At 34.1% G+C, this 72089-nt stretch overlaps 3 protein-coding genes and 1 long non-coding RNA gene across 4 annotated transcripts; 3 read left to right on the plus strand and 1 right to left on the minus strand.

Moving 5' to 3' along the window:
- The first annotated feature begins 16199 nt into the window (after nucleotides 1-16199).
- Nucleotides 16200-23808, plus strand: LOC121174933 (uncharacterized). The gene is made up of 4 exons (XR_005891665.1): nucleotides 16200-16316; nucleotides 19599-19691; nucleotides 19869-19924; nucleotides 23736-23808. It is a non-coding gene; the product is annotated as an uncharacterized lncRNA (long non-coding RNA).
- A 260-nt stretch (nucleotides 23809-24068) lies between these two features.
- On the minus strand, nucleotides 24069-24694 carry LOC121174834 (uncharacterized). The gene is made up of 2 exons (XM_041015258.1): nucleotides 24233-24694; nucleotides 24069-24104 (listed from the first exon to the last, which is right to left on the minus strand). Exons 1-2 carry the CDS (start codon nucleotides 24692-24694, stop codon nucleotides 24069-24071), a joined length of 498 nt encoding a protein of 165 aa, XP_040871192.1.
- Nucleotides 24695-30540: 5846 nt separating this feature from the next.
- On the plus strand, nucleotides 30541-31686 carry LOC102660661 (F-box/kelch-repeat protein At3g23880). The gene has a single exon (XM_006580610.1). The coding sequence runs from the start codon at nucleotides 30541-30543 to the stop codon at nucleotides 31684-31686; it is 1146 nt and encodes a 381-aa protein (XP_006580673.1).
- A 4785-nt stretch (nucleotides 31687-36471) lies between these two features.
- LOC102661187 (F-box protein At4g22390) lies at nucleotides 36472-36894 on the plus strand. The gene has a single exon (XM_006580613.1). It carries the CDS (start codon nucleotides 36472-36474, stop codon nucleotides 36892-36894), a length of 423 nt encoding a protein of 140 aa, XP_006580676.1.
- Nucleotides 36895-72089: the final 35195 nt, after the last annotated feature.

Consider the following 72089-nt stretch of genomic DNA (forward strand, 5'->3'; position numbering starts at 1 on the left):
TACATTGACTCTCAAAAGACATTATACTGAGAGTGTATTTAAAGCCTTTTTCAGTCATTCTATCAAACAGCTCATGGACAATTTTTTAAGAATACATATCATACTTCTATCCAGTCAAACAAAAGAAATAACTAATTAATTTAATTAAACAAGGACCAATTTAGATGTGAATCATTAAAGGTAGATGATGGCATTCAAAGAATGATAGCGCCGGTTCAAATTTTAAGAAGAAAAAAAAACAATTATACTATATTTCAATTATAGACAATAACAGTGCCCATCTTAATACCACCACCTGGATAGCAATAGAATTAGTAAAACTGCAACCTGCCTGTCCACCCATTAACCTAATTACCCAGCCACTGTAAAGTTTGAAATGCTTCCTTGTCCAGGTTTTTTTTTCAGCTTGCTTATATAGCTCATGCTTCCATTTATATTATGTTTTCTATTGGTCTTTCCTTTTTAACCTTTTGATTTCATTTAAGTTCAAGAATGTGTTCTACTTTTAAAAAGTTTGATATGTTAAAATCTGTTCTACTTCTAAAGGCTTTACTAAGAGGATTTGAATTAGCTTCTGGTCTAAACATTAATTTTGGCAAAACTCAGTTTGGGATTATAGGTGGTGGAGTCAATTGGGCTCTGGAAGCAGCTAATATCCTGCATTGCAGACAACTGGATTATCCTTTTTTTTTGGAAGGCAAAAATATGTATATTAATGTTAAACATAACAGTACTCGATGTACTGAAAATAAAAGATACAAGACATAAAACTGTCACCTTCCAAAAAGCAAAACAAACCCAACAATAACCCAGCACAAGGACCCCAATACATATAATCAGAAATTTAACCAAAGGTCATCATAAGATTGGTAGACCAATGGTTAAATGATGTATTGAAACCTTTCTCTCCACATTTTAGCCAGGACCAAGGTAGAATTAAGGCATCATCCAGCACCTTTTGAGGTTCAAAAGGAATGCCATGAAACAGCAAGGAATTCCTAAGCAATCAACAGACCTTTCTATTTCTATTTTTTACACATTTAAAACTCAAACATATAAAATAAAAAATATATAACAAACTAACAAAGATAAAGACAAAAAAAAGGAAATATAAACTTACCTCAGTTGGTGCTGCTGCCCATCATTTCACTCTCACAACAAATAGGAATCATGTACCTGCATGGAAGAAATAATCACACAACACACAATGATCAGAATAAGAAAATGCATATAATTAAGCATGATACAATATCAATATTGAGGAAGTAACAATGACTTGTCAAAAATTTGTGATGTTACTCCATAATTTATTCTGCAATAACTGCTTAAGGCAGTTACATATGGTCCTAAATCACTACACATTCAGTTACGATTAACCCTTTGTGCCTAACTAGGGTTTCGAAACATCACAACAGAGACAGACCATTGAACAATGGATTTTCATCATTAACATACAACAGAGACATACCTTCGATGGAAGCACAGACACGAACTCCACAAACGCGAACTCGACAATGTGGTTGCAGTCACGGAAGCGCAGCCCAGTTTGTGACAAACACGAACTCAGGTAGAAGGAGAAACAACAATAACGCCCTGGGAGTACCCTTTCCGGGACTCTTTCCTTTCCTACTTTTCTTCGACCTGCGAAAGTGAGCAAATGTTAAAACGATGAACGCCTAATGTTAAAATGAAAGGACGTACCTCAATGGATAAGTAGCAAAGACGATCTCCACAAACACGATCTCCACAATGTGGTTGCAGTCATGGAAGCGCAGGCGACTTTGACACAAAGACGATCTCAGGCAGAAGGAGAAAGAAGAAGAACGATAGGGTTCAAGCGCGCGGGTTGTGCAATTTCAGAAGTTCAATATATAATGATAACAACATCGGTTTTTTAAAAATAACCGATGTTAACATCAACTACATAGCATCAGTTATAATAAAACTGATGTTAGCATCGACTCGATAACATCGGTTTTTACAAAACCGATGTTAACAACGGCATACTAACATCGGTTTGAAAAACCGATGTTAACTACTCCATAGGAAACAAAAATCTACTAGAGGGGTGTATTCAGTAGGAACTGGTGTTCAGCTAGGAAATCTGGCCAAGCACAAAAGGGAGTGTTGGTAGTAAGTGTACATGCATGTGGACCTTATTTTAATCCAAATGAAAACTCCAAACAATTCTTGAGTATATTCATTATTGCATTTTGGGAACTTTCTTCTGTCTGATGGGGGAGATGTGATTATAGTTTGAGTATCAAATAATTTAAACCAAGGTTTAAGTTTCACAATTCACTGCAAAACCAATAACCAAGACTTGGGAACTCAACTGGTGAATCCGGGTTACTTTGAATGATTTGAACTCCATCATGACAATGTCGCTGGCACAAAATTCTTGTTTTGCAAAATAACATGGAGAGATGCATCAATTGATTATGTCATTTACCAAGATGCCAGGGATTTTCTTCGTAGATGTACAACTGATTGTAATTGGGAAGTCAACAACGAAAACCTTCTTGGAATTAATCAATATTCTCAAAACCTAGATATTATTATCCAATGGCCTAAAAATTGATACCCATTTAGTGAATTGAACATCCAATTTTACTTGGGTAATTTAAATAAAAAAAAGTGTTGTGTCACATTTTGTGTGCTTCTTTCAATATGAGTTTATCTTTTTATGCTTATTTATTTATTTTGCTTAATTTTTATTATTCTATTTATCGTATTATTACCTATTTTAGGGTGTTAAAAATGATTGGGCAGTAAAATAGACCGTAACCCAACATTAGGGGTGTACGCGGGTTAGTTTGGATTGAGTTTAATCAAACTTATGATCAAACAAACTCGTTTAAAACGGGTTAATTTAGATTAGTTTTTTAAGCAAAAAAAATTAAAACTCAAACCAAACTAATCCATTTGTAAACGGTTTGGATTTGATTGAATCAACGGGTCAAAGTATTTAAATTTATCTAGTATTTTTTAAAATCTAATATTTTTAATAAGTTGAACTTTTTAGTAAATGAAATATCAAAAACATTACTTATAATTGTCAGGGTCACGGTGTTGTAAGAATGCTCTAACCATATGGGATCAACATAGGCTTAAAGGTGCACTCAAATTGGGTGATCCCCAATGCCTACACTCCGAAGAGTCCGTCAGGACTTCTCCCTCGTGATTCAGGTCTAACTCAAAACATTTTAACACACAGATTATATCTATGAACTGTACAAAACATACGACTCCTCAATTGTTCTCAAATAGTTTATTAACTAATAATAATAAATATATATACTATAATATTAATATTATTATTAATTAAATATATATATATATATATATATATATATATAAATTTATTGATTTAGTGAATAAAAAAAATGATTACATTAATAATAATTATCTTATATTAGTCACTAAATATTCAATGACAACTTTGGTTATGGGCTAAAAAATGATTAATAAAAATAGTTAGATTTGGGCTTAAGAACTAGGAAACAAAAATCTGCCAGAGGGGTGTATTCAGTAGGAACTGGTGTTTAGCTAGGAAATCTGGCCGAGCACAAAAGGGGGTGTTGTTAGTAAGTGTACACGCATGTGGACCTTATTATAATCCAAATGAAAACTCCAAACAGTTTTTATAGATAAAAAATGAGTCTGTCTACATGATATAACCTAGACTACCTCAAAACAGAGAGAAGTCAGAATATTGTTGCATGCTTGGGACATGCATGCAAGCTCTGTCTTGTCACTAGCTACCTAGGTTTACAATCTAGCTATCTATCTAGCTAGTGCACTTCACACAACACAAATTAAGCTTCACTTGGATACTTGGAAAGAGTTAGAGAGCTTTTAAGGAGTTGGAAGAGCTAGGAGTATAAGAATTAAAGACATTGGATTATGTCTAACCCTAAAAAATCTTATAACTTTGATGATAATAAATATTTTAAAATTTGATTGACTAATGAATTTCATTGAGTATTACAGGAACATATTCTTCGTTATCAACATGCAAATAATGGGGAGGTGGGGAAGTGGTGAGAGGGCTTTATTCATTCGATTGTTGTGATGTTGTTCCATGGGGTGGGAGGGGGGGAGTAGGGATCCAAGATCCCTCAGTCTATGTTTTATTTGCTTAATTAAATTCATGTTGTTCATTTTATATATGTTGCTGTCATGATTTTATTGTTGTGATAAAAGGTTAGTTTAATTTGATTTATTTTTAGCATGAAACCAAGGTGTTTGGTTGTTATCATGTTATTGCCCAAGTTTTCTTAAATTGAAATTATGAATGTTGAGTTAAAGATAGATCAAAGCCATGCATGCTAGATTATAAACTCAGCATCAACTTGGGATGAAAAATGTTCGAACATGATGAACATGTACGTTGAGAAAAGTTAAGAAGCTAGCTCATGAATCTTCACATGTAACATGACATATAAGCACCTATTTTTGGTGGTTTTTTGTTCTAATTATCAAGATTAAATTATAAATGTTGTAGTTTATGGTTTTCCTGAGTAAATTTCCTTTTGCATGAGCAATTCAACACTCAACTTCCTCTCCTTCTACACTCATTTGTAGTGGCTTTTAACTACCAAAACCTGCATTTAAGCCTCCAAAAACCATGACTGTTTTTTGTACTGTTATATAATATTAACCTATACATTTAATTTAGAAGGCAGTAATTACTATTAAAAAAACTCCAAGTTTACTTCTCCTCCATAAAAAATTAAAACAAAAATCATAATAAAAATAATTATTTAAAATTAGAATCCAAATGTCATTATAAAATATAGGAAAAATATATCTTTAATCCATATACCTTCATTTTTTTTTCTTGTTTTCAATTCCTGAAATTTCATATCATTCAAGTTAGTCCATGTATTTTATCAAAAACGTATTTTTATTCCTTCCTTATATATGATATTGACGTCGTTTAAATACGTAACATATAGATTGCATTGTAACCATTGTTTTTTTTTTTTTATAAATGTGGGAGTGTGTTATTCCATGTGGTTAACTTTAAATTGAAATTTAATAGAAACTAAAAGCTTTATTTTTTTTTTAAGAGAATCAAAATAGGATGAAACTTTACTCTTTCTCCGTGCCGGCAAAGGAGGACTCTCATTCTTGTTCGAAAATTGTGTTCAATAGACAAACAAAATTAGAAGAAGGTGCATGAACATATTTGAAACACAAACTATTGAAGAATAATGAAGGGTGAAGAACAATATAGAGATGAAGCAGTTGAAAGTTAGGATTTGATGTATTGGGAAGACATTTGATAACGGTTGGGAAATTACCCAAGTCCCACATTTGTTGCCTCACTCTTTAACGTTATAGTTCAATGTGCTGTTGAGTGTCAGGTGGCTGCTTGCTTTGCTTGTTTCACACATTATCACCAAATCTTTTTTGAGTCATATACTATGTTTAGCAACAATTTTAGTGACTTTATAGCTTAATGGTGTGAAATTCTTTAAGAATATAAAATAACTTCCACAATTTATTTCACATCTTTATATTTCTTAAAAATGGATCAATTACACTAACATTCAATTACTTTTTAATGATTAAGAATCAATTCTTGTATAAGAATTGTTCTTACACTAACATTGACGTCAACCTTCTATGATGAGTTAAATTAAAAACCGTTCTTAACTTTAAGAACCCACCTAAAATTTATAGTTTGAGTTTCTGTAACAATTCCCAATTTGGATTTCAAACGAAGTAAATGGTGCTCAAACCCGGTTCGATGAAAATGATTTTGAGAAGCCTTGTTCCCAATACAGTTACTTACAAGTTATCACACACCCATTGATGGGTACTTTAAGTTGGGTGACTCAGGAAGCTCTTGGCTCAAGGAGATCAAGGATGAAGGAAAAAAATGTGAAGCCTAATCTTGTCACTATGATTGCTTGTTAAATGTTGTTTATTGTTCAGGAAGGGTGAAGGATGTGAGGGAGGTGGTGCTTGAGATGGAAGGCAATGGTTTTTCACCTCGTTCATTTTTAAGTGATGTGTTTGGCAATCATTCAACAGATACAAGGGACGTTGATTCTTTTGATGGAAAAGGAATAAGGATTAATGTGCAAATTTACTATATGTTGTTGAATGGACTATGCAGGCTTGGAGGTGTTGAAAAAGCTGGATAAACTTGTGGAAAATGGAGTTACTCCAAGCTGGATTTAAATAAGGGTGACTCAGTGGTAAGTGAGACTTAAAAGTAAAATTTTAAAGATTTTTTTTACTTTCAATAAGAGAGAATTATATGTTAAAATTTTTTGTGGAGGTCATTTTGCATTATAAAAATTAATAACAATTTTTTGTTTGTGTTTAAAATTTAAACTTTAATAGTTCTACCCTTAGACAGGCCTTTGATTTCATACAACACACTTGAGCGTGCATATTACCCAAAAAAAAACTCAGATTTACCCATGTGATACCCTCTACCTCACACATATATGTACTAAAAATAAAAGGAATAAGCAATCAGAATTAATAAAAAAATTTTAAAACACATTTAAATAAAAGCATTTAAAAAGGGTAAAAGGCTCATTTAAAAGCATTTAAAAACATTTTTTGCTGAAAACATCATGTAATTAAACAAAATTCATGCCCCAATGTCACATCCTATCAGAGTTTTATGTCCCGACGTGCACAAGATTCCTTAAAGCAATTCACCTAGTCATCTGCTCCCACGAACACAAAGTTCAAGATCATCATAGGATCCAAACACAAACAACACATGAAGAGTGAGTTATCACATTTCTAACTAATAGAAAGAAATAAGACAACATGTAGATATGCATATCATATAAACGAAATACAACTTACTTAAACATAGCTCACGTCATTCCACCACTTTGTCGCGTAACATCACATCACAACAAAACACATCTCATTCATTTTCACATCATTCATGTACTCAAGGATCAAAACACAATATCACTAAATCAATCAATATTGATCAATACACAAGCATTATGCAAGAGATACACTAAGACTCAATCCTATATGCAATATGGTACCATATCAGTGAAAAACTTCGTCGAGCGCCTAGGAGTACATGACAAGGCAAACCACACACTAGTAAGTCAAGTCACTCTCACTAGGTAAAATCATAAGGAGACCAGTCAGGGTCATGCTGTTTTGCGAGAATGCTCCAACCATGTGGGATCGGCACAAACTTAAAGGAGCACTCAAGCAGGGTGTATTAAACCCCAAGGCCTAGATTCCAAAGAGTCCGTCAGGGCCTCTTCATCTTGATTCAGGTCTAACCCAAAAAACATTTTAGTACACAGACTCTATCTATGAACTGTATAAAACACACGACTCATCATAATACTTGTTGCGCATTTACTCGTCACCCTTAAAGGGTCTTATAGTCGTGTGATTGTATGATTCATATCTCATAACTCAGTGCACACAACATCTCAATGCACATATATATTACAAGTCAATACATACTCAATTTATCACATACACTCAGTCTCAATCACAATGATATAATTCCAAAGTAGCATGTTATCACACCTTATGAATCATATACATTTTACCTATGAACTATTCAATACACACAACTACTCATTTGTTTTCAAAATCATTTTAACTCGTCACGTCTCAAAGTGATTCAACTCGTTGGAGTTTCCATAGTGGATCCCTCACAATACTCCTCGCGCAAAAACTCATCGCCCTTAAAGGGTTTTACAATTGTGTGATTACATAGTTTATAGCTCACAACTCAATACATACAACATCTCAATACACATGTATCTCACCATTCATCTTAGGTTCAACTTGTCACTTACTCACAATTTGAATCACCATTTCATAATCTCAATATAACAATTTATACAAAATACATCTCACAACATGGGGAGTAAAACCCTTCAAATAATTCCACACAATCATATTAAAATCAATGAATCAAAATCATAGGTCAAAAACCCGAAAATACCAAGGGCACTCAAGTTTATCAACCAATTCACATCAGAACATCAATTGGTCTGTCAAACACAACAATATTGTATTTATAATTGTAAAGGAAAATTATAATTCAATAAACATCCCAAAATAAACACCAATTTAATCCTATAAGGATCCCTACACATGTTCACTCTAACCCCAATGCGATAAACTCATCCCTTACCTCTAAGCGGGCTCACGTGTGTAGTTCGACAGTGATAGTCACATCTCTAACAGTTCCCTAAGATTTCTCAAGCTTTTCCCCAGTTTACCTTGTTAGGGTTTCCAAGCGTTAGATAAAAGGGGAAGAGATTGTAGCCTCCATTTCACTATCAAGGTGCGAGACTAATTTTTCTCTGGAGGAACATTATTTCACAAATCCCAATGGTAAGAATCTGCGAGAATGAGCTACGAAGGTGGTGTATGTTGGATCAAGTGGCCTTGGAATAATTAAGAAGGGGGGGGATTGAATTAATTATGAGCGTGTCTTGTCTAATTAAAAATCTATCCTTCTTACTGTTACTAGATTCAATTAGGCTTTTATTACTAAGTTAAGAAAGTAAAGAACAGAAATAGAAACTTAACCAAAAGTAAAAGCGATAATTAAAAGTACACAACGGAAATTAAAGAGTGTCGGGAAGAAGAAGACAAACACAAGATTTATATTGGTTCAGCCACAAACCGTGCCTACATCTAGTCCCCAAGCAACCTGCGATTCTTGAGATTTCTTTCAACCTTGTAAAATCCTTTACAAGCCAAAGATCCACAAGGGATGTAACCTCCCTTGTTCTCTTTGAATAACCAAGTGGATGTATCCTCCACTTGAACTGATCCACAAGAGATGTACCCTCTCTTGTTCTCAGTATAACAATCCCCAAGTAGATGTACCCTCTACTTGTACCACAAAGGATGTACCCTCCAATGTGTTGGGACAAAGAATTCTCAGGCGATTAGTCCTTTGAATCTTTGTAAAGGGGAAACAAAAGATATTTCAGGCGATTAGTCCTTTGAAATCTTTTGCTTAGGGGGAAGGGAAGAATGAAAAGAATTCTTAGGCGGTTAGTCCTTTGAATTCTCTTGGAAGAAAGAAGGGAGACACAAAAGAATTCAGGCGATTAGTCCTTCTATTTTTTTGACAAAGGGAGAAGAGAGACACAAAAGAATTCAGACGGTTAGTCCTTTTATTCTTTTGGCAAAGGGAGAAGAGAATGAAAAAGAGTAGCCCAAGTTTTTGATCAAAGAACTTTTTTTAAAAGAGAAAGGATTAAACAAAAACTTTCAGAAAGATGAAGAGAAATGAATCAGAAAGATCTGTAAAGAACTTGTTATAAAACTTGTTGAAAAATTGTTGAGAAATGAGTTAGAAAGTTCTGTAGAAAGCGTTGAAAATATTGTTTGAAAGATGTTGAGAGATGATGTTCTGAAATTCATGCCATGGTCACATATTTATAATCTCTTGATGACTCAAGTTAAAGTTTGTGACTCTTGGAAATTTTTTTAAAACTAGTCACCCTTCAAAAATTGTGACTCTTTAAAAAACTAGTCACTTAAAAAGTTGTGACTTTTGAAAAAATCTTCAGAAACAAGTCACTTGAAGAATTGTGACTTTTAGAAATTTATTTTTCGAAATCAGTCACCGGTAATCGATTATCATTAAGGTGTAATCGATTACACATCAACAAATGTGACTCTTCATTTTAAATTTTGAAAATTAAAACGTTTAGAAGCTCTGGTAATCGATTACAAGTATTGTGTAATCGATTACACAAGTTTAAAATGATTTGAAAATGTTTAAACACAAGTTCTAACTCTTGAAATTTGAAATCTTAACGTTTTAAAACACTGGTAATCGATTACTACCTTCTGGTAATCGATTACCAGAGAGTAAAACTCTTTGGTAATGATTTTGTGAAAACTTCTTGTGCTACTCAATGTTTTGGAAAGCTTTTTTAGTACTTATCTTGATCATCTTCTCTTGATTCTTGAATCTTGAGTCTTGAATCTTGATCTTCATTGTTCTTGAATCTTGATTCTTGAAACTAGATTCTTGAATCTTTGGAATTTGCTTAACTCTTGATTCTTTGGCATCATCAAAATAACCTTGGAAGACATTGCTTCCACAATCTCCCCCTTTTTGATGATGACAATCCTGAAATCAAAAGAATGCATACAATTTTTGTTCTACTGTTCACTCATCCCTTTCTCCCCCTTTCTTTTTGAATTTATGCTTAATTTTGAAACTTTTGAAATATCTTGATTTTTTAAAGTACCCATTTTTCTCTTCCCCTTTGGCAACATCAAAAAGGCCAAAGTGCGTAAAACATACATAATTTAAAAACATACACAAAGCATATTTTGTAAAATAAACATAAAATATTCTAAACCATTCATGAAGCAAGACATAAACCAAATTATAATACAAACCACATAGTCATATATCACAATCCATAAATATTCAGTCATACTAAGCAAATATTAAAAATACTAAGTGTTCAAATGTCATAAGCATATAGCCAAATACAAGGCTTTAGAAACAAAATATAATAATTAATAATAAAGTCTAAACTGATGGTGGTGGTGGAGGTAAATCAAGGCAGTCGCGAATGATGGTGACATCTTCAACCTTTGTGATCCTTGAGTCCATTGCATCAAATCGCATGTCCACTTGTTGTTCCAAAGCATCAAACCTTTCACCAACATAGGTTTGGAGTCCATCAAACCTGTCCAAAATACTTTGAAGGAGAGAAGAGTCCCCTTCAACTGGTAATTGCCCTTCATCATCATTTGGTTGAGTACCCTTTTTTACCCAAGAGCCATCACGCTCTTTGCGGTAACCAAAGGATGCAACCACAGCAGCACCGATCAAGAAAGATCTCTTAATTGGAACATAAGGTTCAGAATCAAGAGGGATGTTAAAATGTTGAAGGAAAAGAGTAACTAAATATGGATATGGTAAATGAGCATTTAATCGCAATGCCTTATGCATGCGATACCGGACTAAATGTGCCCAATCAATTTGTCGGCCGGTATGAAAGGCCCACATGCCTATAAGATCTTCTTCAGAAACCTGTGCAAGGTTTGAAGATCTTTGGAGTAAGATGTGAACTATAAGATAGTGAAGGATATGGCTTTCAAGAGCCAATGAACCGACAAGCAGCCTTCCGGTCATATCCGCTTGGTTGGTGCAAACCAACCGACGGGCATCATGTACAGAAAAATCAAACTTCCAATCATCGTCCAGTGCACCTTCAAATGGTACATTGTCACTAGGCAATTGGGTCAAATCATAGAAGAGGGATTGGTCAATGACCATCCTTATCCCATAAACTTCTGAAATCAAGGTACTTTCTTGAATTTCAAGATTAGAATAAAAAGCTTTTACAAATTCAAAATACATAGGCAATTTTAGAGACATAAAGGGAATGAGATTTAAGTTTTGAAATTCTTGAATGCATTCGAAACTCTCATCAGGAAAGAAATCCATATCTATGAATATAGGGTCTATGATAGAACAAGAGCAGAAAAGGTTTGTGTACCGTATACATTGTTCTTCAGATGAGAACAATAAGGAGGATGAAATGAAGGAAGGAATTGGAGTATCCTGAACCTCGGAATGCCGTTGGCTTCTACTCTAAGAACCTTTGCGCTTCTTTGATGGTTCCACCATTTGAGAGACTTTTTCGAAATTTCAAAGGGAGAAGAGAGACACTAAAGAAGTTGGGCGGTTAGTTCTTCTATTCTTTTGGCAAAAGGAGAAGAGAATGAAAAAGGATAGCACAAGTTTTTGATCAAAGAACTTTTTTTGAAAGAGAAAAGATTGAACAAAAACTTTTAGAAAGATGAAGGGAAATGAATCAGAAAGATCTGTAAAGAACTTGTTATAAAACTTGTTGAAAGATTGTTGAGAAATGAGTTAGAAAGTTCTGTAGAAGGCGTTGAAAAGATTGTTTGAAAGATGTTGAGAGATGATGATCTTCAGAAACAAGTCACTTGAAGAATTGTGACTTTTGGAAATTTATTTTTTGAAATCGGTCACCGGTAATCGATTACCATTAAGGTGAAATCGATTGCACATCAACAGATGTGACTTTTCATTTTAAATTTTGAAAATTAAAACATTTAGAAGCTCTGGTAATCGATTACAAGTATTGTGTAATTGATTACACAAGTTTAAATGATTTGAAAATGTTTAAACACAAGTTGTAACTCTTGAAATTTGAAATCTTAACGTTTTAAAACATTGGTAATCGATTACTACCTTTTGGTAATCGATTACCAGAGCGTAAAACTCTTTGGTAATGATTTTGTGAAAACTTCTTGTGCTACTCAATGTTTTGGAAATTTTTTTTAGTACTTATCTTGATTGAGTTTTCTCTTGATTCTTGAATCTTGAGTCTTGAATCTTGATCTTGATTATTCTTGAATCTTGAATCTTGATTCTTGAATCTTGATTCTTTAATCTTGAATCTTGAATCTTGATTCTTGAAACTTGATTCTTGAATCTTTGGAATTTGCTTAACTCTTGATTCTTTGGCATCATCAAAATAACCTTGGAAGACATTGCTTCCACAGTGTACAAATTGCACGACAATCCAACGGTTAACAAGTCCACGATCATAGTTTTAATGAGACAGGTTTGAGTGTATACGGGAAAAGAGAAAGCTCAATGCATGGGATATTTCTTGCACTATAGACATTATCGGGAACATCCCAATAGTGACTATATGAGGAAATAAGTTTCAAACCTTATGTTCAAATTTCACGACAATTCAACGGTTAACGAGTTACTGAGTTACATTTGAGTGTATATAGTTAGGGTACTCTATTTATTTATTTATTTATTTTATAAAAAAACTCTATTTTATTTCCTATCAAATAAATAAATAAATAATATATATATTTTTTGTTTTCTTTCAAACCATTATTTTAATTAATAAATGTATTTTTTCTTCTTTATTTAATTATAAAAACCTCATCATTTTTCTAAAACTCTTTTTATTTTTAAATAAAAATATTTTTAAATTTACTTTATGAAAAATGGGATGTTACAACCCATATCTGAAAATAAAAATAAAAATGAAAGCTTTAAGCCACATTAGAAAAAAAATCTAAGATTTAAGCTTGTTGTGCAACTCTCATGGGACTAAAGTTTAAAAGTACAATATATAAATCAAGCTTTCAGCTTGTGCAACTCAGCCCACAAAAGGGATTCTATAATGAAAGGAAAAAAAATCACCAACTAACCAAGAGGTAAAGAAATGATTGGTCAATCCTAAATGCACACCACAATGTAGAAGATAAACCAAGTAGAAGAAAATGAAAAAATGGGGGAAGGAAAGTTCAACAACCAACCCTTACTCTGAATTGGAAAAGAAAAACTATCAAATAAGCAAGCTATGGGTCTATTAGAAAAAGAATAAAATTAGACTTTTAATTTAAATACTTGAATTGGAAAAAGGAAAATGCTAGTTGTTATGAAATTGTTTTCGTAAAACAGTATACAAAGGAGCTAATTGGTTAACTTTTTCAACAGTAATGCAATATGATGCAAAAATTAATTGCACAAAGGCCATTCAAAAACAAAAGATGAAATGTAATTGGTTGAATTTAAGAAGTCTTAAAAACTAAGCCTTTGCCAGAAATCAAATGCGGTGATTGGATATTAACTTTTTCTTGCAGATACGAAATATTCCAATCATCATTTTTCTATTTTCAAATTATTACTACGGGAGAAAAAGCTTTCTATGACAATTTTTATATACATTCAAAGATGGTTTCGAACCGTCACTACTAAAAAAATAAGTTTTAACATCATCTTGTTAACATCAGTTATGATAAAAACCGATGTTACAAAATATGCGGTGGTATTTTTGTAAATAAAATATCATTATTAACATTGGTTTTAGAAAAAACCGATGTTAACAGCATGATTTTAACATCGGATATTTGAAAACCAATGTTGTTTAAGCACTTACAACATCAGTTTTTAAAAACCGATGTTCAAAGGATAATTTTAACATCATTTTAGATGTTGTGAATACTTACACCACATCGGTTTTCAGATAACCGATGTTGATGTTTTTAAATAACTCGACCCTTTCTCTGTCTCACGAAACTCATTCTCTCTCTCAACCCCTTGTCTCTCTCGATTGAAACGTACTTGGCCGCTGCATGTCGCCACCTTCTCTTGCTCTCTCACTGAAGACAAAGGCTCGATCGCATGAGCAGTTTTGTTTAGGATTATCAAGCTCAACACCTTCTCTTTCTCTCTTGCTTCGTTTCATATTAATAAAACATACGGAAATTTATATAAATATATATATATATATATATATATATATATATTAATATTTTTTCAAGAGTTTAATTTACTGTATATAAATTTCACATTATAATCTTATATTCCTTTAAATATATAATTTTTTATGTGACATTAAAATAATATTTTTTTATAATCAAATTAAGCTATTTTTTTAAAATAAAACAAACATAATTTATTAAGACTAAAATAAAAAAATAAATTTGTAAAAAAAACAAAAAATACTAAATTACAATAACTAAAAAGATATTTAAATCTTAATTCAGTAGTTAAATATTATTTATGAAGTTTAAGGTTGAGAGGTTTTTGTAAAAAAAAAAAGTTGAAAATTCAAATTTTGTTATTTTTATAATTTATTCTCTAATTTTGATTACATGACACGTCATCTAAATCCTAAACCCTCCTTATATTCACTTGACACATTAATACATGACAATTGTCACATTAATGTCATATTAAAGTTACTTGTCAAGTCAATGCTACACCATTTGTCACATTATACGTACATCAATAAAATTTGTTAATTTTTTTTTGTAAAATTCGACAATTTGTAAAGGTTGAGGAACCAAAACTGTTCAATACAAACATGTGAGACCAAAATAGTTCAAGGAAAAATTTGAATAACCAAAAGTGCATTTAAATCTTTTGTTAATTAATTAATATTTAAAAATAATATTATATAGAGAGATAAAGAGAGAAATAGAAACGGAAGAAGAAATATTAATGTAGAATTTAATGCTATTAATAACTCCGCTAAAATAATTCTATTAATATAATATTTATATAGATATATCTTTCAAATATACTACTTGATGATTTCATATGGGTAGTTTATAAAGCATATTTTTTCTAAATAAGTAGTCATTTTCATATTAATAAAATATATGGAAATATATATATATATATATATATATATATATATATATATATATATATATATATATATATTAACATTAATATTTTTTTCAAGATTTTAATTTACTATATATAAATTTCACATTATAATCTTATATTCCTTTAAATATATAATTTTTTTATGTGACATACTAAAATAATATTTTTTTATAATCAAATTAAGCTACTTTCATTTTAGATGTTTGGATGTAAGTGTTACGTCACAAGCAATTATGAAAGAGTAAAAGCAGAAAACTATATGTATATTAATTGGTATTCATATCTGTTCATTAAGTGGGGTGTAACTTTTACGTTTAAAGCAATTATGAAAGAGGAAAAGCAGAAGAAAAAAAAGTCTATTTATTAATTGCAATTCATATTTGTTCTTTTTTTTTAAATAATAATCATAATAATAAATGTAAATTATTATTATTATTTTCGTTCCTTTTATTTATCTTCTAATGTTATTTTTAAAAATACTATAAATTTCATTGATTCTAATGGAATATTTGTTGAGTTTTCTATTTTAGTCGTTTCAATTCTGTTATCACTCTATAATAATATATTTGTAAATTAATTAAACATAAAGAAACAAGTAAGAGTATAGTTTATAAAAGAACAATTAACCTGATCTTAAACTAGACACGACAAACAAAAATAGGAATAAAAACTCTTTAAAAATATGAAAATTAAAAAGTTACGAAGAAATATTATTATTTATTTAATTCATACTAGTATTAAATTATGAGAAAGAAATTTATATACTAACATTGTAAAAAAATTTACATAATTATTTAATTACATCTCATCATGTATAATAAATTTATTGACTTATAAAATAATTATTTTAATTGAACTGAAACAATGATTTGTAATTAAATAATGATGTAAATATAATTAATAATTTCACAATAACCAATAAATGAATGCACAAACTTAAATACTCAAAAGATAAGGCCCTTTTACATTAAGACCATGTAGGAATAGAAAAGGCTTAAGTAGGCAGAGACCCACCAAAGAGCCCACACACACACACGACTATTTAAGCGAAAGAAGGAGGTAGAGAAGAAGAGGAGGAGCAACAAAGATCACAAACCCTAATTCCTAAAGCTTGGTTTGGAGGATCCTTGAGGTAGTGTTTTCTTCTTGTACACTGATATCCCTTTGATTGCAAGATTTCCCCTCTTCTTCCCTTTTTCTCCCTTTGTACCCTAGGTTTGGGTTTTTTTTTTTTGCATGATTAATGGGTTTATTAGGTAAATTAATCAATTATAAATTTAAATAAGTGTTGAGGGGCTAATTGAAGTGCTTATGAGTGTTTGTGGGTCATGAGTGGCACTAGATCTATAGCTAGTAGATTTGCAACTTTTTTAGTCGGTGGAATTTTTGTTTCTCATTTCTAGATGATCTTCACTTAGTGAGACATTAAGAGAAGATCATGACTTTTTAGATTTTCTAACAAGATGTTCTTGCTTAACAAGAGATTACTTTCATTGAGTGAGAACAACACAATGAATGAGTTTATTGTTGTTGGGTGAGAGATTATTTTCGTTAAGAAACTATCATCAACAAAATAAAAAGGTAAAGTTTATCAAAATTCAAAATGAAATAATTGTATTTGTGTTATATTATGTCGCAATATGGATTAATTAATTTTACTTTGTTTCAAATAATTTTACTATTTATGTTATTGTTACTTTAAATAATTTTGATTATAAATAGATTATTAATGAGTTTTATTGCAACAAAAATTTCAAGGTGAATAATATTTCCATATGTTAAGGTAATTTTTTTGTTTGTCCAAGACAATAAAAATCTCAGGACCCCGCCTTGAGAGATCTAGAGTAAGCTCTATTGACATTGGCGAGAGGTTATTCTCCAATTCTCCCATACAAAACAAAAGGTGAACTTCAATAATAATAATACATATAATATTATTTGAGATACCATAAATACGTAAAATATTATATTAAATGCAATAGATTTTCAATCAAAAGAAATTTACACTACTACAAAAAGCGGATTCAACATCGGTGTGTTAACATCGGTTGTTAAAAAAACCGATGTTAACATATGCGCGGTGGCATAATTGTAAATACCGTGTATACGTTAACATCGGTTTTGTGAAAAACCGATGTTAACGAAGTTCATTAACATCGGTTATTGGAGAACCGATGTTAACATTTATTAGTAACATCGGTTTTTAAATAACCGATGTTAACATATGTTTATTAACATCGGGTTTTTAGATAACCGATGTTAACCTTAACATCATTTTGTTAACATCGGGTTTTTTTAAAAACCGATGTTGAAGTTATATTTTAAAAAATATGGTGAGCCCTAAGAAGCTGGCACTCTGTGTCTTCTTCTCCATCTAAGCTTCCGCGCTGTCTTCTTTTTCTAATCTCCGTCTAGCGAAACCGTCCCTGTGTGCATCTGAGCATCGTGTTCGTCGCACTCGAGCTTCGTCACAAGTCTCTGCTTCTTCTCCTTCGCCACCATACCTAGGTATGTTTCGTCTCCTTCGTGTTGTCTTGTCCTTCTCTCTGTCTTCTTCTCCATCTAAGCTTTCTTGCTCTCTTTGTTCTCCATCTACCTTGAAGCTGTATGTTCTCCATCTAACCATCATTTTGTCTAAGGTCGAGCATCGTGTTCGTCGCACTCGAGCATCGTCAGAAGTCTGTGCTTCTTCTCCTTTGCCACCTCACGTAGGTATGTTTGGTCTAATCCAGTATAAATATTTGATTGCATTCATGTATCGCACACTTAGTGAACTAAACATGGCTAGGGTTTCTCATATTTAACTCGAGCATCGTGACAACTTTGTGCTTCTTCTCCTTAGTGAAGTTTCCCTTACCCTTATTGTGTTCTTCTAACAGTTTAAGAGTTAACGCCTATTATTGGAGTTTAACAGTTTCCCTTACCCTTATTGTGTTCTTGTAACAGTTTAAGAGTTAACGCCTATTATTGGAGTTTAACAGTTTCCCTTACCCTTATTGTGTTCTTGTAACAGTTTAAGAGTTTAAAAGTTAACGCCTCCTAGTTCCTAAAACCTTCCTTAAGATTAGAGGACCATTGGTTAAAATGAAGAGTAAAATCCTTGTCCATTGCTTTGATCCACGACCATTTTTTTTAACCGCCAAGAATAAATATATTAATAGATAAGAGTACCAGGGGTACTACATGAAACACAGGAGAAGAAACTCCTGAAAGGATACAAAAAACATGACCCCCTCGTGAGGAAACCCACAAACCCCTCCCTACAAAGCAAACTTAAACAAAAACTAAGGACATTGCTAAGGACCAGTGGTGAAAAGGAGCACAGAAATTCTTTTCCCACCCCTTGAGCCAAGTCCAAGTGAGGAAAATAGAATTATCTATCAACTTATGAATATCAAACGCCTGATTGTGAAACACCAAGTCATTTCTGGATTGCCTGATTGACTTTGTAGCAGCCAACCACCAAGTCTTCCTTCTTCTAGTAATATTCTTTCCTCCAGTTGTAGTTGAGGTGTGAAGAAAATTAGCCATGGGACTATTATGTAGAACTGTGCCTTCCTTAACCCAAGTGAAGAATTCCCACCACAGTGGCAGCACTTTATCGCAAGTGAAGAACAAATAGGATGCAGTTTCGGGTTGAGTTTGACATAGAGGGCATAGGTCATTGTCAAGCTGGATTTGTCTCCTAGCAAGATTATCCTTAGTAGGGAGTCTATCCCAGAGCAGCCTCCAAGCAAAAGACAGAACCTTAGGGGGGACTTTAAGATCCCAAAGCTGGTGAAAACCCGAATCTTGATCTTCCAAAAGCTGCTCTGCTTTAATGAGGTTGTAGGCTGATTTAGTAGAGAAGATGCCATTAGGTTTAGCTCCCCACAGCCAGGTATCTTTTAGGGTACCACAAATTCTGATAGCAGTAATAGTCTCTAAGAAAGTTGATGCTACCCCCATCTCGCTATCAAATAGATTACGTCTCCAAGAGAAATTCTATTCCCACCCATGCTCGGAAAAGTACCCCATGTCTTCAACAGAATGCAATCTTTGGGAAGAGATTTGGTATAATTCTGAGAATCGTTCTCTAAACGGTACCCCACCATCAGCCCAAGGCAGCTAGAGAGAGAGAAAAAATAGAGAAAGAGAATGATAGTAAGGGAGAAGTTCATTTATGTTCCAAATTTCAGTGACATGATTCATTCATTGATTAAATTCCAAGCAGCATGGCTAAAAGCTTTTGAGTTCTGCCCTTAATTGTTTTTTATTCTTCTGTATTTTATACTTGTTTTTTCTATAGTTCATTTCATCATCATTGTAACTATAGCTGCCCATTATAAAATAGCTTAGACAATCTAGGTCTGCTGCTTCTGAACCTTTTATTTATCCTTGAAGTAGTTTAATTTTTTTTTTTGTGTTGTAATAGTGAAGAGTGAAGACTGAAGTTGTTCTGTCAGACTCGTTGATTTTCCTTTAATTTCGACGGAAGCCTAAGCAATACACTGCCACTGAATTGCCAGTAAGAAAAATTGGTCATGAAACACACACACACACACACACACAAACCCTAATGACACACACACACACACGTATGATAGAAACACACAGACACACACTGATGACACACACACACACACACATCATACAAAGACACACACACAAGTTTGATAACAAATTTGTTGAATTATACATGCAGAAATTTGTTCAGTTCTGACTTGTTAGCTGTGACAAGGTAGCTGGCCTCTTCATAAGGTACTTATCTAAGTTTAACTTAAATTCTACTGCAGTGGTGATGACCTACTAATATTAGTGAAAACAAATTTGCCTACTGTACCTTAGTTAATTTGTTCACAGTTGTAAAAAATGAATTGATTTTAACTTGAGTTATTCGTATTTTAAGTTTTCAAATATGCTTGCATGATTGTTTTTTTTTTTGCACTGCAAAAATCTGAAGATGGAAGTCTGTCTCCATTCCATTTAACCAACACCAAGTGTGGAATAGATACTACCTTATGCACCACTTTTTTAGGAATTTTGAAGAATGACAGTAGGTAGATAGGAAGGGCTGTTAGGAATATCCTGCCTCCCATAGAGAGACATCTCTGCTTCCATTTGGCTACCTTAGATTCAAACTTACTGATGACAGGCTGCCAAACATCCCGGCTTTTAGAGGTGGACCCTACTGGAATTCCAAGGTAAGAAAAAGGAAATTCCAGCTGGCCACAATTAAGGTAGCTAGCTGCTTCCCTGCACCAGTCCAAAGATTTACCCAAGCACCCAAATTGGCTTTTAGCATAGTTAATCTTGAGTCCTGAAACCAACTCGAAAATTCTGAGGATAGATTTCATGACTCTAACATTAGCTGTAGTTGCAGTTCCAAAAAACAGTGTATCATCTGCATACTGCAAGATGTTAATCTCCTCCTTTTGCCTCCCCACTTTATAGCTGCTGAAAAGGTTTTTGGAGACAATTGTCCTCATCAAACCAGTGAGTCCCTCAGCTGCTATATTAAATAGGAAAGGTGCAAGGGGATCTCCTTGCCTCAGTCCCCTCTCAGGCACAAATTCTCTAGTAGTGCTGCCATTGATCAAAATTGATATAGTTGCACTAGAAAGGCATCCATGGATCCATTTTCCCCATCTTTCACAAAATCCCATCCTCATCATCATATAGTTTAGGAATCCCCAAGAAACTGAGTCATAAGCTTTTTCAAAGTCAAGTTTGAAAACCATGCAGGGGTTATTTTTGAATTTAGCTTCAACTAAGACCTCATTAGCTATCATTACACCATGGAGGATATGTCTACCTTTGAGGAAAGCAATTTGCACAGAACTGTATCTTTCAAGTGACTTTGGATAGGGTAAGCACTAATCTAATCCAAGAAAGCCACAGCTACTCCCTCCTCATGTTCAAATAGGTGTCTCCTCCATTTCAAATCCCATCTCCAAATATTCTGGTAGAAGCTACCCATGGTTGAAATAAGATCGTTCTGCTGCTTACTAATGGTGAAGAGCTGAGGGTATTTGTGATCCAGACTGCAGCCCTCTCCCAGCCAATTGTCTTTCCAAAATCGAATTTTATCCCCACAACCTGCCTTCCACACCAGATTTTGATGAATAATCTTGAAGTCATTGTGCTGATATATCTTCCTGAGATCTCTCCACCAATGGGAGTCCCAGCAATGGACTCTGCCATTCTGCAAGGCTGGCCATCCCCCATACTTTGAATTTATAACCCTGACCCAGAACTGATTCTGCTTAGAATGTAATTCCCAAATCCATCTTCCCATGAGAGCAGCATTAAATTTGATCAGATTTTTTATTCCCAAACCGCCTTCCTTCTTGTGAAGACAAATTTCATCCCATTTGACCCAAGGAATCTTCTTTTGATCATGCCCCCCACCCCACATAAAATTCCTTTGCAGAGAAACCAGTCTATCAGCTATTCTTTGGGGTAACTTAAAGAAGGATAATAGATAGATTGGTAAAGCGTTCAAAACAAAATTTATCAGATTAACCCTGCCAGCCATAAATAAGCTTTTCTGGTTCCATTTAGTGAGTTTAGCTTCAAATTTGCTGATCAAAGGCTCCCATACCACCTGATTTGAGGATCTGACCCCAATGGGGATGCCCAAGTAGTGGAAGGGAATCCCCATCTGCCTACAGTTCAGAAAGTGAGCAGCTTCTTGAGACCAGTTAACATAATCTCCAAAAATTCCGAATTGACTCTTAGCATAGTTGATTTTTAGACCAGAGGCCATCTCAAAGCCTCTAAGCATTGGCTTCAAAACAATAACATTTTACAAGGAAGCTTGACCAATGAAAATAGTATCATCAGCGTATTGGAGAATATTAATAGGCTCTTTTTGTTTTCCAACCAAGTAGCTACGATACAGATTTTTTACAATGGCCTGTCTCATCATTCCAATGAGACCTTCCCCCACTAAGTTAAACAACAAAGGGGCTAGAGGGTCCCTTTGTCTCAGACCTCGAGTAGGAGCGAATTCTTTAGTCGGACTACCATTAACTAAAATGGAAATAGATGCTGATTGAAGGCGGGCAGCAATCCATTGTCTCCATTTAGTACAGAATCCTAGTCTTGACAGCATGTAGTCCAAGAAAGACCAAGATACTGTATCAAAGGCCTTTTCAAAATCCACTTTAAAGACCATAACTGGCTGCTTTGTCTTCATAGCTTCCTCCACCACCTCATTAAGGATCAGAATTCCATGAAGGATATGTCTATCCTTTATGAAGGCTGATTGCCTTTCATCAACAATACCCGAAATAACGGTCCTCAACCTGTTTGCCAAAAGCTTGGATATGACTTTGTACATGCAGCCGATGAGAGAAATAGGCCTGTAGTCATTTAAGGATTGAGGATGATTTGATTTAGGGATAAGGGCCATGAAGGAAGCATTGCTGCCTCTAGGAAAGCTTCCATGGCAGTGGAACTCATCCAAAAATCTCCTGAATTCAGGTCTCAGAATCTTCCAAAAAGCCTTAATAAAGTTGAAATTAAAACCATCAGGACCCGGGCATCTATCACCACCACAACTCCAAACAGCATCTTTAATCTCTTGATCAGAAAAAGGGGCAATGAGTCCCTCTCTTTGATTCTGATCAATGGAGTGGAAGAAAACCCCATCAAGGGTGGGTCTGAAACTCTTATCTTCAGAAAATCTATGAAGGAAGAAATTAAAAGCTTCATTCTTAATTTGGTCAGGCTGTTGAACCCAATTCCCATCAATGAAGAGACCCTGAAGAGCATTATAGTTTCTTCTGAAATTTATAGCTTTGTGAAAATAAGCTGTATTACTATCACCTTCCTTAATCCATTTATCTCTAGATTTTTGTCTCAGCAGGGATTCATAAGCATTTGAAACCTCCCACAGCTCTTGTTGCAGTAATTTCTTGACTTTGACCTCCTCTTGAGATAAAACTCTATCACCAGCTGTAGTTTCCAAGTCATTAAGCTTCTGTCTCAAATTCTGGATTCGACTAAGATTGATATCAGCAATATCTTTACTCCATTGTTTGATGGTATTTTTAAGATTTCTCAGCTTGTTTTTAAGGACAATGCCCCCCCATCCACCCTGCTGATCCTTAGACCAAGACTCCTGCACCAGCTTTTGATATCCTTTTTGGTTGAGCCACAAGTCCAGCACCCTAAAGGGCTTAGGGCCCCAATCAACCAGTTTAGTTTTCAAAATTACAGGGCAATGGTCAGAGTAATCTCTGTGGAGAACATGCTAGGATGAGTCAGGCCATAGGGCTAGCCATTGATCTGACACTAGGAATCTATCAAGTCTGCTCTTGACAGAACCTAGGAGTGATTATAAAATAGAAAAACTAAGATGAATTTAATTGAAATTACTGCTTTGTTATCATTCTTGATGGATGTTCTAGCATTCATGAGTATTGACTTTGGTTTAATGGCTTCCATTTCTTACTATATGATTAAATCCTGCTCTGATATTGGATGACCATTGGTTGAAATGAATACCAAAATCTTCTCCAAATGGGTCAGCCATGTCCATGACCATTGGTTTTTTTTTTTTCAGGTTATCATAGACTACTTTTAATTGACATTGTTGTTGAAGGTCGTTCGGGTTATAGCAACTCCAGGTACGTACGTAGGAACTAGCATGTATATACTGCTATTTCATTTAAAATATTATATAGTGGTGTTTGCTTTAAAATGTTATATACTGGTGTTTGATGTAAAATGTTGCATACTGGTTTCAATGAATGAGGAATTGAGTCCCTTAGGAAATGAATTTTTTTTTTGGAAGGCATAAAATATATATATTATTAAAATGATCAAAGCAGTACAAGTGGTACTGGAATAAAAGAAATACAAGCACCTCTGGTGCTGGCCTCCAAAAAACCCCAAGCTAGTTAGAGCAACCCACCAAAAAATCAAAAGATTCCTGTGATGCCATATAATGCTAGTTAGAGCAACCCACCAAGCACTCCATGTACTCTGATTTGTGTTTGTCCCAAACCCAACACAAAATTGAACAAAATGATTTAATGGGGAGGCTGGAAGGGGTCCTACAGCCTTGATCCATCCCATTGATTCCCACCACATATTTATTGTCCTTTTACAATTAAAGAAGAGATGCCCCACTTCCTCCTGCCCTTGGCCACAGAGTGGGCAACCAACATCTTGAATATTCACATGTCTCCTTAACAGATTCCCTTTGGTGGGGAGCCTGTCTTTAAGAAGTCTCCAAATGAAAACTGCTGCCCTTGGGGGTATATTCAGATTCCAAATTAGTTTAGAAAACCTGTCTTGTGAACCGGAATCATTTAGCTTCAGCATTAGGCTATAAGCTGACTTGGTGGAGTACACACCGTTAGGTTCAGCTTTCCACATCATAATGTCCTTCACATTTCTCTGAATACATATAGATGTAATGTCTTCCATAAAGCTCACAGCCAAGTCATGTTCATGATCAAAAAGATTTCTCCTCCACTGCAAATCCCATCTCCAATTGTCCTGGGAGAAATTACCCATCATTGAAATAAGGTTGTGTTGCTGACTGCTTATCATGAAAAGTTGGTTGTATTGTTGTTTAAGAGTGCATTCGCCTACCCATCTGTCATGCCAGAAATCAATTCTGTCACCACAACCTATCTTCCATCTTCCTAGTTGATCTTTTGTTCAGAAGCTAGGGCCCATTTCCATTTTCCCAGTTGGGATACCCAAATAATAGAAAAGGGTTTCTATTTGTCTGCAGTTCAGAAGTTGGGCTGCCTCATTTGCCCAGTTGACCATCCCTCCAATAATCCCAAACTGACTTTTGGCATAGTTGATCTTTAATCCAGAAGCCAATTCAAAACCTCGCAGCAAAGCCTTCAAAACTAGAACATTCTCCCAAAGAGCCTCTCCCTCAAAAGTCGTGTCGTCAGCATATTGCAAAATATTAGTGGGCTCCTTATTCTTCCCAACCAAGTAGCTTCTATATATTTTTTTTTTGGAAGGCAAAATTAGATATATATTAATATATGTAAAAACAGTACAAGTGGTACTGGATATAGGAAATACAAGGCACCATTGGTGCTGCCCTCCAAAAAGCCCAAGCTACCCTGCCTAAAAAGGTTATCCCATACAGGTTTAACCAAAGGAATCCGAGATGTTGGAAGACCAATGGTTAAAACTGATGTTGTAACCTTTTTGTCTAGCCTTTAACCAAGACCATATTGAGAACATAGCATCTTCCATGACCTTCCGCGGCTCGAAAGGTTTGTTCTGGAATATGAGGAAGTTCCTATGCTTCCATATAGTACTTGTCAACGCAACCCACCATCCACATCAAGTACTATGATTTCTCTCAGCTCCAAAACCATCACAAAACTGAAGAAAATGGTCCACTGGAGAGACTGATAGAGGTCCCATAGCCTGAATCCAGCTCATGGACTCCCACCAAAGCCCTAGTATCTTCTTGCAATTGAAAAATAGATGCCCCACCTCCTCTTGCACATCACCACATAAAGGACAAGCAGTATCCTGAATGTTCATCCCTCTCCTTAAGATTTTACTGTTTCTTTTTGCTAATATGTAAATATAAATGGTATAAGGGTATGGCGTAAAAACATGGTCTATATTTACTTCTAAGATTGTTAGGGGTAAAAATGACCATGTCCCTATGGCATAACCTTATATTATTTATATTTACATATAAGAAAAAAAACAGTAAAATCTGAAGGACAAATAGTTAAGAAAGTTGTTCATTAGCTGCAAATATCCTTCCCTCCTCAAGTGCAAGCTTCTTGCGTAGCCGCTCTTGGTGCTCAGAAAATCCCAAAAACAAATCCCTCTTATTACTAGCTATTTTGAATTGTTTAGTTCCTGAATGTACAACCTTCAAATTGTTGCTCGTTCCCCTCTTTCTTTTCTACAAAAAAGAAAATCAAATGCTATCAAAACATGGATGAAGTCCTAAGAAAATCAATATCAAAGAAAACATGGATGAAATCACAATTAAAAAGCACAACTACCTATCTTTCAAAGTCCTTTGGTTAATTTGTCTTGTCTCCTTATGTGGTGGGGTTTTGTTTAATAATCTTATACTTTTGCTTTCCAAAAAAAACTTATCACTAATCCTCTTTTCATTAATCCAATTTTGTATGTTATTGTATAAAAGATCATGGGTTCTCCACCTGCCTCCACTACTGCTCCTCCTCCTCCTCCTCCTTCTCCTCCTTCTCCTCCTCCTCCTCCTCCTACTTCGGACGCATCGGCTTCGATGTCTACCGTGAAGCGGACACGCAAAGCCTCACGCCTACGATCGTTGTCCACTAGACCACCTGGTGTTGAGAGACCAGTGGTGCATGTTGATCCTGCTACAGGGAAGGCCGACGGTCCCCACAAGAAGAAATTAAGAACATATTTGGGGATTGTGGCACGTGATAAGGTGGACATCACCTACGAGAACTGGAAGGAGGTCCCTACTGCTCAGAAGGACCTGATTTGGGAGGATATTCAGGTATTTCTCTTTTCTTATTTGATTGTGTGTAATTAATAGCCAAAAAATTTCATTATTGTAACAAATAAACTTTGTTTCATGTTGTCAGGCGGAATTTGATATCCCAGAGGCTTCTGACAGTAGGACGAAAAGGAAGTTACTACAGACCGTGGGGGAGAGATGGAGGCAGTTTAAATCAGACCTCACGAGGAAATGGGCCCTTGCAGCCGATCAGGACGGTGTCGAGGACACTGTCTGTGACAAATACGGCATCAGCAAGGAAAAGTGGGCCCAGTTTTGCCAGACTCGCAGAGACCCTTCTTGGGAGGTATGTTCCTTTGCCATTTAAGTTGTTTTTCATATTAAACATCATGTTGTTATACTTCATTCTACCCATTTCAAACATTATTGTCTAATTTTTTCAGGATGTGCGCATGAAGGCACAGGCCATCCAGAAGCACAATACTGCCCCCCACGTTTTGTCTCGTGGGGGTTATGATTATTTGGAGCAGAAGCTCCTGGCTGAGAAGACCAAGAAGAAGATGCAAGAAGCCACACAGTCAGGAAGCGTTGATGGCGTCATCGACCCTCCATCCCCGGTCAGACGCCACGTGAAGTGGAAGATGGCCTGCACGAAGAAGACAGGGGAGATGACGACTGAGGCCGCAAAGGAAATCGCTGAGAAGATTGTAAGTCATGTTCAACTAACCATTACAATTATGTTTGAATATTTTGAGAATGCCATGTACCACTGTGTGTTTTCTGTGCAGGATTCGTTTGAGGAGCAGGCCACACAGGGATTGTTCGTCCCCCATGGACGTTAGGATGTTTTGGCCGCTACTATTGGATGTCCAGAGCACCCTGGACGTGTCCGTGCTGCTGGAGCCGGTGTCACCATCAAACAATACTTTGGATCGGCTCCATGGACGTCCCGCAGCGCTTCCTCCCTGCCTCCGAACGAATTACAGCAGCTGACTCAGCAGATCAGGGACCAGCTAGAGGAGTCCATCACAGAGAAAGTGACGAGGCAGGTCATGGCATCCTTCAGCCACCTTCAGTCGCAGATGCAATCTCAGGGAGTTGCAGTGCCTCCTGAGCCTGTGGTTGGTCTTGGTCCCTCCGGTCCTCGAGTAAGCAGAAAGGGGAGTTGTGTTGATCCCTCAGGAAACGATCCTGAGACCGGTGACTCTGACAGGTGCGGCTTGTACATAGAAGCAGATCCTGCACGCCTGGTTGCCATCGGGAGAGTTTATGAGGGATCCACTGTTGTTCATAACACTCCTTTGTTGCCTGGCCAAGTAAAGGTGAGTGTGGAGGAGGTTAGAGATGCAGATGCTCCAGTTCCTGTACCCACTGATGAGGTTTTCTTAGTGGGGCAGGCACTTTACACCTTCCTTGCTTGGCCGACACATCTGGTCAAGTCTTTATCACAGCAGGTACTTATTGTCCTTACTATATGTTTCTTCTTTTCAAATTAGGCTATTTAACTTTGTTTCATGAACAGGTAGCTGTGTCTCCGCCAAAACCACCTCTGAAGCCCGATCCGGAGGTCGATGATCCGCTTTATCTGATGACATTGACCATCCCAGAGCTTTTCTTGAGGCCTTATCAGGTTAGATGGGATGCCACCGTGTTCGGGGTCGTTAATCCAGATTTCCCCCTATACATAAAGCACGAAGACCTCTCCGAAATCGCACACGGTGGTCAATGTCTCAGCATATCAGTGTTACAGTTGTGGATTCTGTAAGTCTTTATATAAAAGGCTTTTATTTACCTAAGTTATGGCTTTCAATTCATAAATATTTAACTTTGACTTAACATAAACAAGCATATCACTGAAACATGTATGCGAGCGGGGAATTCTGATATCTATGGATTCCTCGAGCCTCAGTCCATTCAGAGGTTTGGGCAATCGCAGTTTGAATCTGAAAGTTACATAAAGAGTTGGATGCAGAGTTCACAACGCGATGTGTATCTTGGAGCCTACCTAAATGGGTAAGTCACAAAATAACAAAATTTAATTAATGTTTACTAATGTACTAACCCATTTTAGGTTCCACTGCAGCGGACACTGGCAGATGGTGGTCATCCTGCCCAAGGAACACTTAGTTGTCTGGTTTTGTTCATTGCATAACATGCCAGACAACTACATTAAGGGGATTATTAATAGGTTAGTGTTGTTTTCAATACATTTGCATTGTAATACCTCAACGTACAACACCAGTTTTTAATTGTTACTCATATGGAACAGTGCTATCAAGGGTCTTGATGATGCTCCACAACCTAAATCAAAGGCTCCTGCTAGGTGGATTGTCGTCAAGGTACGTCATTTACATAAAACTTCTACTTATATATATTTCTTTATGTGTCTGTACACTAGTTGTTTAATTAATATCCAAATTTCATTATGTATTTAGTGTAATAGACAAAAAGGAACTACTGAGTGCGGCTACTATGTCATGCACTGGATGTCCACCATCATTTTAGGAACTTTTACAAATAATTGGGAAGCGGTAAGTTTATTTCAAAGAAAATCGATTTATTTTAATTTATATTACATTATTAACTTAATATGATTTATTTAATCATGCAGTATTTTAACGACCCTAGACCATTGGAACCTAAGAGATTAAAAGCATTGCGGATCCAGTGGGCACAATTTTATCTCCGAATTAGAGATCAGGCCTAGGATTTAGGGACATTTTTTAACATTTTTTACATTTTTTACATTTTCTATGTAACATGAACATTCAATTCATTTATTGATAGTTCTTTTATAATATATAAATCAATTATTTGATGTTTATTATCATTAAAACTGCTTGAAAGCAGAATAAAATGTTTATTTGCTGTGAATTGGGCCTTCTGAAATTACATTTGACAGATACAATTTTGGGCTTACTGTAAAAACAGAAAGTATATATAAAAAAAAATATTTGAAAACAACATCGGTTATTAACAAAAACCGATGTTAATATCATAACCAACATCGGTTATAATAGAAAATCGATGTTAACATTTGTATATTAACATCGGTTTTTTGTGTATAACCAATGTCAGCGTTTGTAATTTAACATCGGTTATCTGTAGAAAACCGATGTTAACTAGTGTACATTAACATCGGTTAATTATCAATAACCGATGTCAATATTTGAATATTAACATCGGTTATTTATAATTAACCGATGTTATACACAAAGAACTACACCAAATAAGTGTATGCATCATCAACGTTGACATCGATTTTCTAGCAAAACCGATGTTAAGGGCATATATTAATATCGGTTTTTCTAGAAAATCGATGTTAAACTAACATATTTACATCGGTTTTACTGGAAAACCGATGTCAACGTTCATCATGCCTACACTTTTTTTGTTGTTGTTCATTGTGTTTAACATCGGGTATTTGGAGAACCGATGTTGTCATATGTATGTTAACATCGGTTCTCCAAAACCGATGTTAACATTCATACATTCAACATCGTCACTTTCAACATCAGTTTTAGAACCGATGTAGAATGTTCTAAATAACCAATGTTGAAAGTGTATTTTCTAGTAGTGTTAATATTATAAATATTAAATAGTAATTTTCATGTAAAAAAATAAATAATAATTTTTGTCCCTATTAAATATCATATTTTTAAAAATCAAAAATCACTTTATTCCTAAAGATTTAAAAATGAAAAATCACTTTTTTTTAAGGAACTAAAGATTTTCTTTCTAAATTTTACTTGCTACAATCTAAATCAAAAAGCAAGATGCCTAAATTTTCTCTTTACTTTCCTCATGTACCAAAAACAAATTAAAATTTTACTGAGTTATAAAAATTATAAATTCACAGGGCCTCTTTGTCTTTGTGTAGCATTTCGGAATAGCAGTAAAGTTGTAGTCAACAATGGCCAAAGAAACCTTCCCCATAGAACTAATAGTAGAAATTCTGTCATGGCTTCCCGTGAAGCCTTTGATCCGATTCAGGTGTGTTTCCAAGACTTGGAAATCCCTAATCTCCCATCCAATCATGGTTAAATTGCACCTCCAAAGGTCGTCCAAAAACCCCCACGTCCTATTAACATTTGAGGACAACAACAGGAACAACGATAACTGTTATTCCTTCGCTGCAACCTGCTCTATACGTCGTTTACTTGAGAATCCATCATCCACTGTTGACGATGGTTGCTACCAATTCAACGACAAGAATCACTTTGTCGTTGGTGTCTGTAATGGCGTGGTTTGCTTGCTTAATTCTCTTGATAGGGATGACTATGAGGAATACTGGGTCCGATTTTGGAACCCGGCCACAAGGACTATGTTCGAAGATTCGCCACGCTTAAGTCTCCATTGGCGCAAATATAAAACTGGGCGGAATGATTGGGTCTGTGGGTATCCAAGGTGTGGGTTTGGCTACGATGGTTTAAGTGACACTTACAAGGTGGTGATAATCCTTTCGAATGTTAAACTACAGAGAACAGAAGTGAGAGTTCACAGCGTGGGTGATACTCGTTGGAGAAAGACTTTAACTTGTCATGTTTTCCCGTTTATGGAACAACTTGATGGAAAGTTTGTGGGTGGCACTGTTAACTGGTTAGCACTCCATATGTCGAGTTCTTATTATCGATGGGAAGATGTTAATGTTAATGAGATTGTGATTTTTTCGTATGATCTAAAGACCCAGACATACAAATATTTGTTGTTGCCTGATGGTCTTTCTGAAGTCCCTCATGTTGAGCCTATTCTCGGGGTTTTGAAGGGCTGCATGTGTCTTTCTCATGAGCACAGGAGAACCCATTTTGTTGTTTGGCAAATGATGGACTTTGGAGTTGAAAAATCTTGGACTCAATTGCTGAATGTAAGTTATCAGCATCTTCAAGTTCATGACTTTCCATCTTGTCCAATGATACCATTGTGCATGACTGAAAATATTGATCTCTTTTTGCTGGCAAACAATGAAGGTGAGGAATTTGTTGTCTACAATCGGAAAGATAATAGAGTACAGTGTACTGAAGTTTTCAAGAACGGCAAATTTTCATTTTTTTTCTTATGATTATGTTCAAAGCTTGGTTTTTCCGTATCCAAATTAAGTTATCCTGCATTTGCTTATTTGAATCTATGTTTAATCATGTAAGTGGTTTCAAAGCCTTGTAACTAAATGTATGGACGGGACCAAGAGAATGAATAATTTTGGTGGTTCTTTGCTTGATTACTTTGTCAGATGATTATATTGGCTATTGCAAATGGTTGAATGTCTTTGGTTTGAATGAATTTATTTTAATTTATATTTATAGTAGTAAGCTAGTACATGATCTTACCGAAACAAAATTGATTCTGAAATATTATATTCTTCGGTTTGTAATATTTTTTTTTTTAAAGAAAAGACAGTTATTTTAATTCTTCACTTGATAATATTGTCATTTGTTCGGCAATTTTTTTTTGCACGCGATCACGGCTGCCGTCCGAAAATGGCGTCAGTACTTACTTGGCCATAAGTTCACTATCTTCACCGACCACCGTAGCCTCCATGACCTTATGTCTCAGGTCATTCAAACTCCAGAACAGCAGTTTTATTTGGCAAAGCTTCTCGGGTTTGATTACGACATACAATATAAAGCTGGCTCCTCCAATATTGTCGCAGACTCTCTCTTGCGCATTGATCACACCGGACAAGCCCAGTGCCTTCTCCTCTCTGTTCCCCACCACGAGTTCCTCACTCAACTAAAACAGGCCCTTTTCGCTAGTCCTGATTTTCAGACACAGAAGAAAGCTATTCAGGCTCACCCAGAGGATCACCCCCACTTCACCATCGCCAATGAGCTCATTTTCTTCAAGAATGCCATCTGGATTGACTCTCGCAATCCATTCATTCCTGCATTATTACATGAGTACCACGCAACCCCTCTCGGAGGTCACTTTGGTGTCAAGAAGACCCTCCACCATCTTCGTTCTAATTTCCAGTGGACCACCATGATTGCTGACGTTAAGTCCTCCATCCGCGAATGTCGTGTCTGCCAACAAGTCAAGCACGTGACTCCGCTGGGCTCCTTCAACCAATCTCACCCCCCACTGGTATCTGGGAAGACCTCTCGATGGATTTCATCACCCATCTCCCAAGCTCTCACAGCTTCACAGTCATTTTGGTGGTCGTCGATAGGTTCTCGAAAGGCCTCCATCTTGGTGCTTTGCCAACTCAGTTCACGGCTTTTAAAGTAGCTACACTTTTCCTGGATATCGTGTGTAAGCTCCACGGTTTCCCTTCCAGCATCATTTCTGATCGCGATCCCGTGTTTATCAGTTCCTTTTGGCGCGAGTTGTTTAAGCTTAGTGGCACCACCCTCCGCATGACCACCGCCTACCACCCTCAATCAGATGGCCAAACGGAGGTGATGAATCGCAGCGTCGAGCAGTACCTGAGGTCCTTCATCCACAAACGCCCAGAGGAATGGCATAAGTTTCTTCCCCTCGCGGAATGGGCGTACAATACCTCGCAACACTCCAGAACTGGGGTCACTCCCTACGAAGTTATCTACGGGAAACCCCCACCTTCCGTTCCGGGATACGTCTTGGGGTCCTCTCGAAATGAGGCCGTTGACACCCTTCTCCATTCACGAGCTGAGCTTCATGAATCCCTTCGCCGCAAACTCCTCAAAGCACAAGCCGAGATGAAGCATTTTGCGGACAAGAAACGCCGCGATGTTCAGTACGAGATCGGCCAGTTAGTCTATGTTAAGCTTAGACCTCACCGCCAGCTGTCCCTCCGTTCTCAGCGTCATCATAAACTCATGAAGCGATACTTCGGCCCATTTCCCATTCTGGAACGCATTGGCAGCGTTGCTTACCGTTTGCAACTACCTGAAGGGTCTCGTATCCACCCCGTCTTCCATTGTTCCTTACTACGCCCTCATCACAGACCTCTTGACCTCCCAACCTCTTCCCTTCCGGCGGATACTTCCTCCCCACACCCTATACTTGAGCCACTAGCCATCCTTGACTCTCGAATGGACTTCTCTGTGGACCCCCCAACTCGTTTCGTTCTTGTTCAATGGGTTGGTCTTCCTCCGGAAGACTCCACGTGGGAAAAGTGGGATGATGTTTGCCATGCTCATCACCTTGAGGACAAGGTGAGTTTCACAGGGTCGGATGATGTTAGCAGCAGCAACACAACTAAGGAAGATAGCAGCCACGATGAACCAGTACCACAAAGACAAAGGAGTTCCACACGTCCGAAGCATCTAGAAGATTACGTGTTGTAAATCACGTGTGATAATAAGACCACGTGTTGTATTAACAGCAAGTTAGTTAGTCTGTTATATTGGCACGTGAATTAGTTAGGAAAGCTGTTCATGGTCGTAACATACCCGTGTATAAAAGAAGTATCTCAGCGTAAATAAAACTTACGAAAAAGAACTTTATTCCTGAATAGTGTAGTCTGTCAGGAGGACTTGGCCTCGAATTTAAGAAACATACTTTCCTTCTCTCTCTCTCTCACAGCGTTCCTAACAGTGCTGCTCGTAGGTACCTTAAGTTTATTTCATCAATTTTACATATTTTATTTTTTGGATAAACAAAATAGCATAAGGATCAATAAAAATTCTAATCCTAAACTAGTTCTTAGTAAACTTAACTTTTTCTATCTTAATTTATATTTTTATCATTATTTTACATATTTATATATAATTTGTCCATGGTGGGCCCACTAGCACACTGAAAAATTAGAATCATAAAACTTTCATTAAGAAATATTTAATGTTTACTTTATACTTTCAATTTTAAGACTCAAATTAAAAATGATTTTTGCTTATAAGATTCAATTTATAATATTTTTTGCATGAATTATTTTTAGATTAGAAATACCCCACATTAAAAGAGATAATTATTAATGATAATCATAGTTTTAAAAAGGTTATAAATTTAAGATAAATTTATTTTTATAAACTAAATTAAGTGATGCAAAACATTTAATATAATGCATTGAATTAATGTTTTCATATTATATGTCCATGAAGACTATATATATATATATATATAGTGAGTTTTATAATAATTTAAAATCATTCATTAATGTAATATTTATTGTTTAAAGAACTTTTAAGAAATGTTGATGTATTTTATTCGGACGTTTCCAACTAGAACAATTGGTCTTACTATAAGTTTGAAAAAATTAATGCATATATGATACAAAGATTTTTCACATTATAATCTAATAATAATTGAGCTAAAATGTTATATATTAATTGTGTAAAAAGTTTTATATATTCATTCCATCACAACTTATCATGTATGGTAAATTTGTTAATTTTTTAAATAATGATCTTAACGTAATTTAAATAGTGATTTGTGATTGGATGTCAGTATAAAATTATTTTATAATATCAAAATAGACATTAAACTCATAATAATTTATCATATATATAAGTTTATTAACCTTTACAATAATTATATCTTTAAAGTCATATTAATTTTTTTAATCAAGATCATACTAATTAATAATATTATTTTTGGTTGATTGATAGTATAAAATGATGGTGCTTAAAAATTAAAATAAAATAAAATTAAACAATGTTTTTGGATCATCATAGTATTGCTGTAGAGTATTGAACTCAAAACTCAACTAGCAATTTGTTGGTAAACTAAACAAAAAAGGTTGCACATGGTAGAGCACTTGTGCTTGGAAAAAAAAAACTCATTAATAAAGAAAAAAAAAAACAAAGTTTTCAGTAAAGTTATTCTCAAAGAGAAATTAATAATTTAAATCCTCTTAAATGACTACCTTAATTCCCTCATTAATTATTCAAAAATCATTAAATGTATTTTCCTATACAATTAACTCCAATTTAAAGATCCAGACAAAAAACTCCAATTTAATGTTTTCTTATTTTTTAGAGTAAACAAGCACACTTACCGTGTTTTACACGTTTACTCAGTATTACATCCGGTCCTATATAAGAAAGAAATATTTTCTTGGTTTTAGTTATAAGAAAGATAGGAATACTTAGGAGTAAAATGCAGTGTATTTGCTCTTAGTCTTTCAAAGATTGGGTACCATAAGTCTATATAATTAGGGTTTTCTTCTCACATTGGACTCGTGTATCCTGAAATGCCTCATGCTTCTTTACTCCCTGAGGAACTCATTGTGGAAATTCTGTCATGGGTTCCGGTGAAGGCTCTCATGCAATTCAGGTGCGTTTCTAAGACTTGGAATTCCCTTATCTTACATCCTACATTCGTCAAATTGCACCTTCATAGGTCATCCAAAAACACCCACATCCTAGTAATGTATAAGGACATTAACGCGGAGGATGATAAACTCGTTACCTGTGTCGCATCCTGCTCGATACGTCATTTACTCGAGAACCCATCATCCACGGTTGACGATGGTTGCCACTGATTCAATGCCAATTACCTTGTCTCTGGTGTTTGCAATGGGTTGGTTTGCTTGCGTGATTCTTTTGCTGGGGATGAATTTCAGGAATATTGGTTTCGATTTTGGAACCCAGCCACAAGGGTCATGTCCATAGATTCAGTACCCTTACGTCTCCATTCGTCCAATTATAAAACAAAATGGTATCATGTGAAGTGTGCTCTTGGCTATGATAATTTGAGTGAAACTTACAAGGTGGTCGTAGTCCTTTCTGATATTAAATCACAGAGAATGGAGGTGAGAGTTCACTGTTTGGGTGACACTTGTTGGAGAAAGATTTTAACTTGCCTTGATTTTCACTTTCTGCAGCAGTGCGATGGACAGTTTGTGAATGGCACCGTTAACTGGTTAGCACTTTGAAAGTTGAGTTCAGATTATCTTTGGAGATATGAATTAGTAATTTTTTCGTACGATATGAAGAATGAGACATACAGATATTTGTTGAAGCCTGATGGTCTGTCTGAAGTCTCTTTTCCTGAGCCTCGTCTTGGGGTTTTGAAGGGTTACCTCTGTCTTTCTTGTGATCATGGGAGAACCCATTTTGTTGTTTGGCTAATGAGGGAATTTGGAGTTGAAAAATCTTGGACTCAATTGTTGAACGTAAGTTATGAGCATCTTCAACTTGATCAATTTTCATTTCCATCTACTTTAATGATACCTTTGTTCATGTCTGAAGATGAAGATGTCATGTTGCTGGCAAGCTATGGGCGTAAGGAATTTGTTCTGGTTAATAAGAGAGATAACAGAATGGACGATATTGGAGGTTTCGATGGTAAATATTATTGGCCGTACTCCTATGATTATGTTCCAAGCTTGGTTTTGCCATATCGAAATTAAGCTACCTTAATTTGCTTATATGAATTTATGTTAAATTATGTAAGTGATTTCAGAATCTTTTTCATTTTGTTGTTTGGCTAATGAGCGTTTTTGTAGTAGTGTGAATAGTTTCGGTGGTTCCTTAGTTTGATTAATTTGTTGGATTATTCTTTTAGCTATTGCTTAGGGTTTAATTTCATGGAAAATTGATTGTCTCTAATATTTTATTGCTGGAATGGTCTTCAAAAAGTTAAAAACAAAATGCAGAAAGAAAAGACAGCGTTTTTAATTCCTCCCTTGATAGTAATCTCATTTGTTCTGTGATTTTCTTTTATATATTACAGAATGCTAGAATTGTGATTGTGTTACGTTATTATGTTTTTTTTATGTGTAGTCCCATTTTGATTGCATTGCACTTATTGAAATATAAAAAAGGCTTCTTTAGTCTGTTTATACAACGAACTTTCCTCTTAAACATCGATCAAATAGCAGAAAATGAGCCAAATCGATTTTTTCTATATTAAAATGGACATTTTCTAACTTTTTTTTTACTTCTATATAACTCATTCAAAGAGAATCTAGTAAAACAAGATCATTTTTCATCTGGGTTTTTCTTTTATCATTTTAGCTCGGCTTAAATATGTTTATGCTTCTTGATATATATCCAAATTTTATTTTTGACTCTGATAAATCTTTTCTTCGTTTTTGTTGTTTCATATTTTAAAAGTTTTATTTTTCTGTTAGCAGGTGATGTAGCTGTTAAATTTTTTAAAATACGATTTGTGATAATTTTAAACTGTCAATACTGTTTTCAAATTTTAAATTACAATTTCTAACGCTTAAAAATTAACAATTACAAAATCAATTAAAGGAGAAAAAAAGAAAAAAAGAGATCTCAAACCAAATTTGGAAGAGAGAGAGAGAGCCGAAAGAAAAAGCATTGCGCATCAACCCCGCCTCCCTCCTTCGACCGTGCTCACCAACCTTGCCACACTCCATCGACATCACGCACCAACCCCACCACCCTCCTCCGACGTTGCACGCTGCCTCCACCTCCAGATCTGACTCCACCTCTAAACACATGCACCTTTGCGCCTTCAACAAATTCGGTGCAACCCCTACCAGCATTGCCGCATGCCGCCTCACCACCTTAGCGCCCACCACACCACTTGTCATCCATAATCGCTCGTGCAACTGCCGACGACCCAACCTCCACCATCCACCCTCATCATAACCCATGACAAGAGCGACAATGGATTTGTATTTGAGATGTTCCACCAGAGATCTGTGTTCAAATCTAAGTGTCTTCATATCTAAGTGTTTTCAAATCTGAAATTTGATATGATTTTCATATCAAATCCATGTTTTAGATCTCACATTTGAGTTTCATGTAGTGTGCTTGCTTTCTCTTTTTCGTCCATCTCCTATGTTTCTATGTTCTTTTTTATTTTCGGTTGTACACTATGTGTTCATGTTATTCCAGAGTTTTGATTGTGCATGTTCATATTTTCTTCTTGGTTTGATGTTTGATTTTAATTTAAACAACACAATGAAGGAGAAAACGAAATGGATATCAGATCTTCTTTTCCTCCTTTGATTGATTCTAACAATTTTTAACTGTAAAAAATTATAATTTTAATTTTAAAATGAATATTGATTATTTTCAAATTGCAACAACTCATATTTTTAAAAGACTAACGGCTACGTCACCAGTTAATAGATAAATCCTATCGGCGAGGATTAAAAAAAACTTTTTCTAATATCAAGAATTAAAAATGAAGAAAAATTTATCAGCAATAAAAAACAAAATTTGGATGTATTTTAGCTAATAGCTAGAATTAGGCCAACATACCGTTCTTGTATGTGAGAAGTGATATTGATGATTGAGGTTGCTTAGGGAGACCGTGACACAATCAATCACTATTAAATCAGAATAAGAAGAACTAGTAACATTCTTTTATCATCAAGAGCTCCCTTGATTTTCCATGTGCAGTTGTGATTATAGAACCAGATTTGTCTCTGAATATGAAAATAAATGCACATTTCGTGGTCATTGATTTCTGTCACATTTTTATAAAATGTACTCTCCCTTAGAGTTAGTCGTTGCACCTTGTGCATTTAGGACTTGTCACGGTTTTAAATTGCAGCCGCAACACCCGATGGTTACTTAATGTTGGCAACAAACTTTTTACTTGGAATTTCAAATTTGAGCAATCTTAAGCTTGTTAGAAAGCTTATGATGCATAGTTTACTGTGGTAAATTCTCATACGGAGGAGATTTAAGAATCATTCCCAGCTTTATTAGATTGACATTGAAATAGCTTTATTTAATGTAATTTACTTCTGTAATAGAGATAAATGAAATTTGCATAACTTAAGTTTTGCACTAACCCAGAGTGGGTGGTTCCAGTGGCAATAGAATGTTCATGAAACGTAGTTTTCTCATTCAAAGTTAAATTCCTTATTCAAAAACAAATTGAGTGTGTGGTGCATTTGCTAAGTTAGAACTTCGCTCTTCCTATCAGGATTTCTGATTTTGGCAAAGCACAACTGTTCACAATTTTATCATGGTTTTTGGTGTTCTCTTTTATTTTTTTGGTGCTGGTTTTATGGTGTTCTGAATTAAGAAGATTGAGCAGAACATGCATTCAATGTTTGACTAAATATCATTGGTTGTTAAAATAATTACCTCAGCTTGGAGGGAAATTCAAGGATGTTTTTTAGTACTGTGATCTTACCTTTATTATATTTAATGCCTTGTATAGAAAACAAATCATACTTAGTGTCTGAATTCTGTAGAAAATGTGTCCATCTCTTTTTTGGATGACATTGATCACAAAATTTTAGTTAGAATTTTGAGTTTGTCTGAATAATGGCAATGTGGTGCATTCCTATATGACTGTAGGAACTAAGTTCATAATGAGTTAAAAGATGTAAAAATATAAGAAAAAGAAACATATAAACTAGAAGGAAGAAGGCAAAACCTTCTCAATGTGAACTGGTGTATTATAAGAGAACTTTTCAATATTAGTGAAATATTAAAATGAATGAATTGAGGAATATTTATGAAAATATTAATTTAAATAATAAAAGACAATATATTGATGATAAGAAATAATCATTAAAATAAAAAATAAATAATTGAGTAATAAATAAATAAAAATAATGGTAATTTGAAAGACTTTCAACTATTTAATATGATAGAAGATGTTTGAGTGTTAATTAACAAAATAGACAAAGTATTTAAATTGATCATCTTATACAATAAAGAATTGTATAGAAAATAATTAATTAAATATATAAAATTTAGAAAAAGAATTCCACAAATTTAGAAAAGTATATGATTATAAGCAAAAAAAAAAGTAATGTATAATGTTAAAATTAGACATGGAAACCAAATCGTGGGTATTTGTTCAAGCCCTTCTTGACTTTGCTTGAAAAACACTCTTGACTTGGATTGATTTGGTTTCAGGTTTTCCCCAACTTAGAAAAATGGAGTTGGGGTCAGGTATGTCAGTCTCCTTTCCATACATGTCCTGTTATATATGTATGATTCATAATTTATTTATAAATATCAATAATATGATTATACGCTAATACATAATTATATTATTATACTCAATCCATCCAATTATAATTGTCATGTAAGAAAATAATTATCTTAAAATAAATATCATTTTAGTTTTTAATGTAACATTATTTTTTTCCACTTATATCCCTTACTACTTCAATCTTAAATATAAGAAAAATATTGATCTCAAATATCAGAAAATTTTAACTAACTTTACCTCATTTAATGTTGTTATCTTTGAAACACCCTTCATTTCATTGAAGTTTTAGTTTAAAGGCTTCAATATATTTGTTGTCCTTGATAAATACTCGTTTTTGTGTATGGTCCCTAATAAATTTTCGTTTCGTGATGGGTCCCTAATATTTGAAAAGTTTTTCCAAGGTCCCTATCGTTAGTCAAAATTTGTTATATGCTTACGTGGTCGTTAATTGGCCACATAGGCATGCCACATGTTGTGCTATGTGTGATTTTTGTCTGATTAGGATTACATGTAAGATTTTTAAAAAAATAAAAATGAAAAACGACGTCGATATTGCTGCTTCTCCAAAACCCTTCAAACCAACTCCACACCGTTGCTGCTTCTCCAAAACCCCCAAAACAACCCCACCAATCCTTCACCAACTTCTCTACCAGCTCCACACAATCGATGCTACCACCCCTTCTCCCATCTTTGTTGCTTCTCCAAAACCCCGAAATAAGACCGATTTGGATCTCTTGATCCAGCAGTTATTACAGATTGGGGCAGCTGCAAAGTCAGTGCTGGGTCTCGGATAAAATGCACCCACCTTATTGCTCCCTTGGAACCCTACAACAACAACACAACAATTCACACTAACCCATTTTCTTCTTTTTCCTTCTCTTGAACCATTACCCACATGGCGACAACAAATTTTCTTTTCTAAAAAATCACTCAGGACCCCCCTTCCCCAAAGAAAACCCTCCTATTTGTTTTCATCATTTCCTTTTCTTCTCTTCACCTACGACACATAAGTGGGTTTGAGGGCCAAGTGTGTGAGAGAGACTAAGTGAGAAGAGAGGTTTGAGAGTTTGAGAGTTGGAGGAAGTTGGTGGTGGCAACTGGCGATGGCACGAGCATTGGCTGGTGGCGGCACAACTGGCAGTGCCTGTGGTGGTCGGTGGCTGGGTTGGTGCTGACCCTTGAGAAAGGAGAACAAGAAAGACAACCATGGAAGCAAGGGTTTGCAGAAAGAGCTCGCGACTATGAAACATTGACGACAAGTCCCAACATGACTACCCCACTTAGTTTTTCGTGCTCTACACAATGGATTGAGTGGATTCGTGTTTTGGGGCAAGGTTTTGTTGACCTTCTTCTACCCATGCAACTCTTTTGATGTGCTCTCTTAGAAACATTATCTATGTGAATTTCTTAAGCTATGAGTTGGCTTGGTTTGATTTGGGAATGTAAAATTGATTGAATGGTCCTGAAAATCATTGGTGAGGACATGTTCGCCTTGGATTTTCACAAGTGAGGGCGGTCATAGTGATAGATCTACATGAAAGGTATAGAAAAAACTATAGTGGGTTGTGTGAAAACACAAAGGGATGCTAGAGAACGATTTTGTGATGCCAAAAAAATCAAGGAAAATAAAGAAACAAAAAGATTAAAACCACACAATAAAATGATGTCATTTTTATTTTTTATTTTTAAAAAATGCTACATGTAATCCCAGTTAGACAAAAATCACACATGGCACCACACGTAGAATGCCTGCATGGCCGGTTAACGGTCACGTAAGAAGATAACGAATTCCAACTAACGACAGAGAGCTCGGACAAAACTCTTCAAATATTAGGGACTCATGACGAAGCAAAAATTAATTAAGGACCAAACGCAAAAAAAAGAGTATTTATCAAGGACAAAAACATATTTAAGACTAATTTAAATGACTCTTTTTTATTCCTAATACAAAGTTCCAATGAAGGGTAAACTGAAAAAAAATTAATTTTTAATTGAGATTGGGGCAATTAAATATGGTTAAATTCAAAATAGAAAAACATATAAAATGGTAGATTAAATATTAGGCAATGAATGCATAAAATATTATATTAAATGTTATATCATAAATGCATAACAATTTTTTAATAAATTAAAAGTAACTAAAGATTATAAAAATTAAATACTATTAAATGTTTTTTTAATTACCATAAATACATTAAATGTTATATTGAAAGAAGACATTTATGCATAACTGTTTTTTCAATAAAATGAAATTGACTTCAATTTCTATGCACTAATTTATCAAGGGAGTCTGTCTTAGTTGGTTAAGAAATGATGTGTAAATTTTTGTAAATACTCCACTACTGCTTTTAATTCCCACTGATGAGAAAAACCTTTTATGCACTAACAATGTAAAAAATTACATTACCAATCAGTCAGAAATTATATTATGATCAACTTGCATAATAACTAACTATTGTAAAAATAAACAAAATTATCATATAAAATAAATTATGATTAGATAACAATGTAAAATTATTTTACATTGGCAATGCATATACTATTTTTTAAAAAAGATATTTATGATTAAAAAAACAAACAAATAAATAAATAATGATTTTTTAGGGAAAATAAATAATGATTTATAACCTTATTAATTACTATATATGTGAAAATATAGAAGTATTTTTCTCCAAATTGAAAGTCAGCCTCAATAAAAACATAAAATTATTTTTTTCACTAATCATCATATTGGTACAAAATATTCACCACTAAAAACAGTAATGACTTATAATCTTCATTGGAGACCATGAGCACACACAAGGTGTGTATTAGATAAAATGCAAGACCATAAATATGTACAATTTTTCAATAAAAAATAATTTTATTAATAGTAAGTAGTTATTTTAAATTATATTTAACAGACATAAATAATATAACAAAAATAGTAAACAAATACATTATAAAAAAAATGTTATTAAACAAATGCATAAATTTAAATGTATGTAATTATATAAATATTAATTTATTTTGACTTTCATTATAAAACATTTTTTAATACTTGATTTTAATATTTCTATTTTAAAAATAAAATTCATAAATATAATTAATAAATTCACAATAAACAATAAATGAATGCACAGACTTAAATACTCAAAAGATAAGGCCCTTTTACATTAAGACCATGTAGGAATAGAAAAGGCTTAAGTAGGCAGAGACCCACCAAAGAGCCCACACACACACACCACTATTTAAGCGAAAGAAGGAGGTAGAGAAGAAGAGGAGGAGCAACAAAGATCACAAACCCTAATTCCTAAAGCTTGGTTTGGAGGATCCTTGAGGTAGTGTTTTCTTCTTGTACACTGATATCCCTTTGATTGCAAGATTTCCCCTCTTCTTCCCTTTTTCTCCCTTTGTACCCTAGGTTTGGGTTTTTTTATTTTGCATGATTAATGGGTTTATTAGGTAAATTAATCAATTATAAATTTAAATAAGTGTTGAGGGGCTAATTGAAGTGCTTATGAGTGTTTGTGGGCCATGAGTGACACTAGATCTATAGCTAGTAGATTTGCAACTTTTTTAGTCGGTGGAATTTTCGTTTCTCATTTCTAGATGATCTTCACTTAGAGACATTAAGAGAAGATCATGACTTTTTAGATTTTCTAACAAGATGTTCTTGCTTAACAAGAGATTACTTTCATTGAGTGAGAACAACACAATGAATGGGTTTATTGTTGTTGGGTGAGAGATTATTTTCCTTAAGAAACTATCATCAACAAAATAAAAAGGTAAAGTTTATCAAAATTCAAAAATGAAATAATTCTATCTGTGTTATATTATGTCGCAATATGGATTAATTAATTTTACTTTGTTTCAAATAATTTTACTATTTATGTTATAGTTACTTCAAATAATTTTGATTATAAATAGATTATTAATGAGTTTTATTGCAACAAAAATTTCAAGGTGAATAATATTTCCATATGATAAGGTAATTTTTTTGTTTGTCCAAGACACTAAAAATCTCAGGACCCCGCCTTGAGAGATCTAGAGTAAGCTCTATTGACATTGGCGAGAGGTTATTCTCCAATTCTCCCATACAAAACAAAAGGTGAACTTCAATAATAATAATAATATATATAATATTATTTGAGATACCATAAATACGTAAAATATTATATTAAATGCAATAGATTTTCAATCAAAAGAAATTTAATATTATAAATATTAAATAGTAATTTTCATGTAAAAAAATAAATAATAATTTTTTTCCCTATTAAATATCATAATTTTAAAAATAAAAAATCACTTTATTCCTAAATTGGAAAATGAACCAAAACTAGAGTACTAACTGAATATTTTCTAGTGGACGCACTTACATGAGGATTACATGTCTAAAAAGAATGTTTTTCACCTTAACATCTCACTTGTAGTAACATTTATTTATCACATATCTGAATTTCTTTTGTCCTCTGTGTTAGAGAAAATAGTTTTTTTTTTCTTTTCTAGAACAACAAATATGACTTCCATAGAGCAACAACTTAATCTTGTGGTGGTCGCACAACCAATTAATGCTATTAAGGATGCTGATATCCTCGAAAGACTTTGGAAAGACTTCGAAGACCAACTATGGGTAAGTGAATCTGATTAATATCCCCTTCAAATATCTTCTAATATTCCATATTCATTAGTTTTATTTTTCACAATAACCAAGAATTTTCACATCATGGTCTCTTTCTATAGTCCTTCAATTTCAACCTAGTAAGTTTTTAACAACTTAATTATTTATACTTAATAGAAAGCCAAGACGATAGCATCAGAACGTCTCCGACTTGGTGGAGATTCATCAGTTGCGCCTACATTCCCAATGATAGAGACAAACGCATCAGATAACACTGATGAAACCTCTAGAAAAGTAAATCTCTGGTTTTTCAAATTTTCATAAGTCTTTTTGGATTTTAAGATTTCATTGCATTTATCGTTAGGATTAATTTTTGGTTTGAGAGTGTCTCATTTTTGCCTTAAAATCATATCAGTGTGATTTATATGATGATGTTGCTCACATGCAGACTCTACGCAAAAGGGGAAGAAAGACAACTTCCAAGGTTCTCTTCCAAGTGCCTTTTTCTTTTCAACCTCCTGAATTTTGTTTGAAGGAAAACATCAACCTGGAGATAGTAAGTTACTATCTAAATTTTTTTTATTTTCTTTTTAAGTTTGTTTACATCTTATATGAATTATAAATATGCAATTTATGATTTATATGATATAATAAATTTGTTACTGAAGCATAAGTTGACAATTTGCAACAGGTATTATTAAATCGATTCAAGAATGAATCAAGTTGGGGGAACCACGTTCCCAAATTTTCTGTAGAAGAAAGATTAAAAAATTGGGTCATCGAAAAAAGGGAACGCATGCAAAGCAAGGACAAAGAAAAACCTGACGCTAAAATGCAAGATTATGTAAGACTGGATTTTCAATAATTTTAGTAGTTAATAAAAAAATCAATAATTTTAAGTGTATGATAAGATTGAAACTAAAATATACATGCATGCTAATTTTAAGAAGAAAATACATATACCTACAAGAAATGAAGTTTATATATATATATATATATATATATAAAAGCTTATATTGACCACTAATATATATACAACGATCATTTGTGCAGTACTATATTCATTCAGCATCGCAGAAGACATTTAGAGAAGGAGATTATGTCGTGGGATGATGATGAAATGGGGCTATATAAGATGGTTGACATTAATGAAATTGAAAATGAACTGATGATTCAAGAACTGTTGAACCAGCTGGGAGAATTGTTGTTTAATTTGTGATATCATTGATGCCCCAAGCATGTGTGTAATTTTTAACATTGTATGTGTGTTTGCACGCATGTGCATGCTATTGAGAGAGAAAGAGGTTAGTCATATCTAGAGTTGTACCATGTCTTGTATTTTGGGATTATTAGTTTTTATTTTTTTTAATGAAATTCAATTTGTTCAGTTTGAAGGAAATTTTGAAATTAATTAAATCCATTTTGATTTCCTTCTAATAACCTCTTCTTATTTTTATTAATTTATAAATTTTTTTCAAAACATCTCATCATTCTTTTTTTTTTTTGTGGTCATATATTTCAAGAATAATTGCCTAGTGATTCCGCAAAGGCCAACCTTCAACTGGTAAGGATGGAAACAATTTCATCGGGTAATTATATATTTATCACTTTATATTCTTAAGCAATCTTTACCGTCACTATTAGAAAATAAACTTTCAACATCAGTTAATTAGAACATTCTACATCGGTTCTAAAACCGATGTTGAAAGTGACGATGTTGAATGTATGAATGTTAACATCGGTTTTGGAGAACCGATGTTAACATACATATGACAACATCAATTCTCTAAATACCCGATGTTAAACACAATGAACAACAGCAAAAAAAGTGTACGCATGATGAACGTTGACATCGGTTTTCCAGTAAAACCGATGTTAATATGTTAGTTTAACATCGGTTTTCTAAAAAAACCGATGTTAATATATGCCCTTAACATTGATTTTTCTAGAAAACCGATGTCAACGTTGATGATGGATACACTTATTTGGTGTAGTTCTTTGTGTATAACATCGGTTATGTGTACATAACCGATGTTAATATTCAAATATTCACATCGGTTATTTATAATTAACCGATGTTAATGTACAATAGTTGACATCGGTTATCTACAAATAACCGAAGTTAAAATACAAACGCTGACATCGGTTATACAAAAATAATCGATGTTAATATACAAACGTTAACATCGGTTTTCTATTATAACCGATGTTAGTTATGATATTAACATCGGTTTTTGTCAATAACCAATTTTGTTTTCAAGTATTTTTTTTATATATATACTTTCTGTTTTTACAGTAAACCCAAAATTGTACCTGTCAAATGCAATTTCAGGAGGCCCAAATCACAACAGATAAACATTTTATTCTGCTTTCAAGTAGTTTTAATGATAATAAACATCAAATAATTGATTTATTATAAAGAACAATCATCAAATGAATTCAATGTTCATGTTACATAGAAAATGTAAAAAATGTAAAAAATATTAAAAAAATGTCCCTAAATCCTAGGCCTGATCTCTAACTCGGAGATAAAACTGTGCCCACTGGATCCACAATGCTTTTAATCTCTCTGTCTCCAATGGTTTAGGATCGTTAAAATACTGCATGATGAGATAAATCATAATAAGTTAATAATGTAATACAAATCATTGATGCCCCAAGCATGTGTGTTTAATTTGTGATATCATTGATGCCCCAAGCATGTGTGTTTGCACGCATGTGCATGCTATTGAGAGAGAAAGAGGTTAGTCATATCTAGAGTTGTAGCATGTCTTGTATTTTGGGATTATTAGTTTTTATTTTTTTTAATGAAATCCAATTTTTTCAGTTTGAAGGAAATTTTGAAATTAATTAAATCCATTTTGATTTCCTTCTAATAATCTCTTCTTATTTTTATTAATTTATAAATTTTTTTCAAAACATCTCATCTTTCTTCTTTTTTTTTTTTTGTGGTCATATATTTCAAGAATAATTGCCTAGTGATTCCGCAAAGGCCAACATTCAACTGGTAAGGATGGAAACAATTTCATCGGGTAATTATATATTTATCACTTTATATTCTTAAGCAATCTTTACCGTCACTATTAGAAAATAAACTTTCAACATCAGTTATTTAGAACATTCTACATCGGTTCTAAAACCGATGTTGAAAGTGACGATGTTGAATGTATGAATGTTAACATCGGTTTTGGAGAACCGATGTTAACATACATATGACAACATCAGTTCTCTAAATACCCGATGTTAAACACAATGAACAACAACAAAAAAAGTGTACGCATGATGAACGTTGACATCGGTTTCCAGTAAAACCGATGTTAATATGTTAGTTTAACATCGGTTTTCTAAAAAACCCGATGTTAATATATGCCCTTAACATTGGTTTTTCTAGAAAATCGATGTCAACGTTGATGATGCATACACTTATTTGGTGTAGTTCTTTGTGTATAACATCGGTTATCTGTAGATAACCGATGTCAACTATTGTACATTAACATCGGTTAATTATAAATAACCGATGTTAAAATACAAACGCTGACATCGGTTATACAAAAATAATCGATGTTAATATACAAACGTTAACATCGGTTTTCTATTATAACCGATGTTGGTTATGATATTAACATCGGTTTTTATTAATAACCGATTTTGTTTTCAAGTATTTTCTTATATATATACTTTCTGTTTTTACAGTAAACCCAAAATTGTACCTGTCAAATGCAATTTCAGGAGGCCCAAATCGCAGCAGATAAACATTTTATTCTGCTTTCAAGCAGTTTTAATGATAATAAACATCAAATAATTGATTTATTATAAAGAACAATCATCAAATGAATTCAATGTTCATGTTACATAGAAAATGTAAAAAAATGTCCCTAAATCCTAGGCCTGATCTCTAACTCGGAGATAAAACTGTGCCTACTGGATCCACAATGCTTTTAATCTCTCTAGCTCCAATGGTCTAGGATCGTTAAAATACTGCATGATGAGATAAATCATAATAAGTTAATAATGTAATACAAATCATTGATGCCCCAAGCATGTGTGTTTAATTTGTGATATCATTGATGCCCCAAGCATGTGTGTTTGCACGCATGTGCATGCTGTTGAGAGAGAAAAAGAGAGGTTAGTCATATCTAGAGTTGTAGCATGTCTTGTATTTTGGGATTATTAGTTTTTATTTTTTTTAATGAAATTCAATTTGTTCAGTTTGAAGGAAATTTTGAAATTAATTAAATCCATTTTGATTTCCTTCTAATAATCTCTTCTTATTTTTATTAATTTATAATTTTTTTTCAAAACATCTCATCATTCTTTTTTTTTGTGGTCATGTATTTCAAGAATAATTGCCTGGTGATTCCGCAAAGGCCAACCTTCAACTGGTAAAGATGGAAACAATTTCACCGGGTAATTATATATTTATCACTTTACATTCTTAAGCAATCTTTACGGTGCATCACATTAACTAGGAGGTATAATCTTCCCTTTTTGCTAAAACTTTATCCCACAAAATACAGTTATAAAAGGGAAAAAAAATATTCCATTCATACTCAAAAGTAATTTATCATTTTTGGAAGGTAATCCAATAGAAGCCAAGGAGAATTATGATTATATGTTAAAAGGAAAACCTTTTCGATGCAGATATAGATTTGTAATTTGAAGTACTAAAAAACAATACAATAATTAACAAAATTTTGGACGGTAAGATAAGGATTGCTTTGTGTTCAACTTGGGTAATTGCTAACATTAATGATGTTATTAATCAATCAACCACATCATATTTCTATTTAAATCCTCAATAAAACCTTCATATCTCAATCTACTGAAAATCAAATATTTAAGAAGAATGTATACTAGAAATAAATTTCATTCTTTTACACTTTATATTTTTATAATGATTTATGATGTGTCACATATGTTGATAATCATATAATATTGCTGTAGTATATATATATATATATATTGATTTAGTGAATAAAAACAAATGATTACATTAATAATAATTATCTTATATTAGTCACTAAATATTCAATGACCACTTTGGTTATGGGCTAAAGAATGATTAATAAAATAGTTAGATTTGGGCTTAAGAACTAGGAAACAAAAATCTATCAGAGGGGTGTATTCAAGATCATCATAGGATCCAAACACAAACAACACATGAGGAGTGAGTTATCACATTTCTAACTAATAGAAAGAAATAAGACAACATGTAGATATGCATATCATATAAACGAAATACAACTTACTTAAACATAGCTCACGTCATTCCACCACTTTGTCGTGTAACATCACATCATAACACAACACATCTCATTCATTTTCACATCATTCATGTACTCAAGAATCAAAACACAATATCACTAAATCAATCAATATTGATCAATACACAAGCATTATGCAAGAGATACACTAAGGCTCAATCCTATATGCAATATGGTATCATATCAGTGAAAAACCTCGTTGAGCGCCTAGGAGTACATGACAAGGCAAACCACACACTAGTAAGTCAAGTCACTCTCACTAGGTAAAATCATAGGGAGACCAGTCAGGGTCACGCTATTTTGCGAGAATGCTCCAATCATGTGGGACCGGCACAAGCTTAAAGGAGCACTCAAACTGGGTGTATTAAACCCCAAAGCCTAGATTTCATAGAGTCCGTCAGGGCATCTTCATCTTGATTCAGGTCTAACCCAAAAAACATTTTAGTACACAGACTCTATCTATGAACTGTATAAAACACACGGCTCATCATAATACTTGTCGCGCATTAACTCGTTACCCTTAAAGGGTCTTATAGTCGTGTGATTGTATGATTCATATCTCATAACTCAGTGCACACAACATCTCAATGCACATATATATTACAAGTCAATACATACTCAATTTATCACATACACCCAGTCTCAATCACAATGATATAATTTCAAAGTAGCATGTTATCACACCTTATGAATCATATACATTTTACCTATGAACTATTCAAAACACACAACTACTCATTTGTTTTCAAAATCATTTTAACTCGTCACGTCTCAAAGTGATTCAACTCGTCGGAGTTTCCATAGTGGATCCATCACAATACTCCTCGCGCAAAAACTCATCGCCCTTAAAGGGTCTTACAATTGTGTGATTACATAGTTTATAACTCACAACTCAATACATACAACATCTCAGTACACATGTATCTCACCATTCATCTTAGGTTCAATTTGTCACTTACTCACAATTTGAATCACCATTTCATAATCTCAATATAACAATTTATACAAAATACATCTCACAACATGGGGAGTAAAACCCCTCAAATAATTCCACACAATCATATTAAAATCAATGAATCAAAATCATAGGTCAAAAACCCGAAAATACCAAGGGCACTCAAGTTTATCAACCAATTCACATCAGAACATCAATTGCTCCGTCAAACACAATAATATTGTATTTATAATTGTAAAGGAAAACTACAATTCAATAAACATCCCAAAATAAACGCCAATTTAATTCTATAAGGATCCCTACACATGTTCACTCTAACCCCAATACGATAAACTCATCCCTTACCTCTAAGCGGGCTCACGTCTGTAGTTCGACAGTGATAGTCACATCTCTAACAGTTTCCTAAGATTTCTCAAGCTTTTCCCCAGTTTACCTTGTTAGGGTTTCCAAGCGTTAGAGAAAAGGGGAAGAGATTGTAGCCTCCATTTCACTATCAAGGTGCGAGACTAATTTTTCTCTGGAGGAACATTATTTCACAAATTCCAATGGTAAGAATCTACGAGAATGAGCTACGAAGGTGGTGTATGTTGCATCAAGTGGCCTCGTAATAATTAAGAAAGGGGGGGGGGTTGAATTAATTATGAGCGTGTCTTGTCTAATTAAAAATCTATCATTCTTAATGTTACTAGATTCAATTAGGTTTTTATTACTAAGTTAAGAAAGTAAAGAACAGAAATAGAAACTTAACCAAAAGTAAAAGCGATAATTAAAAGTACATAGCGGAAATTAAAGAGTGTAGGGAAGAAGACAAACACAAGATTTATACTAGTTCAGCCACAAACCGTGCCTACATCCAGTCCCCAAGCAACCTGCGGTTCTTGAGATTTCTTTCAACCTTGTAAAATCCTTTACAAGCCAAGGATCCACAAGGGATGTACCCTCCCTTGTTCTCTTTGAATAACCAAGTGGATGTATCCTCCACTTGAACTGATCCACAAGAGATGTACCCTCTCTTGTTCTCCGTATAACAATCCCCAAGTAGATGTACCCTCTACTTGTACCACAAAGGATGTACCCTCCAATGTGTTGGAACAAAGAATTCTCAGGCGGTTAGTCCTTTGAATCTTTGTAAAGGGGAAACAAAAGATATCTCGGGCGATTAGTCCTTTGAAATCTTTTGCTTAAGAGGAAGGGAAGAATCAAAAGAATTCTTAGGCGGTTAGTCCTTTGAATTCTCTTGGAAGAGAGAAGGGAGACACAAAAGAATTCAGGCGGTTAGTCCTTCTATTCTTTTGACAAAGGGAGAAGAGAGACATAAAAGAATTCAGGCGGTTAGTCCTTTTATTCTTTTGGCAAAGGGAGAAGAGAATGAAAAAGAATAGCACAAGTTTTTTATCAAAGAACTTTTTTTGAAAGAGAAAGGATTGAACAAAAACTTTTAGAAAGATGAAGAGAAATGAATCAGAAAGATCTGTAAAGAACATGTTATAAAACTTGTTGAAAGATTGTTGAGAAATGATTTAGAAAGTTCTGTAGAAAGCGTTGAAAAGATTGTTTGAAAGATGTTGAGAGATGATGTTCTGAAATTCATGCCATGGTCACATGTTTATAATCTCTTGATGACTCAAGTTAAAGTTTGTGACTCTTGGAAATTTTTTTAAAACTAGTCACCCTTCAAAAATTGTGACTCTTTAAAAAACTAGTCACTTAAAAAGTTGTGACTTTTAAAAAAAAATTTCAGAAACAAGTCACTTGAAGAATTGTGACTTTTGGAAATTTATTTTTCAAAATTAGTCACCGGTAATCGATTACCATTAAGGTGTAATCGATTACACATCAACAGATGTGACTCTTCATTTTAAATTTTGAAAATTAAAATGTTTAGAATCTCTGGTAATCGATTACAAGTATTGTGTAATCGATTAGATAAGCTTAAAATGATTTGAAAATGTTTAAACACAAGTTGTAACTCTTGAAATTTGAAATCTTAACGTTTTAAAACACCGGTAATCGATTACTACCTTCTGGTAATCGATTACCAGAGAGTAAAACTCTTTGGTAATGATTTTGTGAAAACTTCTTGTGCTACTCAATGTTTTGGAAAACGTTTTTAGTACTTATCTTGATTGAGTCTTTTCTTGATTCTTGAATCTTGAGTCTTGAATCTTGATCTTCATTGTTCTTGAATCTTGAATCTTGATTCTTGAAACTTGATTCTTGAATCTTTGGAATTTTCTTAACTCTTGATTCTTTGGCATCAGCAAAATAACCTCGGAAGACATTGCTTCCACAATCTCCCTCTTTTTGATGATGACAATCCTGAAATCAAGAGAATGCATACAATTTTTGTTCTACTGTTCACTAATCCCTTTCTCCCCCTTTCTTTTCGAATTTATGCTTAATTTTGAAACTTTTGAAAATATAACATCTTGATTTTTTAAAATACCCATTTTTCTCTCCCCCTTTGGCAACATCAAAAAGGCCAAAGTGCGTAAAACATACATAATTTAAAAACATACACAAAGCATATTTTGTAAAATAAACATAAAATATTCTAAACCATTCATGAAGCAAGACATAAACCAAATTATAATACAAACCACATAGTCATATATCACAATCCATAAATATTCTATCATACTAAGCAAATATTAAAAATACTAAGTGTTCAAATGTCATAAGCATATAGCCAAATACAAGGCTTTAGAAACAAAATATAATAATTAATAATAAAGTCTAAACTGATGGTGGTGGTGGAGGTAAATCAAGGCAGTCACGAATGATGGTGACATCTTCTTCAACCTTTGTGATCCTTGAGTCCATTGCATCAAATCGCATGTCCACTTGTTGTTCCAAAGCATCAAACCTTTCACCAACATAGGTTTGGAGTCCATCAAACCTGTCCAAAATACTTTGAAGGAGAGAAAAGTCCCCTTCAACTGGTAATTGTCCTTCATCATCATTTGGTTGAGTACCCTTTTTTACCCAAGAGCCATCATGCTCTTTGCGGTAACCAAAGGACGCAACCACAACAGCACCGATCAAGAAAGATCTCTTAATTGGAACATAAGGTTCAGAATCAAGAGGGATATTAAAATGTTGAAGCAAAATAGTGACTAAATATGGATATGGTAAATGATCATTTAATCGCAATGCCTTATGCATGCGATACCAGACTAAATGTGCCCAATCAATTTGTCAGTCGGTATGAAAGGCCCACATGACTATAAGATCTTCTTCAGAAACCTGTGCAAGGTTTGAAGATCTTTGGAGTAAGATGCGAACTATAAGATAGTGAAGGATACGGCTTTCAAGAGCCAATGAACCGGCAAGCAGCCTTCCGGTCATATCCGCTTGGTTGGTGCAAACCAACCGGCGGACATCATGTACAGAAAAATCAAACTTCCAATCATCGTCCAGTGCACCTTCAAATGGTACATTGTCACTAGACAATTGGGTCAAATCATAGAAGAGGGATTGGTCAATGACCATCTTTATCCCATAAACTTCTGAAATCAAGGTACTTTCTTGAATTTCAAGATTAGAATAAAAAGCTTTTACAAATTCAGAATACATAGGCAATTTTAGAGACATAAAGGGAATGAGATTTGAGTTTTGAAATTCTTGAATGCATTCGAAACTCTCATCAGGAAAGAAATCCATATCTATGAATATAGGGTCTATGAGAGAACGAGAGCAGAAAAGGTTTGTGTACCATATACATTGTCCTTCAGATGAGAACAATAAAGAGGATGAAATGGAGGAAGGAATTGGAGTATCCTGAACCTCGAAATGTCGTTGGCTTCTACTCTAAGAACCTTTGCGCTTCTTCGATGGTTTCTCCATTTGAGAGACTTTTTCGAAATTTCAATCGGTTAAAATGAAAGAGAATGAAGAAAGATGAATTTTGGGCTTTGTGGGGAGTGATTTGGATAAGAAATGAGTGAGTTATGGCAGAAATACGAATTGGGAACGAGGGTTTCGCGTGAGAGACGGAGGTTTCTGAATTCTGATTTCGAAATATGAATTTATAGGAGCAGGGACGCGTTGTAATTGATTACAACATTTGGTAATCGTTTACACTCTTCCTGACTTGCTGTAATCGATTACAGTATTGTAGTAATCGATAACCAAAGAGCTTTTTAGGAAAACTAAGTGCTGAAAGAATTCTTAGAGTGAAAGGATTTGAAAAGAGGTCAAAATATTTTATATCTAAAAACTCTTATATGAAAATATAGCATAATAGTTTAAAAAACTTTATGAATGACTTTTAAGCAAATAATTCACATATCATAAAAAAAATCATGCAAGAATCATATGTACTATCAACTATTTGTTTTAATAATAAACCTCATGCTTCAAGAAAGAAAATAACTCAATCAAACATAGAAGCACATAGCAATCAATCAAGACAAAAAAATTGTTAGTCATCATATAAGCAAGTTAATTGAAAGAAAGAAATTTCAATCAAGTAAATTTAAAAGAGAATGGTTTTGATATTACCTTTTTCATGATTCAAGTGCCTAGATCTTTAAAGATGGAAGTCAACCTTTTGTTTTTCTTACTCAAACTTCTTGAGAGATGTTTTCATCACTTTCATAGTCCTTAGATAGAAGGTTGATCTCCTTCTCCGAACCATCGGATGAGTCATTGTCATCCCAAGTAATATACACCTTCTTGGATCTTCTTTCTTTATAGTTTTTCTTATCATTCTTTTCGGGCCATGACTCATTTGAGGGACAGTTTGCCTTTATGAGACCAGGTTGATTACACTTGTAGCATTAAGTGTAGGAGAAACTTCTTGGGATCTCTTCCCATTGTTGAAGTTGTGACTTCTCTCTATTCTTCTATTTTTGACGAATTTATGAAACTTCTTCACAAAGAGTGAGAAGTCCTCTTCATCGTCAGATTCTTCTTCTTCTTCTTCTTCTTGTATTGAGGTGGAGGCTTTGAGTGCTATGCTTCTTTTCTTTTTGTCGGTCTCTTCATTTTGGTTGAGACGTTGAAGTTCCATTTCATGTTCCTGCAATTTGCCAAACAAAAAGGCAAGAGACATAGAGGAAAGATCTTTACTTTCAGAAATGGCAGTTACCTTTGGCTGCCATTCCCTACTTAAGCATCATAAAACTTTATTAATTAAATCTTTATTAGGAAATATTTTTCCTAAGGAGGAGAGATGATTGACTATGTGTGTGAATCTTTTCTACATACTTTGGATGTTCTCATTAGGGTTCATCCTAAATAATTCATATTCATGTGTAAGGGTATTGACTCTAGATCTTTACACATCAGTGGTGCCTTCATGTGTAAGTTGGAGAGTATCCCACATCTCCTTTGCATTGGAACAGTTTGACACTCTAAAATATTCATCTATTCCTAGGGCTGAAGTGATGATGTTTTTGGCCTTAAGATTATATTGGATTCTTATTCTATCCTCTTCAGTCCATTTATCTCTAGGTTCTTGTGTTGTGGTGCTAGTGCTTGCATCTACTATGGTGGGTATGTATGGTCCAATTTCTATTGCTTCCCAAATGTTTAAATCTATGGCTTCAATAAAGATTTGCATTCCGCTTTTCCAATAATGGTAACCCTCACCATTAAAGGTAGGTGGCCTATGGATGGAGTTTCCTTCAGGAAATAGAGAATTTGAGGAGGCCATGAATCTTGAAGTTGTGAAACTTTCTACAAGATACCTGCTTTGATACCACTTGTTGGATCAAGTGGCCTCAGAATAATTAAGAAGGGGAGGGGGGTTGAATTAATTATGAACGTGTCTTGTCTAATTAAAAATCTATCGTTCTTAATGTTACTAGATTCAATTAGGCTTTTACTACTAAGTTAAGGAATTAAAGAACAAAAATAGAAACTTAACCAAAAGTAAAAGCGATAATTAAAAGTACACAGCGGACATTAAAGAGTGTAGGGAAGAAGAAGACAAACACAAGATTTATATTAGTTTGGCCACAAACCATGCCTACATCTAGTCCCCAAGCAACCTGCGGTTCTTGAGATTTCTTTCAACCTTGTAAAATCCTTTACAAGCCAAAGATCCACAAGGGATGTACCCTCCCTTGTTCTCTTTGAATAACCAAGTGGATGTACCATCCACTTGAACTGATCCACAAGAGATGTACCCTCTCTTGTTCTCAGTATAACAATCCCCAAGTAGATGTACCCTCTACTTCTACCACAAAGGATGTACCCTCCAACATGTTGGGATGAAGAATTCTCAGGCGGTTAGTCCTTTGAATCTTTGTAAAGGGGAAACAAAAGATATCTCAGGCGGTTAGTCCTTTGAATTCTCTTGGAAGAGAGAAGGGAGACACAAAAGAATAGAAGGACTAACCGCCTAAATTCTTTTGACAAAGGGAGAAGAGAGATACAAAAGAATTTGGGCGGTTAGTTTTTCTATTCTTTTGGAAAAAGGAGAAGAGAATGAAAAAGAATAGCACAAGTTTTTGATTAAAGAACTTTTTTTGAAAGAGAAAAGATTGAACAAAAACTTTTAGAAAGATGAAGAGAAATGAATCAGAAAGATCTATAAAGAACTTGTTATAAAACTTGTGGAGAAATGAGTTAGAAAGTTCTGTAGAAGGCGTTGAAAAGATTGTTTGAAAGATGTTGAGAGATGATGTTCTGAAATTCATGCCATGGTCACATATTTATAATCTCTTGATGACTCAAGTTAAAGTTTGTGACTCTTGGCAATTTCTTTAAAACTAGTCACCCTTCAAAAATTGTGACTCTTTAAAAAACTAGTCACTTAAAAAGTTGTGACTTTTGAAAAAATCTTCATAAACAAGTCACTTGAAGAATTGTGACTTTTGGAAATTTATTTTTCGAAATCGGTCACCGGTAAACGATTACCATTAAGGTGTAATCGATTACACATCAACAGATGTGACTCTTCATTTTAAATTTTGAAAATTAAAACATTTAGAAGCTCTGGTAATCGATTACAAGTATTGTGTAATCGATTACACAAGTTTAAAATGATTTGAAAATGTTTAAACACAAGTTGTAACTCTTGAAATTTGAAATCTTAACGTTTTAAAACATTGGTAATCGATTACTACCTTCTGGTAATCGATTACCAGAACGTAAAACTCTTTGGTAATGATTTTGTGAAAACTTCTTGTGCTACTCAATGTTTTGAAAAAAAAATAGTACTTATCTTGATTGAGTCTTCTCTTGATTCTTGAATCTTGAATCTTGATCTTGATTATTCTTGAATCTTGAATCTTGATTCTTGAAACTTGATTCTTGAATCTTTGGAATTTGCTTAACTCTTGATTCTTTGGCATCATCAAAATAACCTTGGAAGACATTGCTTCCACAGTGTACAAATTGCACGACAATCCAACGGTTAACAAGTCCACGATCATAGTTTTAATGAGACAGGTTTGAGTGTATACAGAAAAAGAGAAAGCTCAGTGCATGGGATATTTCTTGCACTATAGACATTATCGGGAAAATCCCAATTGTGACTATATGAGGAAATAAGTTTCAAACCTTATGTTCAAATTTCACGACAATCCAATGGTTAACGAGTTACTGAGTTACGTTTGAGTGTATATAGTTAGGGTACTTTATTTATTTATTTATTTATTTTATAAAAAAGAACACTATTTTATTTCCTATCAAATAAATAAATAAATAAAATATATATTTTTTGTTTTCTTTCAAACCATTATTTTAATTAATAAATGTATTTTTTCTTCTTTATTTAATTATAAAAACCTCATCATTTTTCTAAAACTCTTTTTATTTTTAAATAAAAATATTTTTAAATTTATTTTATGAAAAATGGGATGTTACAACCCATATCTGAAAATAAAAATAAAAATGAAAGCTTTAAGCCACATTAGAAAAAAAATTAAAGATTTAAGCTTGTTGTGCAACTCTCATGGGACTAAAGTTTAAAAGTACAATATACAAATCAAGCTTTCAGCTTGTGCAACTCAGCCCACAAAAGGGATTCTATAATGAAAGGAAAAAAAAATCACCGACTAACCAAGAGGTAAAGAAATGATTGGCCAATCCTAAATGCACACCACAATGTAGAAGATAAACCAAGTAGAAGAAAATGAAAAAAATGGGGGAAGGAAAGCTCAACAACCAACCCTTACTCTGAATTGGAAAAGAAAAACTATCAAATAAGCAAGCTATGGGTCTATTAGAAAAAGAATAAAATTAGACTTTTAATTTAAATACTTGAATTGGAAAAAGGAAAATGCTAGTTGTTATGAAATTGTTTTTGTAAAACAGTATACAAAGGAGCTAATTGGTTAACTTTTTCAACAGTAATGCAATATGATGCAAAAATTAATTGCACAAAGGCCATTCATAAACAAAAGATGAAATGTAATTGGTTGAATTTAAGAAGTCTTAAAAACTAAGCCTTTGCCAGAAATCAAATATGGTGATTGGATATTAACTTTTTCTTGCAGATACGAAATGTTCCAATCATCATTTTTCTTTTTTCAAATTATTACTACGGGAGAAAAAGCTTTCGATGACAATTTTTATATACATTCAAAGATGGTTTCGAAACATGTCTACTAAAAAAATAAGTTTTAACATCGTCTTGTTAACATCAGTTATGATAAAAACCGATGTTACAAAATATGCGGTGGTATTTTTGTAAATAAAATATCATTATTAACATTGGTTTTAGAAAAAACCTATGTTAACAGCATGATTTTAACATCGGTTATTTGAAAACCAATGTTGTTTAAGCACTTACAACATCAATTTTTAAAAACCGATGTTCAAAGGATAATTTTAACATCATTTTATATGTTGTGAATACTTACACCACATCGGTTTTCAGATAATCGATGTTGATGTTTTTAAATAACTCGACCCTTTCTGTGTCTCACGAAACTCATTCTCTCTCTCAACCCCTTGTCTCTCTCGATTGAAACGTACTTGGCCACTGCATGTCGCCACCTTCTCTTGTTCTCTCGCTGAAGACAAAGGCTCGATCGCGTGAGCAGTTTTGTTTAGGATTATCAAGCTCAACACCTTCTCTTGCTCTCTTGCTTCGTTTCATTTTTTTTCAGGATTATCCTTTAACACTACACAGCAGCAGCTCAAGAAGTTGTTCTCTCCATTCAGACTAGTTACCCAAGGTGTGTTTCCGTTTCTCTTGTGCTTTTTCTCTCTTCTCAAATGCCCTTTTGCTGACTTTGCCCTTATCATTCAACTGATCTAGCGTTGGATCCTATAACCAAAAGGCCGAAAGGTTTCAGCTTTGTCTCCTTCAAATCTGAAATTGAAGCGGAAAAGGCTTTCAAAGCCATTAATGGTAGGATAATTTTCTCTTATCTCTACCCACTTTAGTAAATAACAATGTGAGGCTAGCAGAGTAGATTGGTATGCTTTGATTAACTGCATTGATGTTGTAAGTGTCTATGCACTGAAGGTGTTTGTTGAAATGACTAATTCATTGATGATTGCAATTTATAAAGATATACGTATTATTCGTATGGACTTAAATCCTTAGTTTGATGCTTTCCTTGTCTGTGTCTCTAATCTCTATGACATGAACTATGTGTTCTTGTTTGCTTTTGTTGGTCCATTGAAACATTATTGTACTAGCACATCAACCTGTCGTGAATGCCTTTTGGCTGCATTTATGATTATGGTAGACCTGATGATTTTTTTAAAAAAAGTTAATTACTCTAGCTACTTGATTTCTTTTGCAAACTACTTTTCTTCTATTTAAGGACTTCCATTGAGTATCCTTGTTTGATGGAAAGTTGATTAATGGCTACTTGATTAATGGAAAGTTAATTATGTAGATCCAATGTGAGTGGATTTTGTTAGTGAAATTATGCAAAATGAAGGGACAAGACATGTAATCCAATGTTATTATATGTGCCGGGGATTTGAGTAAATCCATTTGTACAACTGGTCTAATACTAATAATACAATTTCTGGAAAGCAACAATGTAATGGAAAACAAGGTAATCCAGAATCTTAGTCTTAAAGATCTTATGATTTGAAAGGTTGAGTAAGGTAAGGTGGCCCCTGGTAGCTGGAGTCAATGTAATAGAAAACAAGTTAATTTCTTTTTATTACATAATTTGAATATTAAATAGTAATGATGATATTTTAGTTATATGTTTATATTTTTAATCATATTTTTTTAACTTTGTTTATTGACAATATTCATGTAATGCAAGAAAAATACTTTTTTTTAAAACTGCGGATATTCTTAACTTCCTTTCCATTAAAAAAATAAAATTGTTTTATGTATACTAATTAATACATAAATTGAAAGGTCAAATTTCATTATCCTTATTGCAAATTAAATTGATCTCAATATAGTAAGATAATATTTTAGTAATTTTTTACTTTTATTGTATTAGACAAGACAATGACAGGTCCTTGTACAAAGGAATATTAATTTACTATTTTTACTAGGAAACTTAAATCCCTTGACTGTAGGTATATTGCATTGGTTATTCAACAATGCTTTAACTACAACAATGTTTTAACTACAATCTTTTGCAAGAAGATATCAATATGTGGGCCATTCAGAACTCTGTACCTCCTTTATCACCCTTGTCCTTAGAGAATAACATCAATCAAGATCCTATTGTTGATTATGGATAGGATCAAAAGCTTGGTGTTCTTGATTTGACGAATAAAATGAAATCAGATGATGCAAGTGCCCAATATTAATCCACCCATTTATAGGTTTGTATATAAGTTTATGTATTATTTTTTAAATTAATGTGATTGATCTAGTTTACAATTTGAAACTAGGTTATGCGTTATTATTATGTTTGATTGGATATACGACTGATCACCATCACCTCATCCGATAATAACCTAGGGTATCTTGAGACAATGGTTGAATGAGTTAATGTACACCAAGGGAGAGAGAAGTTCTCAATAATACCTAGACTCTTAATTAAATTTCCAAAACCAGCATAGACGTGATACTTATTGTCTCTATATGACAACATATATATACCTTTTATTGCAGCTTTTGTATGACATCAGCTAGAGGAGGGGGTTTTAGTGCTCTACTGCTCTTTAATATATAACTTGGTTTTGCATTGCTGGTGCATTTGGTGGTCAGTGCTCTACTGTTCTTTAATATATAGCTTGGTTTCGCATTGCTGGTCAAACTTGTGCATAACTGCCTTATCATTGTCTCTTTTTTCTTGTGTACATTGGCACGAATTATATTTATGGTCTTTTTATATTTGTCATTCATTGCCTGCAGAGTTGTTTTTGTTAACTTTAACAAGTGGAAGCAAGCTGCAGCAATTACAGTTCTTCAGCTATTCTTAAGTTCGACTAAGCCAGTGTTGAGATTTGTTGTTGTTTGCACCTTTAACAAGGTAAGTCAGGCTTTAATTACTCAAATTTCACTAAACTAATTTTTATGCTGTCGTAGAATGTGAAATAAAGAATATTGGACATTCTTGTGGCCTTCTTTATTGTACAAAAATCAAATCCTTTACAAATGCTAGAAATTTGTCCTAAAGTCTAGCATACATATTGTAGCAGCTACTAGCTATTTATAGTAGGTTAATGTTTTATAGATAATAAACATGTGAAAAATAATAGTTACAGCCAGACCAATGAATAATAGTTTCCAGTAGCTGCAATTATTGCATCTGTGTCCATGTTTGGCAAAGAGCACAAGAAGCTGATGAAGTCTTCATGTTTCGTTTGAGGACCAATGAATATTTAGGTTGCTTTGAATAAAAGAACTAAAGCTGATAAAGCATTAAATTCTCTGACTCTGCTACTTAACTAATAACTAGTATTCACATACCTGATGATAGTACCAAACTGGATGAATGGCACAATTGGGTCTCACAAAGCTTGCCCCATATTCAAAAGGAGTGGAGGGAAGCAAGTTGTTGGCCTCAAAGCCTTCAGCCATCATATGATGTCCAACATTATCATTCTATGTGTTATATCTGACTTAGCATTGAAATATTTTTTTGCAGGCACTATTTATCTAGTTTTTTGCATCATGATCATGACATTCGTTGCTAGACACTGTTCTAATCATCATCACAGGTACGGAAGTTTTTCATAAACTTTTGATGTTTAATTTTGTTATGATTGTTTTTGTATGTTGTTGTATGTCATTAATGTATTTTGCTTTAGATACAAGTTTTGTTCATAAAGAGTGAACCTTAGATTCTCGTTTGAGATTGAATACAATGATTCCTGCAGACAATTTGCATTAATCTGTGGAAGTAATGTCTTCCAAGGTTATTTTGATGATGCCAAAGAATCAAGAGGCAAGCAAAATCCAAAGATTCAAGAATCAAGTTTCTAGAATCAAGATTCGAGAATAATCAAGATCAAGATTCAAGACTCAAGAGAAGACTCAATCAAGATAAGTACTAAAAAAGTTTTTCAAAATATTGAGTAGCACAAGATAGTAATCGATTACTAGTGTTTTAAAACGTTAAGATTTCAAATTTCAAGTTATAACTTATGTTTAAACAGTTTTAAAGTATTTTAAACTTGTGTAATCGGTTACACAATACTTGTAATCGATTAGAGCTTCTAAACGTTTTAATTTTCAAAATTCAAAATGAAGAGTCACATCTGTTGATGTGTAATCGATTACATCTTAATGGTAATCGATTACCAGTGACTGATTTCGAAAAATACATTTCCAAAAGTCATAATTCTTCAAGTGACTTGTTTCTGAAGATTTTTTCAAAAGTCACAACTTTTTAAGTGACTAGTTTTAAAGAAATTGCCAAGAGTCACAAGCTTTGACTTGAGTCATCAAGAGATTATAAATATGTGACCATGACATGAGTTTCAATTAATTATCATCGTCAATCATCTTTGAATCATCTATCTTTTTCAACATCATCTCTCAAACATCTTTCAATCAATCTTTCAATATCTTTCTATAGAATTTTCTGATTCATTTCTCTTCATCTTTCTAAAAGTTTTTTATCAACACTTTCTTTTCCAAGAAAAGTTCTTTGTTCAAAAACTTGTGCTATTCATCTTTTTCATTCTCTTCTCCCTTTGCCAAAAGAACGAAGGACTAACCGCCTAAATTCTTTTGTGTCTCTCTTTTCCCTTACAAAAGATTCAAAGGACTAAACGCCTGAGAATTCTTTTGATTCTTCCCTTCCCCTTAAGCAAAGGATTTCAAAGGACTAACCACCTGAGATATCTTTTGTTTCCCCTTACAAAGATTCAAAGAACTAACCGCCTGAGAATTCTTTATCCTAACACATTGGAGGGTACATCCTTTGTGGTACAAGTAGATGGTACATCTACTTGGGGATTGTTATATTGAGAACAAGAGAGGGTACATCTCTTCTGGATCAATTCAAGTGGAGGGTACATCCACTTGGTTTTTCAAAGAGAACAAGGGAGGGTACATCCCTTGTGGATCTTTGGCTTGTAAAGGATTTTACAAGGTTAAAAGAAATTTCAAGAATCGCAGGTTGCTTGGGGACTGGATGTAGTCACGGTTTGTTGCCGAACCAGTATAAATCTTGTGTTTGTCTTCTTCTTCCCTACACACTTTAATTTCCGCTTTGTACTTTTAGTTATCGCTTTTAATTTTCGAAGGTGTTATGGTATCTTCTGATCATTTCTAGGTTTAAGCGTCTATTTGCTAATGGAGACAATGCAAAAGACCTTACATGGCATGCAAATGGGAGAAACTGCGACGGAATGCTCCGTCATCCAGCAGATTCCTCGCAGTGGAAGAAGATAGATCATTTGTATCTGGATTTCGACAAAGAGGCAAAAAATCTTAGGCTTGAACTAGCCACTGATGGAATGAATCCATATGGCAATTTAAGCACTCAACACAGTTCTTGGCCAGTTTTGCTAGTGATTTACAATTTGCCTCCTTGGTTGTACATGAAGCGAAAAATACATAATGTTGTCTATGATAGCGGGCCCAAGATAGCCAGGAAATGACATCGATGTTTATCTCAGTCCCTTGATTGAAGACTTGACAAAGTTGTGGGACGAGGGGGTTTTAGTGTTTGATGGGTTTCGAAATGAGATTTTTCATTTGTGTGCAATGCTTTTTTGTACCATTAATGACTTTCCAGAATATGGGAATTTGAGTGGTTATAGTGTTAAGGGCCATCGTGCATGCCCCATCTGTGAAGAAGACACAAGCTACATACAACTTAAACATGGTAGAAAAATGGTCTACACTAGGCATCGACGTTTTCTAAAACCTCATCACCCTTACCGGTGATTGAAAAAAGCATTTAATGGAAGTCAAGAGCATGAAAATGCACTGATACCGTTGATTAGTGACCAGGTCTTCCAGCAGGTTCAACATCTGAATACAATATTTGGAAAGACCCAAAAGAAGGACAAAAATAAGACTTGCATATGGAAGAAAAGGTCGATTTTGTTTGATCTTCCATAGTGGGCTGATCTAGATGCTAGACATTGTATTGATGTTATGCATATGGAGAAAAATGTATGTGATAGTATCATTGGGACGCTCCTTAACATTTAAGGCAAGACGAAAGATGGTTTGAATACTCGTCAAGATCTAGCTGAGATGGGTATACGAGCGTCATTACATCCAAGGTCTAATGGTAAAAAAATATACTTGCCTCTAGCTTGTCATACTTTGTCCAGAAATGAGAAGATTAGTTTTTGTCAGTGTTTGCACCGGGTCAAAGTCCCACAAAGATACTCTTCGAATATTAATAGCCTTGTGCACTTAAAGGATCTTAAGTTGGTAGGCTTAAAGTCTAATGATTATCATGTCTTGATGCAACAATTGTTATCCGTGGCCATACGAGGCGTTTTGCCTAACAAAGTCAGACTTGCCATAACTCGGCTGTGCTTTTTCTTCAATGCCACATGTAGTAAAGTCCTTGATCCTATGAAGTTAGACGAGCGAGAAAATGAGGCTGCTATTATATTGTGTGAGTTGGAGATGTATTTTCCGTCTACTTTCTTTGACATCATGGTTCACTCAATTATTCATCTAGTCAAAGAAATGAAATTTTGTGGTCCTATTTATTTGCAGTGGATGTACCCGGTTGAGCGATACATGAAGATCTTAAAAGGGTATACCAAGAATCTACACCGTCCGGAAGCATCTATTATTGAAAGGTACATTGTAGAAGAAGCCATTGAGTTTTGTTCAGAGTACATTGAAAAAGCTAAACCTGTTGGGCTTCTTGAGTCTTAGCATGACGAAAGAGTGGGAGGTAAGGGTTCAAGAGGACTGTATGTTATCACTCCAAGTGTAGAAGATTTGCAACAAGCTCGTTTGTATGTGTAGAATAACAGTAATGAAGTTTTGCCATACATAGTTTGCCATGAAGGTTTAGTTAAAGAAAGTAATCGAAAAATGTCAAAGAACTGGGTCTTGAAAAAGCATAACAAGACTTTCCTAGATTGGTTTAAAGACACAATCTTTGCTGATGATAATGCTTCTGAAACGTTAAGAAAGCTAGCAGATGGGCCTAAAAGAAATGTTATAACTTGGCAAGGATACGATATAAACAAGTATTCCTTCTATACAAAAGCATAAGACGACAAAAGTACAATGCAAAACAGTGGGGTTACCCTAAGGGCTGAATCTCAACACTTCGCTAGTGTACATGAGGACAATCCTCGTGTAGCTTCCATCCCTTACTTTGGTTTCATTGAAGAAATTTGGGAGCTTAACTATGTCAAATTCACTATTTGTATTTTCAAATGTAAGTGGGTTGACAGTAATACCGGTGTGTGGATCGATGATGTAGGATTTACATTGGTGGATCTTAAGAAACTCGCTTACTAGAATGATCCTTTCATTAGGGCAGAACAAGCAAAGCAGGTATTTGATGTTGAAGACCCTTGTGATCTAAGGTGGTCAGTGGTTCTACATGGGAAAACAATAGGTGTCAATGTTGAGGATGCTGATTCATACATTGATACTTATGTTAGTCCTCTGTCCACACAAATTTCGCCTAATGTCGTCGGAGAAGAAGAAGTTGACGATGTTCATGCTAATCATAATGATCATGATGAAGGAGAATTAATTAACATTGTCTATTGCAATTTTTTTTATTTTGAACTTAATTTCAGTCCATTGAATTACATTGATACACATTTTTTGTTGATAGCATCCTAAATTAATGTTTTTTTTTTTGTTTACAAGCAAATGGCTACACCGCCCAACTCTCCTCCTCCTCCTCCTCTTCCTCCTACTAGTGCAACATCGCATTCGCCGTCTACATTGAAGTGGACAAGAAAGGCAACATGCCTAAGATCATTGGCGAATAGACCAGTTGGGGCAGAGAGACCCTTGCACCACTAAAAAAAGATTTTATTACGACGAGTCAACTACGACGGTTGACCAAAAACTGTTTTAAGAAAAAATATCTGGTGGCAATATTGTAATAACTCTATTAATAACGAAAACGGTTTTCAAATAACCATCTTAAAATTGTGAGTTAAAATACAATTATTTGAAAACCTGTCGTTGAATGATGTATATTTACACTTTTTTTCTTTCTTTAATTTCTTTCTCATCAGACAACTGTTCAGATGTAACATTATTCTCTCACCTTCTCTCTCTCGCATCGGGCAGCGCACTGGTCACGCTTCTTTCCTTTCTCTCTCTGCCTCTTTCTCTTCTCTATCTCTAGAAACAAACCATCCTATTCTCAGATCTACACCAACGTCGAAGTGAGAGTGGTCGCGCTCTACGACAGCACCACTGCCGCCTCTTATGGTCATCACTGCCGCTTCTCCTCACTTCTACGACCCTTCATCGCCGCTTCTCCTCGCTTCTAGGTCCCTTCGTCACCGCTTCTCCTCGCTTCTAGGTCCCTTTGTTGCTGCTTCTCATTTCTTCTATGTCCTTCGTCGTCGCGTCCCTTGGCATCGTTGGGGCTCTGGTCTGTCAGGAAGTCCTCGCCAAGGAGCCCCCACCACCAGAGGCTCTTACGAATGATGTCGTTCTCTACCGCTTCTCCTTGCTTCTAGGACCCTTCGTCACCGCTTCTCCTCGCTTCTAGGTCCCTTCGTCACCGCTTCTCCTCGCTTATAGGTCCCTTCGTTGCTGCTTCTCATTTCTTCTATGTCCTTCGTCATCACGTCCCTTGGCATCGTTGGGGCTCTGGTCTGTCAGGAAGTCCTCCCCAAGGAGCCCCCACCGCCAGAGGCTCTTCCGAACGATGTCGTTCTCTACCAATTTGAGGCTTGCTATTTCTGCAACAAAGTCAAAGATGTGTCTTTCTCAGCATTTTTGTTCTCATCTGTTATTGATTTTTTTTACTATATTTTTTTTCTTTTATTACTATAGTTTATCCATTGAGATTTCGTAGCATCTTTGTTCTCGTTTGTTATTAATTTTTTTAATTGCTTTACCAGCATTTTTGGACTACTACGATATACCTTACAAAGTTGTGGAGGTTAATCCTCTCAGTAAGAAAGAAATCAAATGGTCTGAGTATCAGAAGGTGCCAATATTGTTGGTAAATGGCGAGCAACTAAATGATTCATAAGATTATAGCTAAAAACAATGATTCACTGAGCAACTTTCAGAAGCATTGAGTAGTAGTGATTAGTAAGATGAACCAAAACCCACAATCAAGTGATGGAAGGAACGATGACGATTCTGTTCTCTCTGATTTTCTCGCTTCCTTAATGGATTATACTTCCATTGTATGTAAGCTACTTTCCCTTCATTTTCCTTTATTTTTATTTTATTTCGCTTTTCTTTTTCCCCATGTTACAATATTTAATCAACCCCCTTTGTTCATTTAGATACCCGATGAATTGGCGGAGCATTACTTGGCCAAGAGCAGTTTTCAATGTCTCGATGTTCGATTGTGGGTACCTTGTTTCTTTATTATTCACTACAAATTAGTTCTTTTTTATTTTTTATTTTCATACCATTGTTTTTCTATTTCATAAATGTTATTAGCTCCTTTAGAAAATTTTGTTATTAGCTCCTTCATATTTGTTCGATATTTCTACATATTTGATGTATAAAAATTAAAGGCAGAAAACTGATCTTTGCATGGAAATAAAGAACCACAGTTCTCTGAACCCATCACAACCTTGTTATCTATCTCTTGTTTAGCTCTATATTACTCTTTCTTTTTCCTTGATTTATGCCTTTAGTAAACTTCATATAAATTCTGCAGATCTCTCATACATGGACTCATCACATTACAACATTTTTATTCTTGGGATTTGGACTTTGGTCCTTGAAAGACGTTATATTTGAAGAAGGGTGATTATTATTTCTCAATCACATCATTTTGCTAATCCTTTTAAAATGAAAATAAGTTTGCAACTAAATTGAGAGTTTTGGACTCATGCTTAATGATTTCCTTTGATGGACAGGGATGTGGAAGAATTGGCTGAAGTTGAAGCTAAATTGGTTGGTTTGTCACCACTATTTGATTTCTTATTGTAAGTCATTTTTTATTCTTCTTGAGAGAACCCTTGTATTGTTTTTAGGATAAAGATTGGAAGGCTAGCAATGGAGCTACAAAAAATAGCAATAAGGTAAAATAATATTTGTTTAATAGCAATAAGGCAATGGATTCTTAATAACTAGATTGCAAATAAATTGCTTTATAAATATTTAGTATTTGGATAAGGCACTTAATATCTTGTAGGCAAAGCTGCAATAGCAAAATTTACAATTGGATGACTCCCAATTTAAGAGTTGGATGAGAATTATGCAACTTATTTCCAGGCTCTAGTTGATCATGATATTATACTAAAACAGAATCCAAGGATGCTTTATTTTTGTTGTTCTAATACTGTATATATATCATGTGTCTCATTTCCTAGGATGATGATGCCACAAAAAAGCATAAACGATCATTTTTATCTCTGTTTTTTTTTCTCCTATCTTTTTACAAGTATTAAATTATTAATAGTAGTATCTCTATATAGAATGTAGTTGAACATTGAATTGGGTTAAATTTGATCCCCTTTATCATCTCTATTCTACAGGCATTTTCTATCACCTGTTTTGGTGAATGGGGTGACAAGAGCCAGGTGAGGATATTGCATAACTGCATAAGCTCATTTATTGGAGACTGCTTCATCACTTCATTAAGGACAACTTTTTTCTGTTTCAGTTGGCTACCATAGGTTTGGCTGCAGATAAGAACCCATTTGGTGTGGTTCTTGGAAACTTTGAAACATCAAATGCGCAATTCAAACATATGTAAGATTGATGTTACTTGAAAATCTGATACGCAACGTCTTCTACTCTTAGATTCTCATTCTACTTCTTAGGATATATTATATTATTGTACATTAGTCGCTATTTCACTTGTTTGAATGTTTGAATTCCTATGGATATACTCTTAAATTTGAATGCTTATGAAAAGATATAATTCTACTCTTAATGATTACTTATACAAATACCATATAGTATATAAATACTTTAAAAGGGAAATAGGCTAGTGATGCGTAGTTGTTCTATTCTAGTTCCAAATTCTAAATAATAGGTGCGGTGCAACTGTGGCATGTCTAAATTTAGTGCCTTGCTTCTAGTTGCTTACATAAAAAAGATGTTTTAAGTTTCTCAGGCATAACTACTTTCTAGTTTTTAGGGATATTAGCTACTTAATTGTTACCAAGTCCATGGTGTGTTGTATAATAACAACAATAAATGATCTAATTATACACTTAAACCAAGGTACATGATAGATCAATGATTTTATCATATATTCAGATTAGTATTAAGTATTAACTATCAAAGGCTTGATGTTGTGGATGATCTAATGGCCAACCTAGAGATTATGCCACATATTGCTCAACATCTTCACAGGCTTCTAGTATAATATGATTTGTTGTTGTATTACTTTTCTGTTGTTATGTGCACATAATTTTTAAACTTCCAATTTTGACTGATAGTAATAGGCTTGATCAATTTCTTGTTCAGTTTGAAGTAGCAGTAGACAATGACTTCCCAAATTACCAGGTATTTTTTCTTACATAGCACTTGAATTTGGGGCTTAGGCATTTGGGTTTTCTTGGCCTCATTTAGGCATGGTTAAGTTAAAACAAGTTTAGCTTGCTTTAGAAAAAAATATGGTTAATCATTCTTTACTTAACATAATTTAGTGTCTATTTTGTATTAATATGATCATTAGATTCACAAATTTAATTACGTGTTATATAGAAATTAATGAGGATCACAACTATATAGTATATAATGATTTGAAATTATATAACAATTCTTCCAGAGACTTAGATATTTTTTTTAGCTTTGTTGCTATCTTTGGTTGAACAAAATACTATTACTAGGTTTTATTTCTTATACTATGCTTTTTTCTGGTTTTTATTATAGGCAACAAAATCATTGATCTGGGTCGTTCCCTTTTCTTCAATTTCATAGTTGTGTTGTGTTGTTCCCAATTGGTAGCAAGCTAATAAGATTATACACATATATTTAGACAATCGCATCATCCAATCGCATCATCCTAAGATATACTTTGAAATAAACTAAAATACACATATATTTAGACAAATATTTTTTGTCCTTATAAAATTATAAGAATTTGATTATTGTGCTTATAATTATTATTTTTATTATTGACCTTATAATTGCTTTTTTGTCCTTCTAAGATTAAAACATGAAAATATATCCAGAGTACGTGTCTGGTGCACATGGACGCTGAAGAAGTGCTTGGCGAAGACGAGCTTCTCTTAGATTTGGATCTATTGACTATGCTAGATTTGAATCTGGAGCTTGTGGAAGAGGACGACAACATTGTTGTCATAACAAAGAGTGGATTTCTGAGTTAGCCGTCGCACATTCCTATTCGTAGGGATCTCAACATTGCTAGTTGTCGCTGTGTGGCCACTACAACTCCCAAGATCGA

This window comes from Glycine max, chromosome 5 (assembly GCF_000004515.6).
Source record: "Glycine max cultivar Williams 82 chromosome 5, Glycine_max_v4.0, whole genome shotgun sequence".
NCBI lineage: Eukaryota > Viridiplantae > Streptophyta > Magnoliopsida > Fabales > Fabaceae > Glycine > Glycine max.

Excerpts from the sequence above, each read along its gene's own strand:
- LOC121174834 (XM_041015258.1), bottom strand. The coding sequence starts at position 24,694 with ATGGGTAATTTCTCCCAGGACAATTGGAGATGGGATTTGCAGTGGAGG. Across the intron at positions 24,105-24,232 it reads CAATGGGATGGATCAAGGCT|GAATCTTTTGATTTTTTGGT; the intron begins GTAGGACCCCTT and ends ATGGCATCACAG.
- LOC102660661 (XM_006580610.1), top strand. The coding sequence starts at position 30,541 with ATGGCCAAAGAAACCTTCCCCATAGAACTAATAGTAGAAATTCTGTCA.
- LOC102661187 (XM_006580613.1), top strand. The coding sequence starts at position 36,472 with ATGAAGAATGAGACATACAGATATTTGTTGAAGCCTGATGGTCTGTCT.